Raw genomic sequence first — 72,089 nt, 5'->3', positions numbered from 1 at the left:
GATCCAAGTCATATTTTGATCTCCTCACACCAATGTTGAGGCTTAAACATTCTCACACAAGCATACAATTATGATAAATAATACATGTTCCAAACTCTTTCTTTCAAGAGGTTTTGAATAAGAAAAGAATAGTTACCGTAACTAACAATAATTTGGGTTCGGGATAGTTTTATACTTATACTTTTATATATATATAAAGTCTCTTAGGGTCGTATGCTCAATTCTACTATTATCTTTATCTTTATTTTTAAGAGATTAATACTTAATATGAATAAGATTACGTCTAGTTTGTATAGCTTATCTAGAAAACTCTAAAAATCAACTATTAGGTAGAATTGTAGAAGTAAGAACACAATCTTAGCACAACTTAAAAACGCTTGCACAATGACTTGAGTTTCATGAATTTGATAAAATAAATTCACAAATTCTTAAAATTGAAACCATGAATATCAAACCATGTCTCAACCAAAGACCATGATAAACACAATTATGCTGAAAATTCAAACACCAAGAAAACAAATTTTTTTATTCTAAAACCCAATCAACATGTTATACAATCATGATATTGAAGTAGGTTTTGATACCAATTGTTGGTTTTGCATCTCATACAAAACAAACAGCAGAAGTAAACACCACAACACTACACTAAGAAATCAGAGTCACACTAAGTCGTTGGAATCACACAAGATAAGACCTAGCAATCAAAAATTCAACACACTAAGAAAAATGGTTTATAAAGTAAATTCAACATAACAATCATCCACACCACAGCACGAAAGAGGCAATAAAAAGGGGGGAAAAACATCATGCAAAAGAATAGAGCACAAAAGAAACTGGGATTTAGAGATACCTCAACTGAATCATCCAGCTGTTGTCAGTATTTATATACGGTAAGGAGAGGAAGACAAGAAGGAAGGAAAACAGAGAAGCTGCCATTAGAGGGGAGAGAGGCTGGCAATGAGTAAATGTGAAATCGTATGAAACCGTAGAACAGAGAAGGTAGGGAAGGGGAAAGAACTAAAATGTGGGAGACAGGAAATTAAAACCGTGCAACAAAAAGAAAGGAAAAACAAAAAGTTGAAATCGTGAAAACAAAGGGTTTCAGTTGAAAAGGCTTTGGGTTTAGGATTTATGGGATATTAAATTTATAAGAAGGGGGCTTTATGGTGAAGATAGGGATGAAACTTATTTTATAATTATTAGTATTTTAAAATTGATAAAAACTATTTTAAAATTGTAGGACAAATTTAGAAAAGATGATGGAAATGACATGGCTGCTGATGTGACTCAACATGTGAGTAGCAACATTAAATGCCACGTTTCAGCTTTTAGTAATATTAGACATGGCAAAACGGGTCAAAATTTTCTGACCCAACCCGATTGACCCGCAACCCGATTACCCGTTTAGACTTGCGAACCGATTGATCCGACCCAACCTGCCCGTTTTGCCACGTCCACCAACATTGAGTAGATTGAGATTGAGGTGCAATTTTTATAAAATATTTACTTATTCTTCTTTACTTAATATGTTATGTACTCCATTATAGTTTATCATTCTTTACTTGTCACTTCATTTTCTCTTTACTTTAAACAGATTGAAGATTACACCAAGATTAATTTCTAGAAAGTTGGAACAAGAGTTGCACCAAATTTGGGTATTAAGTGTTTAGTGGTAATTGGTAAGTGGTAACAGTATGACCAGTGAGAATCTAATCACAGTTAAGAAACTCAGAAACAATTGACAGATTGTATTTATTTTTAAAAAAAATAATTGTTTTAAAAATACAGGTCAACTAGACTTGTCCCCCAACCCGACTCAATCCGTGACCTGATTGACCTGTTTAAAAATGACCCATTTGACTTGCGACCCGATTGACCCGACCCGAACCCAACCCGACCTATCCGTTTTGTCACGTCTACGTAATATATAGAATATAGATAAGATATTTCAATTAAAAAATTAATTTATGTGAATTTTATTTTATTTTTCTTTGAGAATTTAAGTGAATTTTACATATATAACTAAGAGTAAGTGTCAATGGAAGCATATCACTCAACAAATGGGTAAAATACACGTAAGAGGTCAGGTGATTCAGTAAAAATAAGATATTTCAATTAAAAAAAATTACCCATAAGCAATTGAAAGCCAACTCAACAATTACTATTGAGATATAACCAAATACTAGTTTTTATGTTCTCTCTATCACGGTTAATCTCTATAGCTTCACCTCCTTCTCAGTGACCCATGAAACCCCAACCTTCGAGTAGAGACTCTTGAAGAGTAGACAACGCTAAATTATTAGTGTCATGGGACCCGGCCTAGTGTAGGATTGGAAGTGACAAATTACAAGAAGTAAAAAGAGTGAGTTCAACCCCGAAATCACCGAAGGGTCTAAAATCAAAGCTCAAAAATACTTTATTGAATCGGTATCACTTCTTGGAATGGAGGAGGCCAAAAGTTTAAAATATCTGGCCTCCCAATTCCCTTTTTTGTCTTTTAGGTGGGTCCAGAGAAGCTAACGAGGCAGCTCACTCTCTTGCTAAATGGATTTTGATGTATATGTGTTAGTTTGGATAGCAACGTGTTTGTGTTTGTGCTGGCAATTGTATTTTTTGTGTGGGTCTGTTTGCAGGACCCGTAAGTATGAATTTTAGTAAATTTTTCTTTAAAATTGGGTCCTATGGTACTATTCACACATTTAAAAATTATTTTGCTATCGTGTTTTCAATTTTCAGTTTTCAGCAATAAACGGTATCCAAACAGACCCATAACTTTTTTTTTTTTGGTTCTTTTGACTTTGATAACAGCCCATCCTGTTTTGTTAAGGTTATCAGGAGGGAGGCTGGGTGCCTTGATGTTTTGTAGGTGCTTTCTTCTTGAATAAAATTATTCATTCATAAAAAAAAGGAGGCCAAAAGTTTCGCTTTCTCAACATCGCTCTCTGACAATCTTTACAAGTTTATCATCGTCCTTCTCATCACCACCGTTTTTCGCTCTCTTGTTCCTCAGTAATGTTGTTGGTGCCAATTTCAATGCCATCTTCCAGATCCTCTCCAAGGTCAAAGTATCATGGGTTGTTGGCAAGAAAGTGGAGTTTTAGAGATTGGTAGTGGCTTTAATCTTTATGTGTGAGAGACTTGGATCGTTTGGCTACAGTGAGAATGGAAGATCTATTAGGTTTAGTGTGAATTATAATTGATGAGTTGGCTTTCAATTGCTTAGTTGAATTTTTTTAATTCACATGTTTATTTTATGAGTAGTTATATGTTCAAAATATTTTCATAATAAATCATAAATCGTAAATAACAATTTGAACCAACAATTAAAATTACTTTTTTACTCACTAATAATAGAGAGAGGCTTGGATTTCTTTCCATGGATTATTAACTATAACATAGGTTGCCTCCTTATCCGAACACTCTTTATATCTAGCGAGTGTTTAAATAATCTATTCCATTACCCTTATAAAACTAAGGACACTGCCCACATGGATGCTAATTAGGCTCAAGCTATGGCCTAATAGCAACACATTTCAATAACTAAGAGAGTTATGGATACATTCTCAAAAAAAAAAAAAAAAAGTAAAGGATAGACACAATTTTTGCCACAATTTACTGAAGTAGTTGATTATAAATGGTGGACAGTCACTTTTATGTAGATCCACCACTTTTTAAGTTTTTTCAACACTCATAATTGACAACTTTAGCAAGTTGTAGCAAAATTTATGTCTTTAAACTTTCTTAAAGAGTAATGTTATAAATACAAAAAATTTCACAATTTTTTTTTTCACAATTATTGATATATGATAAATTATGATTGGAACATCATTTTTATATAAGCCGTTACTGTCACCATTCCTATTAGCACTAATCACAGCATACAATGCCGGTAATTGCAGAAAAAAAATTGATTTTCTATGTTCATTGATGTGTGTGTGTTAGAGAGAGAGAGAGAGAGAGAGAGAGAGAGAGAGAGGATGTGTTGGTAATCGTTCAAAGTCAAACATTCTTGAATGAAGTTCTTGTTTACTTGTTGAAAACCTGAAATTAATTGAATTTCTGGCGCAGTCTGTTGACAATATGAGCTTTGGCTGATTATTTCAACATTGAAAATTCAAAATGTTCTACTGGGTAGGATTTAGATCTTTAGGCTAATGAAACATGTTCTCAGTTTTGCTGTGTTAAAACTGTTGAAGTTTACATATCAAACATTGATCACCTACATAAAGTTGCCATCTTAGCTATCTATCAAAAAAAAAAAAGAAAAAGAAAAAAAGATTGCAATCTAAGCTAGAATTCAATTTGAAATTAGAATGATGGAATATTTGCGTATATCTTATATCATTTTCTTTAATTTTCATTCTCAGGAAACCAAGCCTTATTTTTAACAAGATTAATTTTTTTTTTCCAAGAGTAGACAAAATTTGTAAAATGATATAATTGTTTTACTCTTTCATCCTTTACCAAAAAACACAAAAGGATTTGGACCATCATTGGATCAAGGCATTATAAATGAATAAAAACATAGTATTCATATCTATCTTCAAATGCAACAACAACAAAAAAAGTTTCTCAAAAAAAAAAAAAAAAAAAAGCAACAAAAAAAGTACTTTCAATTTGGAAAATAATTATATAGAAAAAATTCTTATCTATTTTTGGGAACTTATGTATAAAATATGTTTTTTTTATTATTATAAATGATTACTTAGATTTTAAACTTATGTTGTCTACTCCATGGTGATTGTTCTTATCATCAAGTTAAGCTACCATTTGATTTTTGGTGTAGGTAGAATTTGAACCGCAATTTTTTTTTTTTTTTTTTTGGTGTGTGTGTGTGTGGAGAAACTCAAATTTCTTATTCGATAGCACACGACTTACTAGTTGAATTAGATGGGGTATAAGAGTAATTTTTGTCACAAGACGGTATAATTATAAGAGTATTAAGAGGAAAAAAAATAGTAATCAACTAATCATTTACATAAATATAGTATAAATTTTTACAATTTAGGAAGGAGTTTCTTAAAATTTACATATAACTTCATATTCTATGAAAAGAATACAGGAGAGAGAAGGATTTTGAAAAACCAGTTGAGTTACAAGTTTCATAATTTTTTTAAAGAAAGAAATATAGAAATTCTTTTCTCCATAATCATATAATCATGATGGCTTTGAACCAACCAAAAAAAAATCATGAAGCCCTATTCATGTGATTGGTACATTAATCTAGTTGGGGTTAATTCCAAGTTATGACCTGTTGTTAATGGAAGTCGTACGTGTTAGTCCTTTGGTAACTACTTTAATGAGATTTTCCAAACATGCATTAGGGTCATTCAACACGTTGGCTGCTATAAAAGCTCACGTGACTCAATTAAATTGTGGTGCTCTAAACTCTAAACTTTGTGCCTAACCAACAAGTTGTGGTGTGCTTTGAAACTTACAGGCAATTCGAGGAGATCTAGAATTGTGTAATTTGTTTACGAGGGGAAAAACGAAATAAAAATATTTACATAAATATATGCGAACTGTTATATATTTTGATAAATTTAAGTAGGTGGTAATATGAAGAATAAGATAGAATTCAATTGTGAATGTGAAGAAAAATCAAATTTTGTATATTTTGCTTTCCTCGCTTTTGATGATAGTTCTTTATTATTAGACTAAGACACCATTCGGTTTTTGGTGTAAGTGGGAATTGAATTCCAATTTTTTTATTCAACTATCAAAGACTTTATCAGTTGAGCTAATTAAAACTCATCGGTTAGTCAACCAAAATTTAATTAACAATCATATAAAATTTTATGTTAAATTTTTTTTGATTTAGTATTAGTTCTTGAATTAGTGAATTTCAGGCAAAAGTGATGCGCTATGTTTTTCTACAAAATTCTTTCAATTTTTTTTTACCCATTTGATATGTTATCATGTGCCTAATGGTCTAAAGTATTCCCAATTGGTTTTTTAAAAGGGCATAACACCTAACTAGTATCATTGCATGATGTCTAATAAGTTGGATCCTCACCATCTATAAATATTAAATAGAGAACAAGTTTAGTTGTTTCTTGCGTCTTTCATTATTTTGCTGTAAAACATACTTCTGTAAATACTCGGGCTTTGTTGTATCTTGAACACAAACCTGTATTATTATTTATTAGTTCCAAGATTATTATTCTTTTAAAATCTAGGTAAAAATTGGACTTAATCAAGTATTTGAATGATACACACAAGTGTGACTCCCCTTGTATGATCAAACATATATTCGTGTGTGCAAATTTTTTACTTTCAATTGCATGCCTTAGGTGACCAAACTAACTTAGCGGACCTTGATTGGACATGCCCAAAAACACATAGTTAGTCTCTAAACTTTAGTCCATGAGCAATTTTAGTTTCTAAAATTGAAACTGATTGTTTTTAGTCCTTTAAATGACATGGCCAAACTAAAAACTGACACATCATTACTTCGTTAGACATATTAATTAAGGATCAAAAGAGATAATTTTAAATTTGTCCAGGACTAAAAGTAATCACTTGAAACTTGTTAGGGTCTTTTTGTGGCTTGTACATGAGTTGCGCTTGGATATTATGGCTAGACCTAGGTTGTTGGAAGGTCAAGCTCGAAACTCTTGCCGATGGATCACCTATTGGCCACTACTGGTGTATTTCCTCAAGGTGATAAAATAGCATAATGAGTATTTGAAATGGGGAAAACAAATCGTTTGGAAGAGTTTATTGACTTTATTCCTTTGTGCAAAAAAAATAAGTCAAGGATACAAATTTATTAGCTAAATAAAACAAGTGTGACACTTTACAATGTAAAAGAAAGTTGAAATAATGTTGCACAAGACCTATCTAATAGTTTTTTTTTTTTTGGGTTTTTTTTTTTTACAATATTAGAGATCATATTAGGCATTTAATATAGGACTCAGCGGGATGATAGTCTAGCTTTAGTGGGAAGCATTCGACAACATGTTGAGCTATTTTGCCATGGTGGGTGGCATTTAGTAGTGGCACCTTGAGATTTTCAGTTGCACAATGTGTGACATTCATCCGTAATAGTGAAGAGAGCTACTATAAATGGCAATGTCCTAAGACATTTAGTGGTGCTATTAGTAGCTATTGTCACGCTTTGAGCATGATATATTCAACAATGGGAAGCTTTAGCTATTCAACAACGGGAAATTCTACTATTCTTGCGGCAGAGGATCACATGTATGTAACGAATAGAGTTAGCTAGCTATATTTAATCAATAAAGCATAAGAGAGAGAGAACACAAGCTGAGTTTGAGCTAATTATCGAATAAGATTACATGTTCAAGACTTCAACCTTGACTTATTTCTTGTCAAACAAGCTCTAGTGAACAGCTTGTTCACTAGCTACTTGATTAATTTATTAATTTCTTATGTAGAGTAAAACCATGTCTAAAATTTTTACTCTTTTACAAATTTATGTTTTTTTATTACAAATGAATTGTTTATATTATCAATAACCTAAAAATAATAAGTTGATATCATATGGACATATTTACAACTTACACAATACAATCTCAAATCAAGTCTATATATATGCATATTTTTAGACAAGTATATATACAAAAATATATTATTTTATATAATTAAATCGAGCATTATGTTTACGAGCTTGTTCACATATATTTGAACTTGACTTGTTTAATAATCAAACATAAACTTGGGTTTGAGCTTAACTTGTTTGCTAAATAAACAAATGTAAACAATTGTACAGAAGAACTATGTGATTCTCAATAAAGAGCGTGATCCAGGAGAATATGAATATAATCTTAGGTGCCTTAATCCTTTCCCCCCAAAAAAAGCATGTTGGGGGGGGGGGGGGGGGGTGCAAATCTCCAAATCTTCGGTCATGAAAGAATTTGATTACACTTTCACTCTGCCATTATGGAATTGTACGGAATTGTGGGAGTAACTGTCAGGCCAAGGCCATATATAAACACTATATATGCAATTTGATGGGAAGAATGACTTGTAAGGAACTGAGTTAGCCAATATGTAATCAATAAAGTATGGGAAGAATGATTTGATAAGAAAGAGTAGGATATGAGTGATGCATGACAACAATAACATGCAATTTTCTTGTATTTGTGGTGATGACCTTGATGGAAGTGTGAGAGGAGAGTTTTGAAAGTTTGGTGATGAAAGAACATTTGGTTTTATGGTTACAAATGGAAGGATTCTTTACCACTAAATTGTTATGGGCTTATGGCACATCACCTAGTTTTACTTTTACATTAATGGCGTTACATATAAAGAAAGTTTAGTGAGGTGAATTAAATATTGTGGAAACCAGTTATCATGGCCGATATGGTTGAGAATAATAAGTTGAAAAATGTCAGGACCATGATTTTTGTTACAACTTACTCAAGTGACAAGTCATGAGTGGTGAAGTATAAATGGTGGGTTCGCGACTCTACTACTTACAACTAATCACGTGAGTAAGTTGTGTTAGAAATTGTGGTCTTAGCATTACTCAATTAAGTTAGCTAGTATCATTCACGCATAGAATCCCTTTCCCTTAAAAGTTACCATGAATTTTGGGTGAGATTATGGTGTGTCTTTATGTTAAAACTTTTTTTTTCTCTTCTTTGCATTAATTTTTGGTTCTAAAAAAAAGAAAAAAAAAAAGAAAAAGAAAAAGCTAGTATCTTTTTTTTTGTTTTGTTTTTTTGATAAGCTTCAATCTATTGCTGAAAAAAGAGCTAGGAACAAGGTTTGGACTCTTCCATACAAACAGCTAAAATCGCTGGGGGAAGATAATCCTTGGAAAAAGGAAAAGACAAAAAAGAGCTTAAAGCAAATTTAGCAGCTACATGGGCTGCAGAATTACAACACCTTCTAACCCAAACAAAGCTAGTATCATACACGCGTAGCATAATGGAGTCACGTTCATTGGTTGACGTGTTCCAAGGGCATGACTGCCAGCTCAATACCTTAAAACCTATTAATGTTGAATTTGAATTTTCCATGGGCTTGGGCTATAGATCAAATGTTAATTTAACGACCATGGTGCGTATCGTCGGTAGCCGACTAGGATTGCCATTTTGATGGCTAAGCTCTCAATTTTGTCCGCCTTAAAAGAAAAGGGAACTATTGTCCCACGGGCCAAGTTTTGCTCGTCAAAGACTTCAAGGTCTTGATGCATTATTCGACAAAGAAAAAAAAAACAAAAATGCCCTCAACAATTAAACTGGCTAATGAGTCAAAAGTAAAATTTTAGAGACTATCACTATATATATATATATATATACTTTTTTAAAAAAAAAATTGGCCTCAACAAGAATATGCTTAGATATATTATAATCTATAATTATGGTTAAAAATAAAGTTTGGATCATGCTAATGAGTGCTCTTAGAACAATGGTTAATATTCTATTTTAGGAAAATTTTGACACCACTTTTATAAGAAATAAAAAAAGTTTATCAGAACATTAATTACTAAAATAATATCCATAAAGTTTCTGTTATATATAAGTATGTTTTTTTTTTTTTTTTTTTTTGGTTAGCATTTTTCATAAAGTTTTGAAAAAAAGAAGAAGAGATATTATTGATTTATGAAGAAAAGAAATAGATTTGGGTTCCAATTAATTCAACTGGTAAAATTTTTGATGGTTGTATAAAAAATCTGAGATTTAATTCTCACCTATACCAAAAACTAATTAATATATTGATTTGATGATAAAAAATTATCATTAGTAACAGATGCTACAATCTAAAATCCCCTTAAAAAAAAGAAAGAAAAGAAATAGATTAGTTTGACTAAGACTCAGTCTGGATCGCGTGCACTCGCAAAGACACAGACCCTGCTAGTCTGCTCAAACCAGTTGTTGTTTGGTTGAGGACAAGTCAACGTAAGTGGGTCGTCACAAGGAATTGGTCCCCATACTCAAATTTTTTTTTTTTGATATGGTCCCATTCTCCTAGTAGATAGGTACCATATAAAATAAATATTTATATCACTATTTAAGGATATTTAGATTCTTTATTTTTTTTTCAAAAATGTTTTTACACTCTTATATTTATGTAGAGACAAAATTAAAAGATAATTTGATAAAAATACAATTCTAACTCTCACTAAAATATTGCGTAAAAAATAAGGTCACTCTTCTATTGATTTTTAAATTGTTTTATCCACTTATCAATTAAATCCTCAAAATAAAAATTAAATATAAAAAATAAAGATAATTTTTGTTTTTACAATAAAATAAGACCACCAAACTTAATGTTTTTACTAAACTAAAAAAAATTTCGTCCCACACTTTGTGTGTGTGATGTGACTAATAAATATATAAAAACTTACAACTACTACTAATAATAAAAAATTTATTTAATAAAGTACCACTTTAGTATACAAAAAAAGTCTAGTAATGGATTAGTAATTCATTTTAACGTTGACCATTACACGCATTAATAGTCTCTCATTACTCGTCTGTTTAGCTAAAGCTCCACCCTTTAATTATTCTCCTTTCTTCTAGAAAAAAGAAATTAGAGAATGAGACATCCAGTTGGACTTTTCTTCTTAAGCTTTGTTCCACAAGTCAAGGCGTAATTGTTCCCATTCCATTTTCTCTTTTTTCTTTGTCTCTTCGCGTTTACTTTATTTTCTTTCTTCTTACTCAGTTATATACAAGGATCAATTCAGCTTTCAGATTATATTTGGAGTAGAAGAAGAATCTGGTGGGTGATTTCAGATTTGTCTTTTTAGAAGCTTATTGAATCTGGGTTTTGTTGCTTGGACTGAACCAAGAAAAAAGGGTATGTTCTTCTGCTTCTGAATCTCAGCTCTATTGGGGTTTTGATATTTTTGTTGCTTTTGCTTTTGGGTGGGGGTTCATTTGTTGTTCTATTTGCTTAGATCACTGTGAATAGGTCGGGGAAGATTGTTTTGAGCTTGGAAAATTGAGGTTCTGGGTTTCGTCTTGAAGCCCTGAATGAATTTGACCATGGCCCATGGGTTATTTAGTTTGTCGAAGTAGTTGGTGATTGTGGTTAAATTCTGTGAAAGATTGACATTGCAAAAACGTGGTAGTTCTTTGTTGAGGAGTGATTTTTGGAATTTTCAGTTTTTTCCCCAAAATGGATAACATGAAGAATAGGAATAATGAGCATTTGGGTGTGAATAAAATGGGGAAGAATATAAGGAAGAGTCCTTTGCACCAACCGAATTTTGCAAACAACAATCCTGCTAGGCAACAACCTCAGCCTCAGGTTTACAACATAAGCAAGAATGACTTTAGAAATATTGTTCAGCAGCTCACTGGTTCACCCTCTCAAGAACCGCTGCCTAGACCCCCCAATAACCTGCCTAAACCCCAGAGTATGCGGCTGCAGAGAATTCGGCCTCCCCCGTTAACACCCATCAATAGGCCTCACATACCCCCTCCCGTGCCACTCCCTGCAGCCCCTCCCCCTATGATGTACAATAATAACTTTGCTAGACCTGGTCAGTTTGGACAGCCATCGCCCACGCCGATGCCACCACTGACCCCTGGGGACTCATTCTGGGGGAATACAGCTGAGTCTCCTATCACAGCTTACATGCGTTACCTTCAAAATTCAATTATGGATCCTGGTTCAAGGGGAAACCAAGCTCATCCTCAACAGCAACCACAAATTCATGGTCATCCGCAGTCATCTGCTTTACTTCCTAATCCTCACATGCCTGCTCTTCCTTCCCCTAGAATGAATGGTCCTAACCAACCTATGCCTAATCTCCCTCCCCCACAAATGAATGGTCCCCCCCTTTTACCTTCCCCAACTTCTCAGTTCCTCTTGCCTTCCCCAACTGGTTACTTGAATTTGTTGTCACCGCGTTCACCTTATCCGTTGTTCTCACCAGGGATTCAGTTTCCTCCACCTTTGACACCCAATTTTGCATTTTCACCGGGGATTTTAGGACCGGGGCCTCAGCCTCCACTTTCACCAGGCCTATTTCCATTATCCCCTTCAGGGTTTTTTCCTGTCCCAAGTCCAAGATGGAGGGACCACTAATACTTGTCCTAGCATCCTATGCTTTGAGCTGGTTTTTCTTGATCAGAGGTGCTTATCATCATTATGTGGAGTCATCTACTTCTTGTAAGAGTTTCTCTTGAAAATGTAATGTACACTGCTGTTGTAAGAAGTCCTTTGGTCATTGTAGTGTTTGTATCTCATTTTCTTTTCTTATCTCTCATTTGTTGAAACCCATCTTGCAGCTTGTCTTGAAATAATAGATCTGTAACAGCTGCAATCTTTGTTTTTTGGACAAGTTTTTACATTAGGCAATGTAGTGAAGACCAGACAACTCAACTGAACAATTGGACAGAGCTGTAACATGAAAGGAGGTAGGATTACAGACATCAAAATTTTTAATGTAGGTTGCCTAGTGCAAGGACTCATGCTTTTGTAATATTTTGACTGTAATATTATTCACTTTCAGTTTGAAGTTAAATTCATCTTCAGTTAACTGGCTTGTGGTTGAAATTCTCAAACTGCTGGTTTTATAGTAAAGATCCATATTGGATGACTGGTTTAAATTTTGATAAATATATTTTGGTTATTGAAAATTTATATTGTCAACTCTGTACTTCTAATACATACATGCATATGTAAAAGTATATAATATACTGTCTTTGATGATTTTCAGTTTGTTTTCCCTTTAGAAAGCTATTAGCAGGGTACTTTTGAGCTTTTTATGTAAGAGTTTCTGAGCATTATTTGAAATATGTATATTGTATGTTATTCCATTGTGATGAATCCGACATCCATTGTTTTCATTAAAAGTTGAATCCCCCCCCCCCCCCCCCCCCCCAACGGATGTCTGCCTGGGGCTTAATATTTATAGCATTGTTTTTGGGTTTATTTGTTGAATATATTGTTACGTGTAAATACGAGTTTTACACTTTTGTGATAAAATTCAAGGGTCTAATCTCTATGTCCGATTGACCACTTAGCACAATCCTAGGTACCATGATTGTCAAGAGAATGTCACAGACCTTGGTTTGATTTTAATTTGCATCATGGGTGTCAGAAAGATCTGGTGGTGATCCCATGTATATGCTGAATTTCTATTAATGTCTACCAACTTCTATTTATTTGCAACCACCCCAGTGCATCATTGTTCTTCCTCTACCCTTCTTTTTCATCCTCCTCAACTCCTATATGTGCTTCAAATAGATATCCTCTGACATTGCGAGAGTTCCAGTAATTATTTTAGCCCTTTATCCTTTGTTACCCTGCAACACCCCCAGCCCATACACCAATAAAACCACTTGCTTGCTGCCACCCTCAGCCTTTCAAACAACAATGGCACCATTTGAGTAATGCATGATATTGACATGAACCAATTGCTGAAGACCTATGATTCAACCAACATATAAGCTAGGGTCAATTAAATTTTCAGACATATATTTGGATTTACCCAATGATATTGATCAGCTCAGTTTCTTCTCAATATAGTTAAACTTTGCATAATCGTTAGTTGCATGCCCTGTATTCATGTATCACTAATTATCATGATTAAGTTTTGTGTGGGCCTGCATTATCTCCTTGTTTATTTAAGACCAGGAATTTGTAAGTTGCATCTAAATTGTCAGTATACTATTGGAAATCCATTTAGGAATCTGTATGGTCTGGTTATAAGGGTACTTACTATTTGTGCTGCACTTGGTCAATTCTCTGATTAATACCAAAAAGTACACAATTTTAAGGTTAGCAGTAGATTGGAGGTGTAAAGTTTTCGATTATGGACTGAAAGTAATGAAATCTTAGTTTTGCTGATAATTTGGAAGTATGATCATGAATCATCCCGTGGATATTTTATTTGAAATTTCTAAAGCTTATGAAACTTATTTTTATGTGGTTGAAAAATGTAAGTAATATATAATGACAATTTGAAGACTTTTTTATTGACATTTTCTGTGCATAATAGCAAACTTGAACAAAGAAAAACAGTATGTTATATTCTGTATACTAATATATGAAGATTGTACATGATAAAACAAACTCAACAGAGCACATAAAAGGAACTTGGTTGTATATAACCAAAAACAATGTAAACTAACTGTATCTTTTTCTCATAATACTATCAAATGTGATGTAAAACGAGGTAATGATAATGATGATCTCTTACGGAAAGAGAAAGGGCTTAAATAACGGTCACATTAGATGTATGCATTATTAGCAATAGGGTAAGAAAGTGCATCTTCAGGGATGCTTAATCTTTTTTATTTTTGGGAATATCCTTGCAAGACTAGATGATGCATTACAAAATTCTCAGGGAATTTGAGAACAAACACAAGCACTGAAATATAAAAATAGATTTATGAATCAACACCTAGGCTTGCTTGGAATCAACACCAAACAAGAGAGAGAGAGAGAAAAAAAAAACCCTAGGAATTAGCACTTAAGGTTGCTTGGAATCAGCAATAAGCTATTGAAGGAAAATAACTCAACAATAAATTTTATTACTTAATTAAACTATAAACAATATTGAGCCCTAGGTTCTTTAAATAGAGTTTCAAACATATTATCATAGTAAAGAAAGAAAACAATTCTAACCAATGATATTAATTCTACTAACCTAGTAAGAAAAGGAAAAAAAATTTCTAAACTATGTAGGAAAAGAAAATAATGTTTAACCAATTACATAAATAAGTACTCGAAATAAGTGATTAGGCCTTAGGCACAACTAGTAGCAGGCTCCATCTATAAGGTCATTCTTCTTGCGCCGGTGTCAATAAGCATATGGGTAATTGGAGGTCTGTATCTTGTGTATGCACCACTAGACTTAATTGCCTCAATGTTGTTTGAGACTGCTTTGCTGTGGGGAGAGCCCCGAGGCAAGCTTTAAAAGCTTCTAAATCTGAAGTAATAGGTCTAATGTGTTCTGTCTAGTTGCTTGTGGATCATTTGACTGATGATAAGGCTTAATCACTTTATGCCCAAGTTAAAATTTTAGGTCAAGTTGATAGAATTATGCTCTGAATTCTGTGGCAAGTTAGAAGCTAAGACATCGGCATTGAGTATTGGCTTGAAATTAGGCTGCATTTTTTTTTATAAAAGGAAAAAAAGAAAACAAAATCTTTTTTCCTTTTTCTCATTGGTTGGTTCAGAAAGATACTGGGTCGTGTTATGAAGCAGTTTTGTAAATTGGTGTTGGTCAATGATATTATGAATGCAATGCTATTACCATTGACATGTTGAGTACGTATTAACTATGCTGTGTTTGGAGACTAGTTCTATTTTGTTGGGACGGTTTGGTGTTGCTGTGTTGATACTTAGACAAAATTTCTCCAGAATTCAAACTTCCATTTGACTTGGGTTCCTTTTGATGATTTCAGTGTCTTCAGTCTTTCTTTTACTACCTCTTTTTAAAACAATGGCTGCTGTTTTAAAACAATAGCTGCTGGTTAGAGTTATGCTTTCTAATGTGGTAGAATATTATAAACCCAAGGTCACCAGATTTGAAATTCTGTATAAATAATATTATGCTTTTGCTATATGAATTGGACTTTTCATTTACCTATATGAAATGGAGTTGGAGTTGAGTTGTGTATTTCTTTTTAGGTGAGGTCAAAACTTTGAAGTCAAAGAAATTGATCATATAGGAATTCCTATGACCTTCCTTTCATTTTCCTGGAAAGAAGGAAGAGTTAGTTGATCTTGACTCCTAAGATGAAAAGATTCATTAGCTTATGTGTTATGAAGGTCAACAATTAAACAGGTCACACCTACCTTAAAAAGAGAAATTAATGAAAACAGTAGATAAAAAGTAGGAAGAAAAAGAATTTCAAAGATTAATGTGAATTTCTTCATTTGTTTTTCCCTGCTTGAGTTGCGTCAGGAGTCAGGATTGTATAATTCTTGATTAAGCTGCGCTCCACAGGGAAATTTATTTATTTTATTTTTCTAGAAAAGTCACTATCATTTCTGCCAAAGCTATTTAATAGTCACTTGACTGTAAGTTCTAAGCTTTGTGTTTGAAGGTAGTGTTAATATATGAGCTGGAAGTTTGATTAAAATTGAATTTGAGAAAGCGGAAAGCAACATGTTATGATATCATGTGCCCGTTTGCTTTGGACGTTTTGTTGCTGAAGTGCGTCTGCGTTTTGGGCATGGGACCATGCTACAGTAACACAGTAAACGCGTCCCCTTTTTTTTTTTTTTGGTTTTCTCGCGTTTCACTACTGTTCAGCCGTATATGTTGACTTTTCAACTGTGAACAGTGTATTTATGCACTGTTCACGGACCCACAAATTCCACTTTTCACAATTTTTTTATTAAAAATGGGTCCCACGGTATTATTCACACATTTAAAAAATATTTTGCTACAGTGTTTTCAGTTTCAGTTTTCAGTTTCAGTAAAAATAAGCTCAATCCAAACGGACCCCATAACTGACTTAAGGTTGAATATTTCTGTGTTGAAGTTCAGTTTCCCTAACCTTGTGACCGTGTGGAATTGAAAACCATTATCATATTTTATATATTCTGATTGTACTAACTTTTTTTTACTAGATTCTGATTGCACAAACTAATAATTCATATTGCTGGAGTTAATATAATAATTGCTTCAAAGTTCGTACAAATATCATTTTATCAAAGTTTTGTTGAGTATGCTTTGAGAATATTTTTTTCGTGTGCTGGCATTGCAAGACTGCTTGTTGGGCATCCTGCATCTATTGGTTAAATTTATTGGTCAACCTTGGCCTTGAGGGGTTTTTTTTTTTTTTTTTAATAATTTTTTAATTTTTATTATTATTTATTATTATATTTTTTAAATCTGAAGAGGGATACATATAGATAATGCAATATATTACATAAAACGCATAGTGCAGTTATGGTGTCACAAGTGATCAAAATGCATATAAAGTATGATGAATTGTGTCAAAAATAAAAAAAAAAATCAAAAAAAAAAAATCACAAACGTTGACCTAGAGTTTTTACATGAAAGGAAATTTTCGATGTAGTGATATAAAAAATTGTCAAGAGCTTTACAGTTCAACTGATCAGAACTGATTGGCACATTCTGGTGTTCTAATGGATTATCTAAGATTCAAACTCTCAACCTCTAACAATCGAATTGTTTTTTTTTTTTTTTTTTTTAAATTAGTTCATTAATATTTTTCAAGTAATAACTAATTTACTAATCACATCAGAAACCGATGGGTCAGGGCAAGTTCTCTCCTGTGGCCTGTTGGTTCGAAACCCATTTAAGAAGTGCAAAGATGGGAATAGGGCAATAGGCCCAAAGGCTTATACAACCAAAAGCCCAAGTGGCAATACTATGGACAAAAAGTTAACAGAACTACGAAGTACAAACAAAGACAAAATCCCACGCTACAGAAATGATGATTTGGATTTTTTTTTTTTCTCGGTTAAAACGTGGCCTTGAAAGCATACATCCATTTCACTATCCATTTCAAGGCCATGATTTAAAGTTAAAGAAATTTAGGGTTTAGATATTGTCACTTCATTAACTCTAGTTTAGTTTAATTATAATTAAAAATTTGATAACAATTAAATTTTAAATGAGATAGCAAGATTCAGAACATAGATTTCTTCAACTTTAAATCATGGTTTTGATCTCCATTTCAGTTTGAAGTAGAGAGGACCCAAATCTACAGAAATTTTAAAGTGAGTTATAATCTTAGGGTTTAGTTAATATATGCCCTTAATCATTCATTTTAAGAAACATTTTTTGAGAAATTGAAAGAGGTGTCAAAAAAGTTAATGACTTTCTTATTTTCTCATAATTTTTTTTTTTAAAATGGTTTACTAATATATATATTGTGGGGTCATGGGCCCAAAATCATACAATGGGACGTGAGGCTTTGGCCGAGAGCGTGGTAGTCCAAGTCCGAGGAGGAATATATCCTCGGACCAGCTAAAGCACGGTCATATATAAGTCCTAAATAGTCAGAGTGACCTTCTAGGAAGTTCTAAAGGATAGGAACTCAGGAATATTTAAGGGAAAGTTGCTAACACCGCATTTATGTGGACAAGACCCTTGAACAGTGCTATCTCGGTTATCGCAACTCACAGAACGCCAGAGAGAGTGTCTAATGAGACAAGCACTCAAGTATAGGCTTGGATGATCAACAAGTGAAAGGCCAAGATCGTTCAAAGGAGACTATATAATAGGAGAGACTTACCATGGAGAAGGGGCCCGGGGATTAAGAGAGAAAGCACTGTAGCAATCTCAAGAACTCCTGTAACCATTATCATCCAATATATTCTAGAACAGAGCTCCTCGGATTGTGCCGAGGACAAACTTTCTTGTACAAACTTGGTTCGTTTCCGTTTGATTGCCTTGGAGACTCATTATAACTGCTATCCCATTCACTAAAGCTTAGTTCTTCTACCCACTCTCTACAAATTTATTGTACTAGGTTCACTAGGCCAGTATCCCATACATTTTGGGCCTGGGCTGAAAATCGTGTCTTTATATATATATATATATATATATATATATATATATATATATAACTCATGTTTCTCAAAAAAAAAAAAAAAATATATATATATATATATATATAACTCATAATAATCTAATCTATGGGTGGAGCTAGTATATGGTGTACCCGGTATATATGTTGAGTCACTCACACACTGGTGGATCCCACAATGCGTGGAGCCTACCTGTGTGTGAGAGACCACTGTAAGGGCATCTCCAGCAGCTTCTCCAAATTTTTGTACTGTTTGGAAAATGAACAGTGACATTTAACTTTTACCTACTTACTTTTTCAAATACACTTTCCAACAGATTCTCTATACTATTCTCTATTTCATTTAAATACTATTTCTTCATTCATTGTTTATTCTTTTTTTAATCATCATTTATTCTTTTTTTAACAACTATATTTTTCAATGAGAAATGTTATGTTCACAACATTTTACGCAATACTTTCACAACAAAATTTATATGGAAAGTTGTTACTAGTTTTAATTTGAACCCACCACTGAAATTATTTTTTTACTCATCAATATTAGCTAATAAAAATCTATTACTTAAAATTTATTGTGAAAATATTGTGGTTGCATTTCTAAATTGTAATTTTTCTTTCTTTCTTTCTATCATCCATACTATTCCTTTTCTTTTTATTTTTCTTATTTTTCTTTTTCTTTTCTCTTGATTTTTCTCCACCACACACGTATACCCATTATCTCCATCTTCTCTATTTTTTTTCTTCTTTTTTCTCCACTTTCTACTACATTCCAGAACCTCCCTCCCTCTTTCTTTCTCTAGCACTTTTTTTTTTCTTTTCTTCTCTAGCAGCACTTCGGCTGGAGCTCTAGGAGCACTTTTCCTTTTTTTTTTTTTTTTTTTTTTTTTTTTTTCTCTAGCAGCACTTCGGGTGGAGCTCTCTCTCACACATAAAGATCGTCCGCTTGTCCTTCTCCCACCACCGCATATCCTCCTCCCCACCGAGGCTCAGATGGGTCAGCTTTGCTTTTTTTTTTTTTTTTGATTAGTTTTAAAATTATGATTTGAGTTTGTATTTTGATTGAGACTGAGTTTAGAGATGTTTGAGAGAAAAGATCAAGAATAGTTCTGTTGTTACCGTTGCGATTATTGAGTGAAAATTAAAAATTTTAATTGGTTGTGATTATTGAGATTGAATTAATTCTTTTATTCATAAATAGGTCTCTCTCTTTTCTTATTTTTTTTCTTTTATTTTTCTGATTTCATTCGGTTTATGAGAAAAATTGTTTTCGTGTTTGGATTGTATTCTGCGTTTTGTTGCCGTTGAGATAAAGAAGAGAGAAAGAGAGTGAGAAAGAATGAGAAAGGGTGGAAAGAGAAAAAAGTCATTTTTTATTCAACCGGGTATTATTTTAAGGCTGAATATTGATTTGGAGTTGCTACAGTGGTCTGTAAATTAAGAGAATCACTGTAGCAACTTCAAAAATAAATTTGGAGAATTTGGACGTTTGGAGAATCGGCTGGAGCATGAACAGTAACCTTTGATGCTCCAAAAATAGTTATACAAAAACTGTTGGAGACAGGGGCGGAGCCAGGGGGGGTCGAGAGGGGGCAGTTGCCCCCCCTGGCTCAGCAAAAAAAATAGTTGGGTGGCTTTTAAATTTTAGTAAGAAGAAGGTTTGTATTTGGTTTGACAATATATCCATCTCAAAGTTGCATCTCTTTCTCTAACTTTGGCTGGGACTTGGTGTCAATTCTCCACTTCACCATGTGGATCCTTACTAAAAAAAATTCTTTATGTAATAATTATCCTACTTCATAAAATTTTGTATAATAAACCAAAATTTTGAGATAATTATATAATAACACAAACTTACATTAGTTGTATTTGGTGTTCATACTTAATTACTAAAAATATTTTCATTTATAAATGGAATTTTTACTCTCTCTCTCTCTCTCTCTCTCTCTCTCTCTCTCTCTCTCTCTCTCTCTCTCTCTCTCTCTCTCTCTCTATATATATATATATATATATATATATAAAAGAAGATGGCTTATTTATGCAAAAAAAAAAAAAAAAAAAAATCCTTTACAACTATCCAACATATATGTAATATGTGTGTGTTTCAATATGCATGCACAGTGTATATAAATTTTGCCCCCCTCGAGTCAAATCCTGGCTCCGCCACTGGTTGGAGATGCTCTAAGATCCGTCTACATGTGAGAGACCTTACATATGTTCCGGGTATAAGATATAATTTTCGCTATGGGTCTACCACCCAATAAAAAGCAATAAAATCAAAGGTTTGATTTTAGAACGGGGTCCAATCAGTCAAAGGTTTGATTGGATGGAAAAGGCTCGACTTTTGTGAGTTTGTCTTTAATTTGGAATTGACTACTTGAATTCAGCGATTATCATCCAATACCATACTTTTTTCTTTTTCTTTTTATGTGTCCAATACCATACTTTGTTGCCATCCTTTCATTTTCTTTGATTTGCTAAATTGAAGACTTGACGTTGATATTTTTCCAGCTCTCTCGAGTGGGATTTGAAACTCTTATTATTCATCTTATTCCAAGACTTTCTTTCTGGCTTGCCAAATTATTTTACAAAAAAAGGGCAAAAAAAAACAGAGATTAGGATCCTCCTCTTTATTAACCCTCAAAAATTTACTTGGATAAAGTAACATTCTTACCCAATCTTGAATAGGTTTTTAGCTGAAGGCTGAAAATGAAATGGCCAAGTTAACAAAGATTAAGTTATAGCAGAACCGGACAGATAAAGAATAGGTGCTCTAATGAGTGGTGGCCATATATGACCTGAAGCGGATCTTGAGTTTGGTTAGGAATGAAACACCACATTCATTATGGTTGCAAGCTCGAGGTAGAGATAATACTGTCTATAATTATTTCCCCTAAGCTAAGGGACCTATGATAGAGCCTCAACTTAACTTAATTACAAGAAAAATTAGGAAATTCTTGTCAAAAATACATCTTTATTGATAAGTGGGAATTACATCAATTGCTTATATAAGTTATAAGGCTATGGTCTTAGATACAATTTAGGAAAAATAAAATTACAAGGTTATATTTTCTAGTTACAATCTAGGGAACACACATTTACATGAAAAACCAGTCTAGATCCCAAAGACTAGGTTTGAGGGCTAAATTACTAAGCAGTAAGGTGTTAGATAGACACCCTGTCCAACCTACAGTGGTCTCCTAGTGTACAATAACAAATATAAATAATTCACTTATACTAACATTCAATTAATAATTAAAAAAAAAAAATCAAAACAGTGAAGTGAAAGACGGTGACTCCAATATTCATATAGCTTGCAAGATGCATGTAAATTGACTTGCAAATGAAACATTCACCAGGTTAGTTATGAATAAAGAATTAGATAATATAAAACTTGAAAAGTGATGATTTATGCAAATAACTATTAACAAAAAAAAAACCCAGATGCAAGTTTTACATAGCATATGAATAGATACCATAAGAACATGAATCTAACCTTGATGATACATATGATGTAACCAAAGCAAAACAAAATTTCTCTCTCTCTCTCTCTCTCTCTCCATATTTTATATGATGTAAAGAACGCTAAAACATGGTGAAATTTTAATTATTGATGCAATTTACAATGTGGTAAAAAAAAATAGAACCATTGATGTTGAGTGATTTGTAAAGTGAGGTGTTAAAATAGATAAAGTAGCTTTTTGAGTTGCTAAAAGCTAAAAATTTTAGCTCCACCAATGCTGATGCTCTTAGAGATCAAAAGTAGTGCAATTGGTCATATAACATCAAGCTTTTCTCCAAAACATTAAAAAAAAATAATAATAATAGAGAAAAGCATAGAGAAAATTAGAGTAAAAATATGAAAAAAATAGCAAATTAGAGACCCAAAGTACCAATCGTCACCTAGGGCATCTAGGTTGGCACTTGGGTCCATGATTGAATTGCTGATGGGGTTTGACTTTTCAGCACATTTGGACAAAAAAATTTTAGGTACTTCCGGAGTATGGAGAAATGATACCCACTCTTCTCACATTTATGGCAGACCCCACCATAAATTTAATGAGTGGACTGCACAATGAATGTGAGAGAAGTGAACACCATTCTCCATGTTCCGGAAGTACCTAAAACTTGAAAAGTGATGATTTATGCAAATAACTATTAACAAAAAAAAACCCTAGATGCAAGTTTTACATAGCATGTGAATAAATACCATAAGAACATGAATCTAACCTTGATACATATGATGTAACCAACGCAAAACAAAATCTCTCTCTCTCTCTCTCTCTCCATATTTTATATGATGTAAAGAACACTAAAACATGCTAAAATTTTAATTATTGATGCATTGACGTGTTTCTAAATGCATGAAACCTATGGACACTACAAAAAACACGAGTTTTCATCTTCTTCTTTTTTTGTGGCAATTTACAAAAGTTCCATTGTAATTCGACCAGGTCTATTATGTCACCTCTTGGCCGACACTAGAAACCACCAGAATTTAAAAAAAAAAGAAAAAAAGAAAAAGAAAAAGCCTATATAGCCCAATTGGGTATATACCAGTGCTTTAGAGATCTACAACAACAGTTTAGAAACGCTGGTGTAGCTCGACATGTGAATGCATGTTTATGATGGCTAGATCTAAAATTATAGCATGATATAAACATGCCTTCAAAGAATTTATTCTAAAGCATATTCTTGTATTTTTATGAGCTTTTTAAATTTTTTGAAAAGAAATAAAAAAACATAATAAACCCTAATTAAACATATGAGTAAAAGGAAAAGAATACTATCAATATACAAATTCCGAATTGTAGACAATTAATGGCTATGAGGTGGATTCTTAGACCTCCTCAATTCAAGGATTTTGCTTGATCTTAAATTGGTTGAGACCTCCACTTGTAATTTCTCAAGAAAGTTTATGCTTGTTAACGGCCGATCTTCACTTAGAGATGGCGTCTTGGTGACAATTGATGTAGAAGACTATACAGATTGTTGTTTTTGGATGAATCCTATGAAAACTATGGTCATTTGTGTGTGATGTGATGGTTGGATCATAAAAATATGCAAAAAACAGGGTAAATTTTGAAGCTATAGAGGTTGGGGGTAGGTAGCTTGTACTAAGAAACTTTTACTCTATGTATTTGAAAAATCCAGTTCTCTTTTAGTTGGTATGCCCCTTCTTTTTATAAGTAAAGGTATCTTTCTCCTTTTTAGAGCAATAGCATTGATGGTGGTATAATAGCAAAATTCCTATTATACTGCTCAAAATACTAAAAGGTAGACCACATTGATGGCGGTATAGTTAAAAAAATTTGCCAATGAGCTATAGGGAGCTACAACTTATGGAACAAGAAACAATATTTTTATTTCTTTCTCAACTCAAACCAGTATGACCAAAGAACTGCATAGACAAGAAAAGTAAAAAGGTCGGCCACATTGATAAAGTAATAAAGAGAGAGATGAAGAGAGAGAAAGAAAGAATATTTAAATGAAATGGTAAAAAAATAGAACCATTGATATTGAGTGATTTGTAAAGCGATGCGTTAAAAGAGATAAAGTAACTTTTTGAATTGCTAAAAGCTAAAAATTTTAGCTCCACCAATGTTGACGCTCTTAAAGATTGAAAGTAGTGCAATTGGTCATATAACATCAAGCTTTTCTCCAAAACATTAAAAAAAATAATAATAGAGAAAAGCACAGAGAAAATTAGAGTAAAAATATGAAAAAAATAGCAAGTCAGAGACCCAAAGTACCAATCGACACCTAGGGCCTCTAGGTTGGCACTTGGGTCCATGATGAAGTGCTGATGGGTTTAGTAGGGCTTGACTTTTCAGCACATTTGGACCAAAAAATTTTAGGCACTCTCGGAGCACGGAGAAATGATACCCTCTCCTCTTACATTCATGGTTGATCCTACCATGAATTTAATGAGTAGAACGCACCATGAATGTGTGAGACATGAGCACTATTCTTCATGTTGCGGAAGTACCTAAAAATTACTCCATTTGGACTTTAACTTTGATCGTGTTCTTCTAGGGTTCATACTCTAATTAATTAATGACGAATATCGGCAAGGATTGTCTAGATGAAAGACGAGCTTAGCCATGTTCGTGACAAAAGTTGGGAAAAAGATTCCATCAACATACATCACCTTCATGGACGAAGCAGACCACCACTCATTAAAGTATGGATAAATGCCCACAGGACAATTGCGAACCAATAATTGCGCCAGAATAGTTACCAAATGTAATGATTGCCCAACGGCTATTCGTTGCACCATTAAGGAAATCATCAGTGTCAATCAATGCTGCGTTACTCTCAAGAGAAAAACGTCTGAAAACGACATTAATAGACATAACTACACCCATCCATAACAAGCTATAAAAGGGAAAGAAGAACTCAAGTAAAGGGCATGATAAAAATTCTGAGTATTGATTTACAACAGATTCCAGTTTGTAGAGAGTTTTGCTAACTTAAGCATCAGAGTATTTTTAATCGGCTTCACGTCGAGAAGACCTCCATTGCTTTCTTTTCTTAACAACAAGTACCGGAAGTCATCCATTGGCATGGACGAGGAGCGTACTAATGAGGTCCATTTTCAGCTTCATCAATTAAATAAAATAAAAGGCATTTTCTAATGAGATAAATAAAATTATTTTAAATTTAATTATAAGGATAATATTATCCACATGAAATTATTCCTTTTATACTTATCTATCATAATTAGAATTGCTAATAGTAAGATTTAAACTTTCAATTAAATTTTAATTGATCTTTTAGTAAACACACACCTTGTTGATGTGTTTACTAAGAACTTGTTTGGGATCGACTTTAACTTTTAGCTTTTAGTTTTTATTTATAGCTTTTTAAAATGTCACATTTTCTCACATTTTCAAATTTTTATAAGGTACAAGTATACTTTAGCATACTTTCAACAAAAAGTTAAATAAGTTGTTTCTAAACGGAAACTAAGTCTCATCTTGAATTTGAAAGAGGATGTTAACAAATATAGCACATGTTTCATATTATACATATATTTGGTATTGTTTTTTATTGTGGCTTGAATCATGGCATGTCAAATTCTCATTGGTGCAACTCTCATCATGGATACTTTAGCTATCATTGTATTTATATAAATATATTGTTCATGCATTTGTATTACCGAAATGACAAAAATTTATTAAAGTTATTCCCTCCTTATCCATTTGTTCTTTTTAACTTTAATTAAAAAAAAGAAAAAGAAAAAGAAGAAGTTATTTTTGGGTTCCTTTTGTTTTTGGGAAAGTGGAATGTAACAAGGTTCAAAAGAGGAAGAAGATTAAGAAAACGGCATCCACAAACCAAACCAAGTGATGATGGGAAATCATGGGATTTAGGTTTACACTTTCTTTGCATCATAAAAACTTAAATGACTGCAATGCCTTCATTCTTGCAAAAAGCAATGATGTAATGAGGTTCAAAAGGTGAAACCACCTATGCTTCAGGTCATGGCCACTTCTTTTCTTGCAAAAAAGAAACAGTAAATAATATAAGAAAATGCCTCCAAATGAGGCAAAGATACTTCCGCATCTCACAACATTTTCCACTTCCAAAGCTGGTCTTTATTTATTTATTTAATAAAATCTTTTAGAGCTGATCTTTGTAGCTCCAAATAATTCTATTTATACGTATACCTATGATCTGTTTGGATACTGCTTATTATTGAAAATTGAAATCTAAAAACACTATAACATAATAAATTATAAATGTGTGAATAGTACCATGAGATCCAGTTTTAATGAAAATTTTACTGAAAAGAGTATTTATGAGTCTCGTGAACAGTGTACGGGACTCACTGATAAAGACGCAAACACAATGAAAAACATTTTCAGTGCAATCCAAATTAACACTTAATTTTATAATTGGTCGATTTGTGTACTTAATGTTGGCCACTCAAAATGAGTAAAATCAAAACGTGGAATGTCGTAGCTTCTACATATATATCTCTCTGTCTCTCTTTCTCTCAACGCGTAATGTTTTCTTTTTTTTTAATTGTGCAAGTTGGCAACTTGCGCTAAATTGGCCTTTCGCCTACCAATGAGGCAGCTGGCTTTTCTAATGACATCCTTTTGTTTTCGTGGGCTAAATGGTCTTCACGTGGGATACATCATCCAATGCGTTACCATGATTTAAACCAAAGTGATGTGTATTAATAAGATCAATCACATCAGGGGCGGAACTACAGTGGGGCAGGGGGGGGCCATTGCCCCCCTCCCCCCCCCCAAAAAAAAAAAAAAAGCTGTATATATATATATATATATATGTTGAAATTTTAAATTTTGGTCCTAATAGACCCCCCAGTTAAAATTTAAAAAAAAAAAAAAAAAAACTGGTATACATATGTAATTTGAAAAATTAAAATTTGCCCTTAAATATATATATTTTTGGATCTCCTCTGAAATAGTGCCGAGTTCCATTTTGATAAATGTGTTGAAATGTTTAAGAAACACTTATTTTATATGTAGTATTTTGTTAAATATGAAATAGATATTAGTTTTTATTTTCATAAAAAAAATTTGTTTTAAGCTTTGCCCCCCTCAGGTTCGAATCCTGGTTCCGTCCCTGAATCACATCCATCCAATCAAATGGATAAATGGATTTTACATTGAACAGGTTGACAAAGCCGGCTGATATATCATGTATGTTGCTGCCTTTTGACGTCAATACACCTTTCCCAGGAAAATCACTATTCAGGCAAGTTGCTTGGCCCACTACATTTATCCAATAGTACAATTTTTTTTAGAACCATTATCCAGCAGCCCTACATGTTTCCTCAAAATTTAGAGCTTGTTTTAGTATTTGTATTTAAATAATAATTTTCAGTTTTTTAAAAAATATGTGTGAGCAAAAAAAAATGTAAAATTACATGTAATGTTGTTTAAGAATTGAAAAAATGTGTTTAAACTTGGGTACCAAGCAAGGTCTTAACACTTTCCTTGTGGTATTTTATATCAAATTGTACCATGTTATATTATATTAAAATTTAATAAATGAAAGATATGTGTGCAAAAATAACTACTCATTAATATATGTCTTTCAATTAATTGTTAATAGGTTAGTTATTTTTAACTGACATATCTCACACTTATTGAATTTTGATATTACTGACATTGTATCATTTAATACCAAATACTTTCTTTTCCTTATAATACCGTATATCTATTGCAAGATTAATCCAAGAAGACTTTGCTTTAGAGTTTCAATTATTTAATTACGAAACTTTCTCTTGTATTTTCAAGAGCCTTCAAGTTTTAATCGTTGATATATTTTGGTGTGCCTAATAGGGGTTCAAATTCCTCATTCCTTGCTCTTTCTTTTGAATTGTTGCTCTTAAGGCTCAATTTGAGTCTAAACATTTTTCCAGGTTTTTTAAATTTGATTTAACTAATTTTAATAAAAATTTCTTTAAATTTTATAAAGATTAATAGAATAAATTTTAAAATTTTGAAAAGCTCAAATCTTCTTCCTCACTTCTTGTAGTTTTTGCATGTATGAATATAAATTATCCAAGTTTTTAATTATTATATATATATACACATACACACTAGGTGCATGCGATGAGGCTCTTTTTTATATATATTTTTAATTTTGGGTTTAGTTGATAAAAGTTTGAAAGTTTAAATCTTAGGCAATTAAAAAAAATTACTCTTTTAATTAGATAGATATAAATATATATTAAATGATTAAATATGAAAATTTAAATTTCAAAAAAAAAAAAAAAAAGGTGTAAAATCAATTGTAGTACTTAGCTTATAGTTTTCCATTTTAATTTAGAATAAGGGCTTTATTCATTCTTGTATGGTAGATGCGTGAATGGTGCCGCTTTTACCTCAAATGGATTTATTTTCCAATCTAGGTAGTGACATCGCTTACATGATCCATAAAATATTTATTATTACTTCGATGAACTCTGAAATGATCGTTTGTAACAATGGTGCTGCCACTTTCCTCGATTCTTGTAACTAGCCTATAAAATGTGATGTCTACCGATCGACTAAAGATAATTAAAGTGCCTCTAATTCATTTCTTGAGATGATTTTGTCGACGACTTTGTATGCCACCATAGGCATGCTATCGTTGAAAATCACTAATGTGCTTGTAAAGATTCGACAAATATATTCACTAACCTTGGCGGAATAGAAATTTTTGTTGTCACTAAGTACATCAAAATCAACGAACTTTTTTTTTTTTTTTGTGGAGAAAATCAACGAACTTTGACATCTAGAAATAGAATACTGATATTTTGATGTAGAATCGAGCAAAAGTGTATGCTTCCTTTAAGCATTAAAGGTCTGTTTGGTTGGGAGTATAAAAAAGAGGGAGAATAGAAAATGGAGAGAGGATATAAGAGATTTTAGTTTCCTTTATTTATGTTTGATTAGAATGGTGGAAAAGTGGAGTGATGAATACCTTTTTGTTTAGTTGAGAAGAAAAATGAGAGAATATAAAATATAGTTTGTATAAATTTACAATCATGTCTCTATTAGATAAAACAAAATAACACTATTTATATTTTTATTTATTTATATATATATGTGGATGGACACTTCTTTTTTTTTTTTTTTTAAAGCACAAGAAATTCAAATTTTCAAATTTATTTTCAAAAAAAGTAGAAAGAAAAAACCAAAACTAAAGAAAAAAAAAAACCCAATAATACCTAAAAAACACAAAACTAGAAAAAAATTGCAATTAAAAAACAAAACATAACTATCAGTAAAAATTTTAGAGAATGAAATGACGATAAAAAAAAAAAAAAAAAAGTAAAACAACAGAAACATTGATAAGGGGGGCATTTTAGTCCAACATTTTGCTTTCCATTTTCACTCCTATTTTCTCCCAATTTTAGGAAAATTAAGTTTTGGTGGCCCGGAGAGAAAATAGCCGAGCTTCACCATTTTTTTCTTCCCTTCCCCCTCCCAACCAAAACCCCTCCCACTTATTTTCTCTCTTATTCTCCATTCTTCTGTTTCCCTCCTCCCCAAAATCCACCCAACCAAACATAACTTAAAAGTTCCAAAATTGGATTCAAGAATGGGTTTACCAACCATATATTATAGGTGAAGAAAAAAGGTTGGTAGAGAAAAAAGTTCTTGAGATTGTGTTGTTTATAATCTGTAGAGAGAGGCCTTTATGTAGGCACATTAAACTAGATCGGATGGGACAATGATGCTATAATACAAATTTAAAGCAAGTTTAGTGTTGGGAATAATCGGGAACTTCAAAAACCCAACCCACTTGATTGGTTTGATTTGACCTGGAGGGTCTTGAGCAGTTTCGATTGGTGGGTAGAGCGTTTACCAGGTGGAAGAAATTTGTTTGTTTGGGTTTCGGGTTAGTTGTTTGGTGGATGATAATTTCCTTCAAATTACTCGAACTGTCTGACATTAATAATCACATATTATCTATCAGATTACACCTTCGCATAATATGTCATCTTGGCTTAATATATTATCTTTGATGAGTCAACTATGGCATTAGCATTACACCCCCAAATTGCTATTTTACCACCACACTAGTCCAAATCATGCATTACCCGGACGGGTATTGCTAAAATATTTTTGCATCTGTGAACAGTAGGTTGTTGCATTTACTACCAGCAGTGTGGCTAAAAACAAAATATATTAAAATATTATGTCTCTCTCCTTCTTTTAAATAAAATAATATCTCTTCCAATCTCTCACCTCTCTTCTGTCTCTCCTCTAATGCTTTCTCTCTCTACCCAATTCAAATTTGTTTATATTATATTATTATTTAATGGATAGTTTATATTATTTTAATGAGTTATATGTAAATATAAAAATTAAAATATTAGATAAGTTGTAAAATAAGATGGTAAAATAGATATTTTTTTAAATCCCGGAATGTGAATGGTCTAACTCATGAGCATATTTATATAATAAAAAAAAATGGATCCAAATAGACTTGGACACTGGGCATTCTAAAATTAGCAAATGGAATAATTCCAAGTAATTCGATCATTGCCATTTCAAAGGCAGTGGAAGTAGTTAATTGTTTGGTGGCAAGTGACTACAAAACTAATGTTTACTTATTTATGTTGGTTCTAAAGAAATTATCAATTATACTTAAAATAAAGAAAATTTTTTAATGTAATAATTTTTTTTTTTTTTTTCTTATGGATAACCAAAACACACACATAAGGGAGAGGAAATGAGATTTTAACACAAAAACACATCACAAACTTTACTCAAAAGTCATGGTAAGTCTTGAGAGTTAAAAACAATAGTATTTTTAAATGATATGACCGTTTATACACTTTTAAATTTGTACAATTTGACCAACATCTTGAAAAAATCAATACAAAATGAGGAAACTTCTGAATCCTGTCCCTTACTTAAAATGTATATGTATATAAAAATAAAATATGTGAGTCTCACTATCATAAATAACATGATCTCTCAAAGTGAAAGCTCACCAACCCAATATGGATCTGGTTACAATATTCTTAAACAAAGTCACACGCCAAAAAGAATTCATCGCACTGAATTATCAAATATCATAAACCAATTGTGGAGACCTTGTATGAATTGAACTATGATGCTACTGGTCCACAAAAAAAGAAAAAAGAAAAAGAAAATTATACTCTTAACACATTGATTGATTGGTGGTCATTTTGGGAGGATGGAAAAATTGGGGGGGGGGGGGGGGAATATAGGGGGGGTTTTAGGTTTGTTTTCTCTTTAGGCCCACCAAAATCTTGCTCTTCAAATTGAAGAGAAAATGGAAAAGTAGAGAGGGATTTGATGAGAAATTATATATATATATATATATATATATATATATATATATATATATAATTTTGCGTTAAGTGATATCCTTATATGTTATATTAACTACTGAGTTAGAAACTACCCAACGTGTTATTTGTCCAACAAATTGTAGTAGGAGTTCAAATAGTGTGCAATGAAGGTGATGAGGGGTTCAAAGTCCCTTTCCAATGGGGACAGAGAAAAGCCTAAATAGGCTACTTAAAAAGATCCTGAAAATAGGCTCAACATAGGATATTATGTGACGATAATGGTGAGATTTTCAGAGTTCCTTTCACAACGAGGACTGAGCAAGCCAAAAAGGGCATGGAATTAAATTTATACAAATTATATATGATCTCATTTTCTTTCTTAAAAATAAGGAGTTTTTCATTTGTTCATCTTTTCACCCTCAGCCAAACACCAAACACGCGTATCGGTTATCCAAGCACATGTAAGGAAAAACTGAACACTCTCTCTTATCACAACACTTTTCCACCGGCCTAAGGCATTAATAAAATAAAACAGTATTACCCTTATTAGAAACAATCATGAGGTGCAAAAGATTGTGATCCGACGGCCCAGATGGGAATGATGGTACAATGGTTACAAATGGGGGCCACTATAGGGAAACACTGAAGAACTATTAGAATAATAATTACAGATGGGGTTAATGGTACAAAGGAAAAGAACCAAAATAATTAAAGACTTAAGTGATACAGATCCTTTTGGCAAATAAAACAGTGTATTTATTTTTTAACCTCAAGCTGAAAATGGAATGCAGCCTTGAAGAACTTGCCAGAAATGGGGTCTCTTGTTTTCTTGAGCTTCCCTAGAAATTCCTCTCCACCTCCAACAAACTGTGCTGTAATTGCACACACACACTCTCTCTCTCTCTATACAGAAGAAAAAGATTCTGTACCTAGAAAAACACCACTCCAGCTGACACAATTGGTGGTGGTCAATCTCTCTCTCTCTCTCTCACTCAAGGGCAATAAATAATTCCTCGGGCCAAGTTATTTTTTATTTCTTACCTCGAAGTAGGGTCCAAATTCAATCAAACCTATTAATTTATTTTATTTTTCCCTATTCTAAAGTTCAAGTGCAAGTGGGCATTTTATTATAATACAATATTTAACTGGAATAAAGTGAAATATTTTAATAAAAGTCTACTACTAGTGTCATTTCGAGTTATAGTCATTCTTTTACTCAATGGATATCACAATGGTGAGTATTATAATATTACATTTAATTGGAATAAAGTTTACCGCATTAGTTTCTAATAAGTTGTATTACTGCTACTCGCCCCTTGTATTGCGATTAGATATTAGAATCTTTTATTTGAAACAAGAAAAAAAGGTCTAAAGCATAGATTCGATTAAAGATGTTACAGTAATGGAAATTGATGCCTAAGTGTTAACACTTATTATTATTTTTTCTTTCTAATTAAAATAATGAGATGATATTATGAGAGGATCACTATTTAAAACCCTAATGCATGTGAAAGTCCTCTCCACACCAAAGACTTGTTTTTGTATATTTTTTTGTGTCGTGATGGATTCAATCGAGCACTATCTCTCTAATGTTCATTTGACTTGAATAAAATTATAGTCTTCTTCACATTATTCACATATTTTTGTGTCACGATGGATTCAATCGAGCACTATCTCAAATATTAATTGACTTGAGTCATAAGAAATTAAAAAAAAAAAAAAAAAAAAAAAAAAAAAACTCAATTCCCATTTTGCCACCTAAATTTTACAAAGTAAAAATCATATTTACATAATACAAAAAGACATTAATATCCTCGCTCAAGCTCTCTCTTTCACTCTTTCTTTGTAGTCTGTACTTACACAAGAAGCTCAGGGAACAAATTCAATGCACACACTCCATGGAAAACTCAAATGATCACGTGGCACCCAGTCAATCCATTCGAAAGCAAAGGATATTTTCGTGATTAACTCAAAAAAAACAAAACTCACAAACACTGAATTTTTTTTTTTAAAAAGCCACAAATTAAAGAACAATTTTGTTTTGGTTTAAAAGCCGTGAGACTTACCGTCACCGTCACGGGCAATCCCTTCGGTGACCGTCGCGAGCTTATGCAGATTCAACTTGACAACCGTGTCAGCGAACAGACGCGTGTCCTCCTCGGTGTTCCCTTCCGGCACATCAACCACATAAGATTCCAAAACAACGGTCCAGATCTTCCCGTCGCGCTCGAACCCGTGCACCGAGGTGACCGAACGGTAATTCCTCAACCGGTGCTCCCCTCCGGTGATACTGAAACCGGTGACGCGTCGGTCATCGTCCAGCATATCGAGTCTCTCGGTGCTGGTTTCAGCCGGTAATCCGGAGATAACATTGACCTCCCTGGTGCACCCTACGGTCATTGTGAAGTTTTCCTTGACCGTACAGCTCTTGATGAAGTGCTTGTAGGTTTGGGGCTTATCGAATCGCCGGACTACGGACCAAACGGTCTGTACCGGCGCGTCGACTCGTTGAGCGAGCAGGGTTGAGCATTGACCCGGTCCGAGTTTGTATATGTGGAACTCGGAAACGAACGGGCTCAACTCGTCGAACTCGTCCTGAGTCAAACCCGGTGGGAGTGTCAAGTGGTGGTGAGTCGTGCTCTGTGTTTCGTCCGAGTCTTGCTCCGTCGTTGAATTTGAAGCCTCGCCTTTTTCCATTGATTGTGAATTTTGTTAGAATGAATTTGTGTGTACGTTTTTAGTTTTATAAGAGTTGGGATTTTTGGGAAATGGTAGGGGTAAAATGGGAAATTGAGTGAATTTTGAATATAATATTGGTTTTTGCTTGAGATGGAGGACAGGTGTCACATTGATGAGGTGGACAAGTGGGGAACTGGCTTGGTTGTGGGTTGTTTGACAGATCAGCCTGGCTCGGCTTTCGTTAAAGCTAAATCCAGCTAATTTTGATCTTTATTTATTTATTTATTTATTAAGTTTTTTTTTTTTCTTGTCTTATTAATTAGTCTTATTATTTAAATGGCGGCGCTTACACGAGCTAACCCGACCATCACGGAGGAGAGCACTTCTTTTAGAGTGGTTCATACTTCACATGCTCCTAACAAGGAAGGAAAATGTGTGATATTTGATTTTCTAGTTGGGATTAGAAGGAAAATGAAATATTGGTAAAATTTGGGTTCAGTGTATTGGATTATTACGATGATAACACGTATCAACTTTTAGTTATGTGTTTTTATCTTAACTGATTTAGTATACTAAAATCATTAGACTTAAGTTAAATTCATGAAAGAAAATAGGATAGATGAAATTTGTTTTGGATCCATAATTCTTTCTTTTTTTTTTCAATTTAAATTATTAAGAAAATTGAAGAAGAAATGACATTAACACCACACTTTTTTTTTAGTAAAATATTTGCATGTGTTTTGTATGACATGTTTTCAAGCAAATCACCAAAAGTAGTGGCTCAACTATAGGAGCTATGGGTGCCGAAGGTCCAATGACTAGATTGTCGAAATGGTAGCTTCGACAATCAGGCCTTCGATGACTGAATCACTAACAACGATGGTTGGAATGACAGCTCCAACCATCGAATTGATGGCATCCGCAGTAAAAAAAATGTCTTCGATTATAGGATTGTTGGCACTGGGTGGCAAATTGGCAGCTTCAACTACTAGACTATAAACACTAGTGACCTAGCCACCAAATGGAGGGAGTGGAAGCCATCATGTGTTTTTGTAGAAAACATTTACCAAAAATTTAAAGGTAAAAAGTTTTACAATTTTTTATAAAAGATTTTATAGTTAATGGAAAATATTTTACAAGGTTGACAACATTTTACATGCAAACAAACACTTGAAAGTGGTAAAATATTTTACTTCAAAATAAATGGAGCGTAAAAAAAAAAGAAAATCATAAAATTACGATTCCATTTTCTATCTTTCTACTTATAAATAATAAAAACATAATAATAATGTTAGGGTTAATAACTTGATTTGTTATGGATTTTTCTGTTTTTTGGTATTTTGATTAGATTCCTAAGTGTTAGGGTTCAACCCCTAAACGAATCTGATTGTGGTTCTTCAGTGATAGGAAGGAGGATTGATATTTTTTGATAGAGGCATAGAGAAGGCTATTACCTAGCTACTTTAATAAAATTCAGAATGATGTTAGTTGCTTGTACGATAGAAGTTTTGTTTGTTGAGTAATGTGGGAAAAGAGAAATCAATATGAAATCTAAAACTTTTATTTTTCTAAAGGTGCAATGGAAGAATTTTTCTGAATTTTTGGTTACAATTAAAAAGAAAAATGGTTGATTTATAAAGGAAAACCTTGTTTCTTTGTCTTGCAGCTATTTTAGGACTCTGCACTTACTCTCATATTAAAGGAAATCTTGAATATTGAAAAAAGTAATTTTGTACTCTACTGAATATAGGACTAATCTAGGTCTTTTGATGCCTTCTTGATCAAACTCAAAATTTTACATGCAATCTGCTTTGCCAACCTTGCAACGATCAAACAATTAATAAGTTCCAAATAAATATAACATAACAGTGAATTAGAAATTTAGATTCATCATGCGTATCCTTTCCACCACCCTTGTCTTTTTGGCAAAGAACTAACTAGCTAAAATGAATGAAATATTAATAAACCTATTACATAGAAGGCATCTCTCAAAATTAGCCACAAATTCAAAATTAGCCACAGATGGCATCTACAAGTTAAAATAGTTGCAATAGTAACTTAAAAGTGTTAAATTATTGCATCAACAATAATAAGTTGTAATAACTTATAATTTTCAGCTGCAACAGAAACTTTAATATTTTAGGAAAAATTGTTGCAATAACTTAAAATGAAAGAATTATTGCAATAAATTGATACCAATTGTTTTTGCAATCTATTGCAACAAAAATTTCGAATTAATAGCTTATTGCATTGAAGTTACCATTGCAATAATTTGATATTAATTTTTTTACAATCTATTGCAATGACAAACATGTAACTGCAATCTTCTCTGCAATTTTGTTGAGTCTCCTTCTTTCCAACCTTGGATATCTCTTGAACAAGAGTTAAAGGTGTATAGCCAAAAGAAACCTTAGACACAACCTTCTCTGCAATGATGTGAAACGGTAGGATACTAGAGATCACCCCAGATATGGTTGTGGGTGGCAGGGCTGGTCCAAGAGCTGCCCTTGTAGCTAAACAGGAATCACTTTCGACAATAACACCTCTAGTCCCTACATCTTTTGCAAAAATAAGGCTTGTGTCCACCGCTATTGCTTCAACTTCTAGAGCACCAAAAGAGAGAAGAATTTTTTTGCCTGCCCAATTCTAATGGTTACACCTACTTTGTCTCATCAACAAGTTATCTAGGTCTTTTGATGCCTTCTTAATCAAACTCAAAATTTTACATTCAATCTGCTTTGCCAACCCTACAACGATCAAACAATTAATAAGTTCCAAATAAACATAACATAACAGTGAATTAGAAATTTAGATTCATCATGCGTATCCTTTCCACCACCCTTGTCTTTTTGGCAAAGAACTAACTAGCTAAAATGAATGAAATATTAATAAACCTATTACACAGAAGGCATCTCTCAAAATTTGCCACAAATTCAAAATTAGCCACAGAAGGCATCTACAAGTTAAAATAGTTGCAATAGTAACTTAAAAGTGTTAAATTATTGCATCAACAATAATAAGTTGTAATAACTTATAATTTTCAGTTGCAATAGAAACTTTAATATTTTAGGAAAAATTGTTACAATAACTTAAAATGAAAGAATCATTGCAATAAATTGATACCAATTGTTTTTACAATCTATTGCAACAAAAATTTCGAATTAATAGCTTATTGCATTGATGTTACCATTGCAATAATTTGATATTAATTTTTTTACAATCTATTGCAATGACAAACATGTAACTGCAATGAATATATCGTTGCAATAACTTGGTATCAATTATTTCATAGTCAATTGCAATAACAAAATGAATTAATTATCTATTACAATGAAGATATCATTACAGTAATTTAATCCGATCTATTTTGTTTAATTATTTGCAATTTATTACAACAAATTTCGTGAAGTAATAATCTATACTTACAAAATATTCTAAATAGTAAATTGCATATTGCAACAATATATATATATATATATATCACTGCATCAAAGTTATTATTAAAATATTTGAAGTTTATTGCAACAAAAATTTTTGTTGCATGAACCTATTACCTCAAATTTTATTGCAACATCTTGTATCAACTATTGCAATGACTCTAATGTTATTGTAATGGTTTTTTTCGTTGCAATAAACATTTTTTCTTGTAGTGGTAGTGCAGCTTTCACATTCTTTGGCTTGCTTATAGCTTGCTTGATGTGGGATGTTTTGGAGATGAGCAGTGGTGGAGTTAGAAAATTTTCTCAAGGAGCTAAGCCAAATGTATCATTGTATTCCGGTAGCTTTAACACTTTATATAATGTATATAAGTTTATTTTTGAAAAACAACAAAAATCTTTTGCAAAACATATTTACTTATATATTTTTATTAACTTATACATTAAATGCTCTTAAAATTAATGACTTATATATGACAAAAAAGTCAATATTAAAAAAAAAAAAAAAGGAGACAACAATAAATTAAAGAGTATATATATATATATATATATATATATATATTTTAAATTAAAGAGGACCATCACCTAAAATTTTCTCAATATTTTAAAATTTTAACATTAAATAGGGGAGAAGGGGGCATTTTTGGAAAATCTAGAGGGGCCATGGCCCCCCCTCCCTCCACCTATGTAGATGAGCTAGTTGTGGCTACTAAGAAGCATATGTTCTTAGCTTCGCTAAATACTTTTAAGAACATTCACATTTAGTTTTACCAAATTTTACAATAAGAAGTCATTAAAAAAAAAGAAAAAAAAAAAAAACTAAACACATTATCGTACCCTTCATTTTGCAAAACATCATTCTAAAACATTCTAATAATTGGTTCCCCACCCCCCCCCCCCCCCTTTTTTCTTTCTCAGAATGCCCAGTACAACAAACTGAAATCCTATTAAAAGCTTAAAATATTTTTATTGCAACATCTTGTATCAACTATTGCAATGACTCTAATGTTATTACAATGGTTTTTTTCGTTGCAATAAATATTTTTTCTTGTAGTGGTAGTGCAGCTTTCACATTCTTTGGCTTGCTTATAGCTTGCTTGATGTGGAATGTTTTGGAGATGAGCAGTGGTGGAGTTAGAAAATTTTCTCAAGGGGCTAAGCCAAATGTATCATTGTATTCCGGTAGCTTTAACACTTTATATAATGTATATAAGTTTATTTTTGAAAAACAACAAAAATCTTTTGCAAAACATATTTACTTATATATTTTTATTAACTTATGCATTAAATGCTCTTAAAATTAATGACTTATATATGACAAAAAAGTCAATATTAAAAAAAAAAAAGGAGACAACAATAAATTAAAGAGTATTTATATATATATATATATATATATATATATATATATATATTTTAAATGAAAGAGGACCATCACCTAAAATTTTCTCAATATTTTAAATTTTTAACATTAAATAGAGGAGAAGGGGGCATTTTTGGAAAATCCAGAGGGGCCATGGCCCCCCCTCCCTCTGCCTATGGAGATGAGCTAGTTGTGGCTACTAAGAAGCACATGTTCTTAGCTTTGCTAAATACTTTTAAGAACATTCACATTTAGTTTTGCCAAATTTTATAATAAGAAGTCATTAAAAAAAAAAAAGGAAAAAAGAAGAAGTTAAACACATTATCGTACCCTTCATTTTGCAAAACATCATTCTAAAACATTCTAATAATTGGTTCCCCCCCCACCCCCCCCCCCCCCCCTCCCCCTTTTTTCTTTCTCACAATGCCCAGTACAACAAACTGAAATCCTATAAAGATAAGCGACCAGACCACCCATCCCACAGCTGTGACCTCGACGATGCCAATCGGTCACTGTAGTGACCTTGAGTGCTAGCAACACCTGATGCAAGTGGCTTCCCACGACCAGAGAGAGAGAGAGAGAGAGAGTAAAAAAGAGAGAATTATATACAAAAAGCTAAACTCTTCAGCATTGTTGCTAAGCACGATAACTTTTTTCATAATTTTTAACAATATTACAGAGGCGAGTATGGAGTTTGTGTGTGTGTTATCTAGTTACACTACTTATCAGTTTGACTTCAAAAATGATTTGCAGAGTTGGACGTGAGTACTCTTTAACTGGGTTGAAATTACTTGAGTTTAACTTAGCTAAAAGTTTTTTAAGTGTTTTTAAACAAAGTTAAAAAAGTTTATCACAGGCAAAGCCAGATTATTTTCTTGGGAGGGCCAATGTGTAGAAGTCAAGATATATTTTTTATTTTTCATAGAAATTGAAAAGAGGTGGGGGGGGGGGGGGGGGGATTTTTTCACCCCCCACCCTTAGCCAGTGATCACATTTGCATACGTACGACAGCTTAATGATCAAGTTTTAATAATGCCTAAAGTCAAAACTAAAGTGAAAACCTATATCCCAACTTGCAATTTTATACCAACTTTAGAGCATTTGCATCAATTCCTACAATAAATTATGTCTATTTTAGCATAAGAACGTACATTTTTTATTTTATATACTCACTTTACAAAACATCTCATATTAGATTATTTATTTTATATTACATTTCATTAAAAGATTGATTTTTAAATTTTTTTTAATTGTTTCTCTTTCTTCACACATAACAATCATTATTCACTATTGTGGTGGGTAAAGTCTGTCAGTTGATGTTGGGCCGTAACTCATGTACCAAGCCCAGCCGCGATAAAGAAGAAAAGGCATGGGCGTAGGATATTCCGTCTCAATCATGATGGGCCGGGCCTGCTAAGGGGCGTCCGAGGAGGAACACCTCCTCGGACTCACCCAGTAAGCATCCAATTTGCACCCCATACTTAGCGAAAGGTCGCCCAATACGAAGAAACAATGCGTGACACTCAGGAAGGAGGAGGGGACAATCACAACTGCCGCATTAAATGCCAAGGAACTACTTTTCCAGCCGCATTAATGTGGAAGGGACAGGAACGCAGAATGACCTTGGCCAGTGCAACTCACGGAAAGGAGGGAGGATGACCTATGGGACAGGCACTCGAGTGGAGGATCGGATGACTGACAAGTGTAGGGACATGATCTCAGGATGGGTGCTATATAAGGGAAGGAGACCCCCATGGAAAAGGGATCGCAAGCAGAAAGAAGAAAGGATAAAGAAGGAGAAAAGAGAGAGAAGTAGCAGGAACAGCCTCAGGGACCGTAACTCCAAAAGCTCGAAGGAATATCCCTACGTCCAACTGGTTGCATGGCTTGGTCGTAGCTTCGTTTCTCCTGTCAAAGACCTAGTTCTATAACCTGCTCTCTACAAATTCATTGTTGAGGGACTTTTGGGCCAGAATCTCCCACCTGTTGGGCCTGAACCCCAAATTCGTCACCTTACAATTGGCGCCGTCTGTGGGAAGAACTTGTGTCTCGACAAGTGAAACAGCGAGGGATGGAAGGATCAGGTCCGCGCCAAACCGGACGTACTGAATCTCAACGACAGGACAACTTTGTAAACCTTGAACGAGCAAAAGACCAAAATGATCAACGAGAGGGCAGTGTTAACACCGCCCACACGAGTAAAAGTCGCTCGAAAGGGAAAGACCATGCATCCCACCAGCACAACGAGCAGAAGGCTCTGCAGCAAGAGATTGAGGATTTGAAGAAAAGGCTGCGGCGAGCCCAACAAAAACGTCCTTTGCCCATTTCGGATACTAGCAGTGGTGAGGATGATGAATACAGACGAAGTAGGAGGACCCCCCCGAGCGAGACGTTCTCCTATGAGGAAGAGAGGCCTCACAAACGCGGCCGCAAAAGCCCACCTTACCAAGGCTTAGTCAATGACGCCATGAGTAAGGCCCTGGATCGAATCTCCCAGTCGCCATTTACCCGTAGGATAGAGCGGGCGGTGCTCCCTCGGCGATTTAATCAGCCAACGTTTAGCCTGTACAATGGTCGAACTGATCTAGTGGAGCACGTGAGCCAGTTCAACCAAAGGATGGCCGTTCACTCCAGGGACGAGGCGTTAATGTGTAAAGTGTTCCCCTCCAGCCTGGGGCCCTTGGCCATGAGATGGTTTGATGCCCTCCCACCAAACTCTATAGACTCCTTCAAACAGTTGACGCAGGCCTTTGGCTCCCGCTTCATCACCAGCACTAGAGTCCCTCGGCCCCTCGATTCCCTTTTATCTCTGTCCATGCGAGAAGGAGAAACGCTAAAAGCCTACTCGGACAGATATTGGGAGGTGCACAACGAGGTAGAAGGGAGTCACGATGACGTCGCCATCAGTGCCTTTAAAAGGGGCTTGCCGACAGAGCATGGCTTGAGAAAGTCTCTCACAGGGAAGTCAGCCACCAGCGTGCGGCAACTTATGGACAGGATAGACAAGTATAAGAGGGTCGAGGAGGACCAGCAAGCCGGGAAGGGAAAGGCGAAGTTTGTCCCCCAGGAGAGAAGGGACTTCAGGTCGGACCGCTTCAGTAACAGTAATAAGCCGAGAAGAGATTATGCAGAACAGTCGGGATCTACAGGGGCTCAGGTAGTCCACGCTGTGTTCCGAGAGCCATTACACGTGATCATGGAAAAAATAAAGCACGAGCCCTATTTTCAATGGCCAAATAAGATGGCAGGTGACCCCTCAAAACGCAATCAGAACCTATATTGTGCGTATCACCAAGAGCCCGGCCACGTCACGGACGAATGTAGGAATCTGAAGAACTATGTGGATCGACTCGTCCGAGAAGGAAAGATAGGGCATCTGTTGCAACGCCCTGAGCAGTCAAATGTCGATACCAGGCAAAGCACCTTGAGGCCACCCATCGGCACGATAAATGTCATTCTTGCCGCACCTGGGAGAACCGGTTCCGGCCCATTCAGAGTAATGTCAGTAGGTAGGTTCCCGACAGAGCCAGGCGAAAGGGAATCCAAGAGGGCTAGAGGGAGAGTGCCATTAATTGGATTCACGGAAGAAGACAAGGAGGGAACTATTCAGCCCCATGACGACGCCCTAGTCGTGACACTCAGAATAGGAGGTTATGACGTGAGGAGGGTGTTAGTTGATCAGGGCAGCGCCGTGGAGGTGATGTACCCGGACCTATATAAAGGGCTGAATTTAAAGCAAGAGGACCTGTCGCCATACAACACTCCTCTGCTTAGCTTTGAGGGAAAAATCGTCATCCCTAAGGGCATGATCAGATTGCCTGTGCAAACAGACATAGAAATAGTGGAAGTAGACTTCATTGTGGTGGACGCATACTCACCCTACACGGCTATTGTGGCACGGCCATGGCTTCACACGCTAGGGGCTGTGTCGTCTACCCTGCACTAGAAGGTGAAGTATCCCTCAGAGGGCCGGATCAAAGAGATAGTGGGGGATCAAGGAATGGCCAGGCATTGCATGGTATCGGCCATTGCTCGACGATTAAGCGACGCGCCTTCCACTTCAACCGGGAATACCTTATAGCAATCAAAAACCCCGGTCCAAGTTTCAGTAAGCGTTAAACAGAACCCAAGTCTTGCATGGCTCCTCGGACCACAGACTTGGGGGAAATTAACCTCGCAGCAATTTTCAGTAAGCGTTAAACAGAACCCAAGTCCTGCATGGCTCCTCGGACCACAGACTTGGGGGAAATTAACCTCGCAGCGATTTTCAGTAAGCGTTAGACAGAACCCAAGTCCTGCATGGCTCCTCGGACCACAGACTTGGGGGAAATTAACCTCGCAGCGATTTTCAGTAAGCGTTAAACAGAACCCAAGTCCTGCATGGCTCCTCGGACCACAGACTTGGGGGAAATTAACCTCGCAGCGATTTTCAGTAAGCGTTAAACAGAACCCAAGTCCTGCATGGCTCCTCGGACCACAGACTTGGGGGAAATTAACCTCGCAGCAATTTTCAGTAAGCGTTAAACAGAACCCAAGTCCTGCATGGCTCCTCGGACCACAGACTTGGGGGAAATTAACCTCGCAGCGATTTTCAGTAAGCGTTAAACAGAATCCAAGTCCTGCATGGCCCCTCGAACCACAGACTTGGGGGAAATTAACCACACAATTCCTTCATCAAGGGTTAACCGTTTATGTTTCACGAAAAGCGTTAAAGGGAAGCCAAGTCCTGCGCGGATTCTTAGCCACGGACTTGGGAAAAAATCAGCATTGTAATCGTTATTGCTCGACTACAAAGTGTCGCAATTTTATCGTCTTTATTCATTATTGTTCGACTTTAAGCAGTAAAAGGGTAAGACCGATATCCATTCATGATGAAAACAAAATAAAGTAAAGCAGCGATATATGTAATTAAATAACTTTTGTCATATAATGTTCAAAGTAATTCAGTCCAGAAATATTATCAAGGATCAAACAAAACAAAGTACAAAAGCGGGACAGACGAATTCCTATTCTACGTCCCTAAGGGCCCTGAGTTGGGGCGGGCTGATCATCCACTGCTGGGTTCTCCGGGGCGATCTCCTGGGCCTGGGCAAGGATCTCACTGATGCGAAGACTGTCCTCGGGTGACTGGCCCTGCGTAGCTTGCTCCATGCCTCCAGTCTCGAGAATGGGGGAATTTGCTGGAAGAGGTTCAGTGGAAACGACCTCCCCAGGAGTCTCACGTATCTCCGCAGGGTAAAAGATGTTCTCAGCTTTCCTGAGATCAGAATCTGCGGGGACGGCTGCCCTATCCATGGCCAGCCCCCAGGTCGAGGTGACATAATCCCTACAGACAGTGGCGATTTCCTCGGTCAACCTTTCCTCAGTATCGTGAACCCCACGTTCATACGAAGCCGCCACAGCCTTCTCGGCAGCCTCCCTGGACAAGCGGGCTTCCTCCTTGGCCTTTGCAAGCTTAGCCTTAAGCTCCGAAACCGCTTGTTGCTCTGCTGACAATTTTTCCTCAGAGTGTCGGAGCTGCTTGCGCAGCTCTTCGGTTTGCTTTTCAGCAGTCTTCAGGCCAGCCTCTGCACTCGCATTGGCCTTCTTCACCTCTCTTAACTCATGATCCTGACGATCAAGATCACGTTTGAGATCGCTCGCGGCCCTCTCAACTGTAGCACGGGACTGAGCCTCCCTATGCACATCCTCACGAGCTTGTTTGGTCCATTCCTCAGCAACATAAATTTGTTGGGTGACCTGCACTCAAACGGAAACGAAGACGATACCAAGATAAGACGATGAGAAGGTTCTCAACACAAAAATAAGACAGAAGATTCCACTTACCACAGCCATGTCCCTCTTCAGTGACATGAAAAGCTCTGGTTGACGAATCTTCCTGAGGCCTTCCATATCACGGGGCAAGAGAAGAGGTTGCTGCAATGCTTCAGCTAAGAACGAAGCTGGCTCACGCTGGGTCTCCCATAGGGTCGCATCCCAGAGGATTGGAGCGCCATCTAGCTCGATCCGAGGAGACCATGTCCGAGGTCCTCTCTGAGTGACCGCCTCATCTCGGCTCTCAGTGGACTTTGTTCTTTTTTCCCGGGCTCTTTCGTTTCCTTGCTCTTCTTTTTAGGCCCGACCTTCTCGCGGGCAACCTCTCCCTCCTCTGCCTCTTCTACAGGCCTTTTCCGCTTTAGATTAGGCATAGGCTTCAGCGCCGCGCCCGACGAGGGAGGGGGAGGAAGAACGGGGGCTTTGGAGACGACCTGTCCTTTTGAGGTCTCCTTAGAGGTCTGCCCTTTGGACCTGTTGGATAAGAGACCCCTGAGGCCAGTCCTCGGCTGGAGGTCCATTCCTTCTTCTTCCTCGGTATCCTCGCTAAGATCAGGCTGTGCGATGACCAAACCAGTACCAGGAGCCGCTGAGGCACGGTCCAAATCAGCGTCAGAGTCGGAGATCTCTACTACTCTGACCGAGGCCTCCCCTTCCTCAGAAAATTGGAACCGGTCTATCTGATCCTCTAAGGATGAATGCGAAGAGCCGGACTCCACCTCTGGGATAACTACTGGGGGAAAAGCGTGTTGGGGGGGTAACTGAATTGGAGGCAAGTCTGTATCAGCGAGGAACCCTGGTATGGACACGTCAATCCGTGCTAATCTCGGACTACCGGCCCTTATAGCTTGTCCGGCTTCTACCTGGGCCCGAGTGAGCGGAGTATAATCCAAAATTAAAGGAGCCGACCGTAGTTGTCCGTCCCTGCTAACAAAAATCTCGGACCTCAGGAGGTAATTTAGACCCGGGACATTGACTAGGCTCAGCCGAGGAGTGGTTCGCTTCTTGTCTGCAAAGGCCGTCAAACGATTTATGTTAGTCCGAGGAGACATGCAATCAAACCAACAAATCTAAAGCAAGTAAAAGAAAAAGGGGTGGAGGAGCTTGAAACCAGAATCCTCCCCACGACATCTAATTCTACGACACCCCACCTGGTTTTCCCTCCCTAGTCGGACAGTGAGGGCCGTCAGACCATGGCCCGGAGACGATCAAATGGTCGTCCTTCAGGCCTTTGCTAGACTTCGAAAGGTAAGATATCAACCTCACTGCGTCAACCCTAGACTTTAGATAGTATGTGTCGCCGAGCTTATGGCATTCGTAAAGATGAACCACGTCGTGCCATGAGAGGCCGAGGTTCATCTGATCGTTCAGGGTTTCGACACACCCCAGGATCCGGAATACATTAGCGGTGCATTGATGGGGGGCCAACCTATGACCACGCAAATAGTCCCTAGTTATTCTCCCCATCGGAATAGTCATTCCTCCTTCCACGAAGGCTATCATTGGAATTGCGACTTCTTCTGTTCTCCGTTTCATCAAAATGTCCTCCAGATGACAGTACTCTAACCCTACCTCCGGTGGGATACGATACTTCGCCCTGAAGCCCGCCATACCGGCCGGAGAATCTACCAGTTTCTCAAGCCTACCCATCCCCTTTAATCCTAAAAGCAACTTGAAGGCAGTATGATTAATGAAGAATAATGGAGAAGAAGCGCGAACTTACGGGTAAGAGGTTCGAAGGAGTCTTCAAGAGAATGGCAGCGGAAGCAAGAACAGACTGAAGGAATAGGCTCTGAGAAGTTCTGAATATTGGAAAGCTCGTCAAAAATGAGAGACGAACGCCCTCAAGACCTATTATATTCGGTAGAAGTCGAACAGACGCGCTCGCGTCTAAGGCATGCGAGACGCTGTCCACCGTAGATCCTGCCTCCAACCGTTGGATTGAGCGAGTGTAAAACCCCAAAAGCTGCGGTTACTTCCCCCTGAGTCACCAACTGCCCACCGCATTAATGAAGCACGTAAAGGCGTGCCTTCCCCCTTCCACGTGTGAAGCAGTGGTTCGCCACGAGCCGTCTAGTGGGTATCAAAATCCCGCCTTTTCTCCTCGGACTCAAAAAAGGCCGGCATTTTGAGGGGCTATTGTGGTGGGTAAAGTCTGTCAGTTGATGTTGGGCCGTAACTCATGTACCAAGCCCAGCCGCGATAAAGAAGAAAAGGCATGGGCGTAGGATATCCCGTCTCAATCATGATGGGCCGGGCCTGCTAAGGGGCGTCCGAGGAGGAACACCTCCTCGGACTCACCCAGTAAGCATCCAATTTGCACCCCATACTTAGCGAAAGGTCGCCCAATACGAAGAAACAATGCGTGACACTCAGGAAGGAGGAGGGGACAATCACAACTGCCGCATTAAATGCCAAGGAACTACTTTTCCAGCCGCATTAATGTGGAAGGGACGGGAACGCAGAATGACCTTGGCCAGTGCAACTCACGGAAAGGAGGGAGGATGACCTATGGGACAGGCACTCGAGTGGAGGATCGGATGACTGACAAGTGTAGGGACATGATCTCAGGATGGGTGCTATATAAGGGAAGGAGACCCCCATGGAAAAGGGATCGCAAGCAGAAAGAAGAAAGGATAAAGAAGGAGAAAAGAGAGAGAAGTAGCAGGAACAGCCTCAGGGACCGTAACTCCAAAAGCTCGAAGGAATATCCCTACGTCCAACTGGTTGCATGGCTTGGTCGTAGCTTCGTTTCTCCTGTCAAAGACCTAGTTCTATAACCTGCTCTCTACAAATTCATTGTTGAGGGACTTTTGGGCCAGAATCTCCCACCTGTTGGGCCTGAACCCCAAATTCGTCACCTTACAACTATCTTTTTTCATCCTCAAGATACATAAAAAAAATAAAAAACTAAATGTAAAATAAATAGTGTCAGTGTAAATTTACACGATTACTGTAGCACACTTATAAACTTACACAATTTAACGCGAATTGATTTGTTATTTTTAGGTAAAACTGTGTAAATTCTACACATTTTTCTATTATAAACGGATTGATGTGAATACTCTTAGTATATTAGATTTCTTTGTAGATAAGGTACACGTTATTACTTGTTAAGTCATGGGTATAGTCATATAGACTAATACCCACCAATTATTATCCCCCCATCCCAACTTCACATCAATTATAGTTTGTTCCTATATCATTTAAATCTAGCAAAGAAATTTATAGTGCGAGCATGCCAGATTGAACTCAAGAAAATTTCAGTGACTTGATCGGAAAACAAACTAATTAAATAAGCTGTGAGAATGAGGGCTAAAACCCCTTAACGTGATTGGTATCTACTCCCTCTGTCCCACTTTGTTTGTCCTCTATTTCATTTTGGGATGTCCCAAAATATTGTCCTGTTTCTAAAAATAAAAGTTATTAGTTTACTAATATTCCTATTATACCCCTAAGCCTCATTAAGAATAACTCCTTTTAAAAAAAGCTAATAAATTTATTTAAAGGTAATTTTGTAAACTTATACATTTTTATAAGGCAGACAAGACAATAAATGATGTTCCCTTAAAATATTTGACTTTTCAAACAGGACAAACAAAGTGGGACGGAGGGAGTATTACCTTGAAAATTCTTCCCTTTTTCCTTTTGAATAGATTGCTTTGAAAACTCCATTACCTTGAAAAAAGAAATTTAGGTTGCTTTAAATGAGTGAACATGAGCTTGTATCAACTTATATGACCACTTGATAGTTGTCAGAGAGGTCATTTAATTTAGTCACGCGTGCATCGCATGTAGCAACAATTATTTCATTTTCATGACTAATATATGAAGCTGACCGATCTTCTTAGACTAACTGCATATCCCCTTTTGATTCAGCAGAAAAACTACATCCCCTTTTGTTTTTATCGATCAAATTATATACGAGTTGGTCTGGCTTTTTTACTCCAATTATTGGGACTTTGAGATGAGAGGGTCATAAATTTGACCTAATCTAGTATCAGTTGCCGACATGTCTAGCATGGGATTTGGCTTACCTCCAGTGTTTTTTTAGTTAGAGGTCTCCTTTTATTTTGAATATACAATGGTAAGTGGTAGTGAGTTTTAATTTCCACATTTTATTTAGTTAGTGGGTTACATGACAGTTTCTTATTAAAACAAAAGGAGATTCCAATTAAAAAGGTACTGAAAGTAAGCCAAACCCTCTAACATATACCTACAGCTAAAAACCAACATGGAAAAACATTGGATGGTGTAGTTATGACAAAAGCAAACTGAAATAATGTAAGGGAAAAACAATAGGACAAGAAAAGGACTTTGTAAGTGAACTTTGGGTATGAGCTGATGAATAGCTAAAAGACGGCTTAATTAAGCTGTTCTTAAGCTGAGTTTGGTAGTTGGTGTATTTTGTTTTAAACTCTAATCCAAGAGTGAAGAGTCAAACCTTGGATTATAGGCTTAACCCGCGTGAACGTGAACGTAGCGATGGTGCTTCTACAGTTTTTATTTTTATTTTTTTGACTCCCTGGAATTCAGAAATGCAGAAGCCAATTTTTCTTTTCTTTTTTTCCAAACAATGATCAGAAATTGATATACGAAATTCTTACTGCTGCGCTATCTTATTTTTTTTGTCTAAATATATATATATATATATATATATTTTCTAGAAACAAACACACGTAAAGAAGAGAGAGTGGATGAGATTATAATATATAAAGGTACCTTAAATTTTATTATTTAGGGCTATCAAATTTTATGATCGAGGTTTTATGGATGCAAAACAAGGATACATCACCTTTCACTCGGTGGTTGATTGTTTGAAAAAATTGTCCCAGATAACCAAATTAATTATTTATTGTATAAAACTAAAATTATGCCGGGTTGATTTTTCGGGGTATTTGAATAATGTTAATCATGGTGTTGAAAATGACTACAATCTAATTCCAGGAATCATTGAGTGATATTCATTGGTTGAAACTTGAAACTATTAATTAAAGTAATTATTAGGAAGTCGCGAACGAGCTAAATTGACTGATCCATGATATTGACTATACATATGATTTTGTTTTTTGAGTTTCCACCACTCGTATATTGTGTATTGTGTAAGATAGCAAGCAAGATCCGGGAGAAATAAAAGTCTAAACTCCTAGGTGGATTTTAAGCATTGATAAATAGGGCAGCCGTCAGTGCCCAATGCCCAATATAATGATGATTATTATAGTTTCCAACCAACGGCATAATTATTTACGTTTTCTTTTTAATTGTTTTGATAATTAGGAAGTTTCTTTTTCTTGTCTTATGTGGTTTTTCTTTTCTTTTTAATTATTTTTTTAGGTTGAAAATTGATGAGATAACAACCACAATAGGGAAAGTCAACACGTAATGCATCCAACAACAATATATATACACACATTTATGACTAATAAAATTATTTTACTATGATATAATCAAAGATAGGTTATTTTTTTAATTTTTTTTATCATATAAGATTAGAAGAAATATTGTTTGGGAAAGAAGGTAGAAAAATATGAAGAATAGAAAATGTAATAAGAATGAAAAACCTTTAAATGCATATTTTGGATTCATGCGATTTTTCATGACAAAACTCTCTCTCTCTCTCTCTCTCTCTCTCTCAACCCAACAACATCAGCAAATGAGAGCATGAAGGATGTTTTCCTTTTGTGATCCTCATCTAGTCCAAATCTTCATCAACTGACTTATTACATCATTTACAATAAACTAGTGTGATCCTAATGATAGCTAGGATCGACCCCACAAAACGTGGCTGTACAGTTAATCTTGAGATTTCAAGTGTATCTTGCTACCATCTCTTTGTCAATCCACAAATTGTTCAAAATCATTTTTAATTAAGCTAAAATTGTTTTGTTTTTCCTTTAAAAATTAAAACCCTTGATATCATACCTCATATATCAATCTTGATGCATTTCTCATATCAAGGGGCATGCCTCCAAAACTAGGCAAGTATTTTATTTATATTGCATTGCATAACATTACCAAGGGATAGTCAAGAAAAGAAATCGACTGCAATCAGGCATTGTGGAACGCATAAGACTTTCTCTATGTGTAATCAAACCCCAGATTCTAAGTTCCTGGTTTGAGGCACAATTTGGCATACTAAAGTTAGAGTAAATAAACTTCAAAAAAATCAAATTTAAGTTCAAGGTATCAAACACACCTTAAAGAAATTCTGATAATTGGTGATGACTTCATACGCTCTACACACAGTCAAACACTTAAAGCACAAGTAGTGCAAGCAATACAATTCCAAACACTAAGAGTAGGTTGGGATGGGCCGGATTCGATGATCAGCAAAGACCAGAGTAGGGGGAGAGTTCAAACACAATTAAAATAAATCGAATTAGGAACATCATATGATCAGTGATATGGATAGGGGATACTTTAGCTTCTATTGCCCAGTCTATTCTCATTAATGTAAATTCTTCTTTTTTATTTTTTTTAAAATTTTTTTACAGCAAAAAAAAAAAAATACATATAGTTTTTCCTCAATTAAAAAAAAAAAAAAAAAAACTTACTACATGTATATTTTTGTCATAGCATAAATACAATTTGGTCGATCACATATCACTTTAATGCATCGTCATCACGCACTTCAAATATCTAAAATATGTCACTTGTCACATTGTTATGTCACGTGTTGTGTCATATCATATCAGCATTTATGATATATGTATACATATTTTAATACACTATACCAAAATAAGTCTATTATATCAAGTGTTAATACAACAAAATTAGTATAGTGGTATTAGACATAATATCACATCTAAAAATTAAAAGTCGTTGCAATAGTAACTTAAAAATAGTAAATTATTATATTAAAAATAATTAGTTGTAATAATTTATAATTTTCAGTTGCAATAGAGATTTTAATACTAAATTGAACTTAGAAATTTTTTTGCAATAACTTAAATTGAAGAAATCAATTTTTTTTAATAACTTAAATTGAAGAAACCATTGTAATAACTTGAAACCAATTATATATTTTGCGATATACTATAATAGATCGAAATTTCAAAGAGATGGCTTATTGCAACAAATTTAACATTGCAATAACTAAAATACCAATTATTTTACAATCTATTGCAATGACAAACATGAAGCTACAATGAATATATTATTACAATGATCTAATTCCAATTATTTTACAATCTATTGTAAGAAAAAATATGAAAAATTTAACTATTACAATAAATATACCGTTGCAATAATTTGGTCCCATATTATTTTTGTCAATTCTTTACAATCTATTGTAATACAATTCATGAAATAATAGCCTATTACTACAAGATATTCGAAGTAATAAATTGTTTATTGCAATTGCAAATATATTATTACATCAAAATTTTCATTAAAATATTTAAGGTTTATTGCAACAAAATTTTTTTGTAGTACAAACTTATTACCTCAAATTTTATTGCAACACTTGACATAAACTATTGCAATGACTTCGATGTTATTGCAATGATTTTTTTTTTTTTTTTTGTAATAAACATTTTTTTGTTGTAGTGATAGTAAAAAATATGAATCATACAATGTATCATAAGGTAAAAGACGAGAAATTCAACAAAGAGGAAATTGGAGGGATATTTGGTAATGTACTCTGAATATTCTCCACATAAAACAATTTTCTTTGAGAGAGTTGGAGCTTGCGTGGTTCACTTTTCTAAAAGGTAGGCGTCCACATCACTCCACGACTAATCCAGCTATACAAACCATTCAGTTTCTGTCTTTATCCATAGCTTACATGTTAATCTTTTCTAATCTTTCCCCTAATTTAAATTCCATAGTTGAAATGGTCAAGTATTTCACAAGAAAACAAAGGAATATTACACTTTTTTCCGTGGACGTGAAGCATCCAACAGGCCCTGTTAGCCACCATTGCCCATGACATCTTGTTCCCTCTTATTATTTTAATTCCTGCCTTTTGGTATTTGCGCTCATGTCCACACCTTTTCCTTGACTCCCTAATTTTTTTTAATAAAAAAACGTAGCAAACAACATATTGTATTGGTGCAACCATTTTATGTTCCATTATGATGTTGAAGTTTTCTTAGTCCTCAATTTGTGGTTGATGATTCCCACCAATATTTTAAAAATTATTCCATTGCAAGTCGTCATTATACTTTATAATTGTTTTATAGGTAGCTTGAGTCGTACGAGAGGCTCCACCATTTTTTTTTTTAATTCATTAGTTGGTAAATAGATAAAATTTTAACAAACATTATATATATATATATATATATATATATATATATATATATATAATCATGCCAAAACATCAATTAGTTTTTAATGTAGGTAAGGTTCCAATAATTCTAGATCTCTTATTCATCGATAAGAAATTTTATCAATTGAACTAACTGAAATTAATAGTTAGTAAAGAGGGATTTAAATCTTAAATGTCTTTATTAAAAATATCACGAAAGACCAAATAGGATATTGTTTCACTCTTTTATTATAATATAAATGCGCTTACAATGTATGGTGTTACTTAAAAAAAAAAAAAAGAAAAAAAAAAGAAAAAAAAAAAGAGTACAAATTTAGCATATATGCATCGGCCATGGAAGCAATTTATAGAGTAGCATAGAAAGCTAAGAAAGCACCTCATGTGGGGCTGAAGAGAGAAGGGGGTTCAAAAAAAAAAAACAGCCTCCTTATTTATTATTATTATTATTTTTTTTTGTCTTGAGAAACAACCTAAACCTTTGATAATTAATACTATTTGTCCCTTATACCAAATTAGTATTGGGCCCCTTAGGTAGTTTGTTTTTATACTAATTTTGACGGTCTCTATGATTGCAATTATTAAAGAGAAATTCGATTTATAATCTTAATGTTTTGCAAATGATTAACATCTGCTCTTACTCACTCTCAAAAAAAAAAAAAAAAAAAAAAAAAAAAACTGCTCCTACTTTTCTTCTTTAGTCAAAACGTTGAGGATAGCTTTATTAATTTCAATAAAAAAAAATTGTTATTAAACACGTAATAATCTAAAATAGAATTTCCTTACAAAGTTATATGGTTTTGTTAATTGAAAAAAAAAAAAAAAAAACCCTTATGCCAAAGTTTTACCGAGATGCAATGATAAATGTTTTTTTTTTTTATTTTTTCAAAAAATGAATAGTAAAGTTTAAGAAAATATCCTTTTTAAAAAATTAAATAATACATTAACATCTATATTTTTTAATTTAAAATTTTTCTTTTTGTAACTTGTTATCTTATAATTCTTATTGTAGATACTTCATTTTATAATCTACATTTAACCTCACACAGAGGGCAAAAGGATGATTTCACATCCCATTCGTAAGACTGCAATTTTGGCCATTTGATTTCCAATTACTTCATTTAAAATAAATTTGAAATAATAATGACTAAAATGATAGATCACAGGCCTTAATTAATTGGGCCATTAAATTAAAAGATATCACAAATTTAAGTTTTAATGGTTAAGATGCATGTACATAATTCAAGATCGACCACATGTAATTATGAATAATTAATTTTGATGGGTTCAATTTGGGCTCAATCTAAATTCAATTACGTCTAATTATCCTACTAGTCAAGTCCATAAATCAATGTAGAGTTGCATTTATATAATTTAATATGGTTAGTAATCAATTCTTAATTTCTTAAATAATAGTAATAATTAGCCATTTATTGGACCAAATTAATGATAATTAGCTGATTTTGATTCTTGAGGTCCACTTGGATCCTTGCTCCACCTACCACTGGGCGCTAGATCTTCCAAATTTTCAAATCTCTCTCTCTCTCTCTCTCTCTCAAGGTCCGTTTTAGCCGCGTTTTTTGAAAAACGCAACTTAAGACCCCAAAAACGCGGCTAAAGGCTTTTAGCCGCGTTTATAAACGCGGCCTAAAGTCCGCAGCTTAAAGCCTATAGCCACGTTTTGAAAATGCGGCTAAAACCAGACCTCTAGCCGCGTTTACTAAACGCGGCTCTAGGAATCGGCCTATAGCCGCGTTTACTAAAAATGCGGCTCCAGGACAGCTTCGAGCTGCGTTTCAAACACGGCTATGGCGGCGGACCTATAGCCGCGTTTTTAAAAACGCGGCTATAGGTATTCCAAACAACCTGAATACGACGTCTGTAGCCGCGTTTGAAACGCAGCTCAAAACGGAACCTATAGCGGCGTTTCTAAGAAACGCGGCTATAGACCCAGCGGGAGCTGCGTTTCAAAAGCGGCTATAGCATTTCCCAGCAACATTTATCACGCTATAGCCGCGTTTTAAAAAACGCGGCTATAGGTTTTTTTTTTTTTTTTTTTAAATTTTTTTTTTCTCTGCTTTCTGAACTTCCTGCTATACACACAACTCCCTTCTTTCACAACTTATTACACATCACAAGAATCACATATTCCATAAACATCACAAGGGAATTAAACAACTTCCATTCCTACATCACAAGTTCCATATACATCAAACAGAAAATAAACAAGTTCCATAAACGTCATTACATCACAAGGGAATTAAACGATCACCCATTCCTACATCACAAGTTCCATATACATCAAAAAGAAAATAAACAAGTTCCATAAACATCACAAGGGAATTAAACAACTTCCCATTCCTACATCACAAGTTCCATATACATCAAAAAGAAAATAAACAAGTTCCATAAACATCACAAGGGAATTAAACAACTTCCCATTCCTACATCACAAGTTCCATATACATCAAAAAGAAAATAAACAAGTTGCATAAACGTCATTACATCCCAAGATCACAAGTTCCATAATAAACATCACAAGTTTCATGAACATCACAAAGGAAATACACAAGTTCGCATTCCTACATCACAAGGATTTTTGTACATCACAAAAAATATACCAGAATGATTTTTGTACATTCTAAATTGCTCTCAAACAGCCACAGGTAGCAACCAGTTTGCTTTGTTGTCCACTTCAAAATAAGTCTGCACAAATTATTCTGGCGGGAGTTAAATTTGCCAAATTTTTGCCCCCAATACATAATACTCTAAACATGAATTTGAAATTGTAATTCCGCAATGCTTAGATGCACAGTTGTATCAAAAGGCCTCACAATGGAGCAATTTGGGAGAATAATGTTATGAGGGAGAGAGCTCATTTGGATTAAAAAAAAAAAAAAATACAAAGAGTAACATGAGAGGAAGACTATGCAATAGTTCAACTATTCGTTAAAACAACCTAGTCAAAACTTCGAATTCAATCAAGTTCAGCAATACTTTATCCATCATAGCATGGTATGTTTATATGAAGGCTACTGTTTGTAGAGAAATTTTTAGAGAAATTTTGTTTTACCTCAGGATTCACAGTTCCATTCCCATCAAGCACTGTCATCCTAAAATATATTAAAGGCATCGTATTAATATCACATACCAATGCGTGTGCAAGATATTAAGTTCTTGGCTGAATAAAATTTGTTTAGTACCTGAGAATGACCCCAATTATGTATCCCCTGGCTAAGTGAAGCAAACATGGTTTTCATCGACGCCATCATTTCAGCCATCCGTGCTTGGGCCCTCGCCTCAGCTTCAGCCATTTCCTCCCTATGCCTCGCCTCGGATTGAGCTACTTCCCCCCTACAAATTGCTAGTTCCTCCCTAGATTTAGCTAGTGCCTCCCTTAGCTCTTCATGACTCGTCTCCAAGTCTGACATCCTTTCGTGAGTTCTGCTTGACAATGGAGTAGTAGTCGAGGTAAACTATGATGCGTTTTTGGCACTTCTTCCTGATGGGGTGATCCCAAAGCCTACCCCACGTACACGACCTGGGCGCTCATCAAGACCTATCACCTGAGCATATGCGTCGTCCTTCGACCAGAGGATTCCATTACCAATCTCTCCGTGTAGTCGTATGTCCTGTTCATTCAAAAGTACTGCCATCCTATCCTGTTTTCCCACAAAAACCAAACAACATATTACACACCAGAATTAATACAAACACAAAATACACTAAAATTCAATTCGATTATATTGTCCTTACCATTTGATCTTGCACACGGTCACTAACAGCAACCCCATCTTTCGTACGGTATACTTTTTGAAATACATCCGCGCGTTCGACTGCCGCCCCTTTATCTTTCGCCTATATGATGAACAAACATAATTACAATAAACACTAACTATATAATGTTGTTATGCCACAATTAACACAAGTCCACAATGAGATAGTCATAACATAACAAAGTTACTGAAATAAAGATAAAGCTGAGAGAGTAGTAACATAATGAGAGGATTTAGCTACCTTCCAAATACACATGGGGTTGTTAAATGAAGAGATTAAAAATAAAAATGACATGGAGAGTTAGAAAATAGGCATCATAGACTTTCTATAATAACACTCTATTTGAGATAAGATTGAGATGCGCATCTCAAATTACCCATGAGTAACCTAAAATGTTTGGACTTAGTAAAATTACCCATGGGTGATGTATACATTAAGAGGATTAACAACGTCATTTCTATATATTACAAGGATGCATAAAACATATGAAATGAGATTAAGTTGGAAAATTTGACCTCAAAATATCAGGGGACATCATGTAGGCATTTATGAACTCTAAGTTTACTTATTACCATTTCAGCAGAAATTTGAGCAAAACTTTTGGCCCCACATCTTGCTATGTTTTTCTGCTTGTCTCGACTCGCCTTGTTTTTCAGACTTAATGTCTGCAACCACATTACCATCAAAAAAAGAAAATTTAAAAAAATCAAAACATCTCTTCACTAAATTACCATGAACATGAGTAAGACGAAGAAAGTAGCAGTACCTCAGTTTTTTCATTGAACCAATAATCAACCATCTCCTTCCACTGTGCTGGGATAACCCCAGGCGGTTCAATAGCCAATACTTGTTCACGTGACAGCCCAGGTTTTTTGTGATCCTTCTTCAACTTGGTCCTGCGATTCCTCCTTAGTTCTCCTAGCTGACTCATTGCCCATCCCATTTGATTGGGTGGTTTGACAATAGTCGGATCAATTATATACCGTTGCTAAAATAAGACAGTGGAGTTAGCAAAATGTAGTATTTTAATTAGGACAGCAGGTGTAAATAAAAATAACTAATATTTCATTTTCATACTACCTCAATCTCCGTCCAACAATCCTTTTTAAACTTTTGAGGGACACTTGGCCACCCAGCAGGCGTAAGCGGGCATAATAGACCATTCTCGCAAAACGAGCCCAACCATCGAACGAACAATTCCCCGTCATCGCCAATCGGTTGGCCTTCATCATTTAACGACAACTGAATTTTGTACTCACCAGTCATTGCCCATATGTCAGCCAACCTTGTTTTCCCACGTTTTCCAGGCCTATTTTCTGATGCTCGATTTTGTTCCGGTGCTGGATTTTGTACCGGTGTTTGGGTTTGAACATAATCATCTGTATCTACAAGACCAGCAATATTAGAACTGATTTCACAAAGCTTAGAACTAGTGAAAAATGTCACCACGCAAAAATTATGCATCTACCAATTGAAATAATAAAAGGTTTATGATTTCATGGTTACAAAACATAAGTAAATTTAGGCCTTTCTCCCACGCATTCATGTAACCCACTTACGTAGCTTTCTGAAAAGACGAGCAACTATGCTTCGTCACGGGTTGCCTTCAATTATCCTTAATAAATTTGGATTTAGAATATATAATTTCAACCTGATCTTCTCTTTGATCATTCAACTTCAGCAAATTTGTTTACCAATTTCCTAAAGTTAACTGGTAATTGGAAATTGCTAGCTTAATTAAGCAAGTATAACAATAATCTACAAGAACATATCACATTTTTTTTTTAATCTCTCTCCGGATAGAATGATACCCAAGATGGAATAGATCCTACATACTTGGAATTGATAATCAAGGTTTTGCATTTTTCCACACTTTGTTAATTTGGAAATATAGAGGGAATGTCTTGGTTATACTTTACTGCATATAGTTGGCTTCGAGTCAAGTATATAACATGTCAGGAACATCCCAATTGAAAAACCAATGCCATGAAATTGGACTGAAGTGATCGAATGGACCATAATGGACCTAAAGGACCGAGGTAGACACTGTAGGACCAAAATAGACTGAGCAGAAATGAATGGACTGAGCAGACCAAATTGGACCAAATTGGACCAAATAGACCAGAACCGACTGAATTGGACCCAAAGGAAATTAATGGACCAAACGGACCAAAGTCAGCAGAATATACTCAATATACCTTGATATTTTAATTATATTATGAAATGATGTAAACCACCAACTCATAATTGAAATTGCAAAACATAAATTAATCCTACAATATTAAAAAACTGTGAACCAAATGAATTCCTATATGTATTAGCTAGAATTGATCTAAGCATCCAATAATAAACATCAAACCTTACATTCGAAAACATGACCAATACCTGGAGCTAGTGTCTCATCATCGTCACTTGCCACCGGTCTTGCGTCCTCAGAAATGTGGGGTTCCTCATCAGCTGCCTCCACCCGTTGTCGTGACTGTGATGATCCTTGCCCAACGTAAACAAGTCGCAACTGACGTTTCCTCCCCATTGTTGCGTCCAACACCTTTTACAACACAAAGAGGAAAAATGGTTAAGAAGCACGGCCAATAATTGTTAACTGTAGTAAAGATAATTATGTATGTTAAAACTATTATTTCTTAACAACACGAAAATATAACAGTTATAACATATATATGCAACAACATGAAGAAGTAACAGTTTCACCTAATAATTATATATGAGTATCAATCCGATTCTTAAGTCATGAGGACACATATATCCTATAACAAAGACACAAGCGTAACTAGAGTCTTCATTTCAAAGTAAGAAAAAAAAAAAAAAGACAACTCAACCCCATACCAAAACCATGTTGAATGTTTTTCCCTACAATTTTCTCTTTTAGTATAGGTAAAGATTTAGTCTCGTTTGTAGCAACTTTGTTATGTAAATGAAGTAAGTTTTATTTTAGCCTATTAATTTCCTACTAAAATTATGTTCACACTTCCCACTTTGTTTGAGTTAGCTTAATCACATATTAGTCATGCTCAATCACAATTAAATCATGTACATACTACATACATCCGTAGGCAAATTGTGAAAGAGGATAGGGTCATAGACTGATAGGGAGGAATTCACAATAACAACCCTTTCAAACGTCTAAATCCTTCTAGGTTGTGCTTTTCAAGTCATACGCAGAGTCATAGTGACTCCAGAGCCTTGAACGAACCGGAAAGATATGTTTATGTTATTAGTGATTACATGTTCAAACTTTTATTTTTTAACAATTTTGACAAAATAACAGTTTGTACATATATATGCAACAATGTCAAACTTTGCACGCAATATGCCTTTACAAATGAGAACTTATAATTTCAATAATAATTAACTATAACACAATTACGCATGCCACAACAATATCCTATTACACTACTCATCATCACTGTAATCGACTTCGTTGTCATCTTCATCGTTGGAGTCATCATCAATGAACTTACACTCATCCAAGTCGTCCATTTTAGGAAGATCTCTTGGACCAATGATAGAGGCCTCAATTGTCATTCCCTCCACATCATCTCGACCCCAACGAAGGTCATCCCTACCAACATCAGGACTAGTGACAGAGTACGGGATGTTCTCAAGAAACTCATCCGTGTCATCCTTATTACAATGGGGCCCAATACCTGCATCAAATACATCTCTGGCTTTCATTTTAACGACAACATATCAATCTTTCTGCCTTTTATCTTCAACATAAAAAACTTGTGTAGCTTGAGACGCCAACACATATGGTTCATGCACCATTTCCTCCCCACTATGTACAGAATGATTAAAATTCACCATAGGAAACCCAAACTCATCAGTCTTATATCCCCTCCTATTTTGATCATCAACCCATTTACACTTGAATAACACATGTTTGATATTGCCAGAATAATTCAACTCAATGATATTTGTCAACACACCATAGTACATATTGCCACCTTCAGTGGCAACACTAACTCCACTATTTTGCGTTTTTCTATTTCCCTCGACATTCGAACTCCTAAATTTTAACCCATTTATGACATAATGTTTCAGCTGATTTACTGAAGTATATGGCCCTTTCGAAAGCATGACAAGTGTATCACTAAGTCCAGTTCTTTCCCTATCAGCAGCAGTCATTGACATCACCTAATATAATCAAACAAATTAACTGAGTCTAATTAGTACCGTCATTCTACTTATGGGAAAGTTGCAATGTTAAAAAGTTGAATATATGACATGTACATGAGATCTAAACCAGCCACAAAAGTTCTCCATGTGGTGCTTATGAATAGTAGCATTGGATATACGACAGTGGCCCTTTTGAAGTTCATTCTTCGTCAAACTTTTGTGCATCCTACATGAGATGGCAATTGTATTAGTGTTAATACACGGAGCGCACATTGGATTCTCGTGCAATTATATTGATGTCCATAATACTTACTCACGAAACTGGTAAATGTTCTCGGAATTGAATAGCACATAGCGATGAGCTTGGGTCAATTCCCTACTTTCTAGTGCCACACTTGAAACCACCCTTGTTGACTCCTCCATCGTCCTTGTGGGTCGTGAGAATATAGTTTCGACTCCTTCCATATACCGTGAACAAAACGTTAAACATTCCTCCACTATGTAGCCTTCGGCAATACACCCTTCTGGAGCAGCCCTGTTTCTTACATAAGACTTAAGGCGTGAGAGGTACCTATAATGCGCATGACAAGGTTAGTAATTGACACTAGCTATTACAAAGCACACATGAAACCTCATACTGTACATGTATTACCTATGACTTACCTCTCAATGGGGTACATCCAACGGTACTGAACTGGACCACCAATCTTGGCTTCAGTAGCCAAGTGCATGACCAAATGTACCATCACAGTGAAGAAAGATGGAGGAAATATCTTTTCCAATTCACACAACGTCACTGCAATGTCAGCCTCAGCACTCGCAATATCAAACACCGTAAGGGTTTTCGAACAAATTTTCCTAAAGAAACAAGCTAACTTTATCAAAGGCCTAATAACATGCGATGGCAAAGATCCTCGTAAAGCAATTGGAAGGAGTTGTTGCATCAGGATGTGATTATCGTGATTCTTTAAACCAGAAATCTTACGTTCTTTGAGGTTGACACGGCGGGAGATGTTGGAAGCATATCCATCGGGCACTTTTACGTCTCGCAAAACTTGCAAGAAACCATCTTTCTCCAATGCAGTCATATGAAAACACGCAGGCAGTATCATATACTTATCATCACATTTTCGCTATAGGTGGAGTTCTCTCCTTATTCCCATTTCCGCCAAGTCAAGGCGTGCCTTGTAATTGTCCTTTGTCCAGTCCTTCACGTTCAGCAAAGTGCCAAGTATATTGTCCATCACATTCTTCTCTATATGCATCACATCAAGATTGTGTCGCAACTTGTGATCCTTCCAATAAGGCAATGTGAAAAAAATACTTCTCTTCTTCCAAACACACTGGTTTGCCTCATCTCTCTTTCTTTTGTTGTATTTTTCTCGACATTTCTTTCCCAGACAACGTGTAAGTAAAGTTTCAGTGTCCACAATTATGTCTGACGCAACTGGTGGCACAGGAGCCACTCGCATATCAGTGAATTCATCAAATAAAGTATCTTCTTTCCGAAATTCGTGGTCACTACCCAACCATCGCCTATGTCCCATGTAACAGAATTTGCGGCCATTTTTTAAATATTTGGAGTCGGTCTCTGAGGCACAACAAGGACACGCAAACTTACCCTTCGTACTCCAACCCGACACATCTGCGTATGCAGGAAAGTCATGTGCCGTCCACATCAATGCTGCATGCAATTGGAATACATTTTTTGAAGATGCATCGTACGCTTCTACTCCAACATCCCATAATTCCCTCAATTCTTCTACTAAGGGTTGCAAGTACACATCTATTGCAATCCCTGGCGATTTAGGTCCAGGAATAACTAGTGATAAAATCAAAGATGACCGTTTCATGCACAACCAAGGCGGGAGATTGTAAGGGACTAGCATGACAGGCCAAGTGCTGTGAGTAGTACTCAGCATTCCGAAGGGGTTGAATCCATCCGCAGCTAATCCAAGTCTGACATTACGAGGCTCAGACGAGAACTGTAAATGCGTAGTGTCAAACATTTTCCATGCATCCGAGTCAGCAGGATGCCGCATTACCCCGTCCTCTGTACGACCATTAGCATGTCATTTCATAGAACTAGCCAAGTCGGGTGACAAAAATAATCGCTGCAATCTTGGCTTTAAGGGAAACCAGCGTAGGATCTTTGCAGCTTTCTTCTTTCCCTTACTAGATGAGGCATTATTATTTGTAACAGATGCCTCATTCGGTTTCCACCTACTTTCTTTGCAACAAGGACATGCCTCGAGGTTAACATTCTCCTACCAAAATAGCATACAATCATTGGGACAAGCATGGATCTTCTCATACCCCAAACCCAAATCTCGAACTATTTTCTTAGCCTCATAATGGTCCTTTGGCAACTTAGCGTCAGAAGGGAGCATATCCATCAAGAGTTGAAGCAACATAGTAAATGACTTGTTCGTCCAACCACAAAGAGTCTTCAACTGGAACAACACAACGATGGCTGAGAATATGCTAAATTTTGTACACCCAGCATATAAAGGTTTGTCCACATCATCTATCATTTTGTAAAACTTTTGTGCACCATCATTTGGACCTTGAGCCGGTTGTTGCACAGTTTCCCCTTCGTCCATTGGTTCAGGTGGCATTCCATGCGTGGGGCACAAATCATGCAACATCCCACGAAAGTCACCGTATTGTTCTAAGGACTCTTGGACATGACTACTCCCACATTCAGTGGCAGTTGGCACAGCCGCCGATTCCCCATGCCATTTCCAAAGTGTGTAATTTTGAAGCATCCCCTTACTCCAAAGATGTTCACGTGCCACCCCTGCCAGTACCAAATTCATATTCACACATTTGGTACAAGGACAAAAGATTTTCCCATCTCTTGCATGTTTTGATGTAAATTCCACAAATTTAAGTACACCTTCAATATATTCCCTTGAACCCCTCTGCTTCTTCATCCAACTTTTATCCATGACTATACAAGATAAACAATATCTGACCTACAACAACATTTGGTAATGCATAGCCAATAAACCGTCAAATTAGATTCAGAGGTGATCTGAGACCTATTACTGATTTGTAAAGAACAAACATACCCAACTATGCATAGATTTTCATAGAACATATATATATCACTACATCAAGAATAACCTATACTTTCAATTTTCTAAATAGTAACACTAAATGAAGCATAACTTAATGTGATATGTTTGGAATATTTTAAGCATAATTGTTGGAATAAGATATTAACAAATCACATATGCATGCAATTGTAATAATTATAACCTCCAGAATACCAAGATAACTATGTCCAACAAAGAAGTCGTCTCCTACATGTGATAATCTAAGCTAAAATCATTTTCCTATTTGTATGTTTCTCAATATGTACCGAATAACCCCTGTGGATTCAATAGTGGTAATTCAACCTAAAATGGCTAATTACTATAATACTACTTTCACTTGCATCTGTAAATATGACATTTACACAAATATTAAATACTGTTATTATGGAAAGAGGAAGAAAACATTTACTGACATATATAGGAACTATGAAGTGTTGTCATGTTCATAAATTACAAGTAGGTTGTTAAGAAGGTTGTGCATTCCTCACAAGTCACAACATACATGTAGCAATAACGCAAATGTAATAACTATTTCTATTAAGAGTAATGTATCATAATTTTTTTTTTCTATTAAATTATACAACAAAATTAAGATTTTGTGTTGTGAATCTTCAAAATTTATAAATTAAATACAAAGATTGACTGTGTTAGGTGATTTAAAGTTTTTAAAGCCTCACTTATTGTAACTATAGTCGTATTTGTAACATACAGAGAAGATAGTCAAAATGAATGCAGCTATGATCATGTGAAACTTTGTACTTCTTACAAAGGATACCTATAGCTACGTTTTTAAAAACACTGGTATTTGTGGTGGGTTTTAGCTACATTTATAAGGAACGTGACTATAGGGCAACTATAGCTAAATTAGGGAATAAGTATTAATTGTAATCAAATATTACACCCAGGTGCATTTCCCAGAAGGCAAGTAATGAAAAGAAAGCTACCTTATCTTCAGCAAGCTGTGGAAGATGAAAAATCACAGATGGCTCAGTGTCTTCCTACCTGAAACCCCCATTACGAAGCAAAAATGAAGCTCAAGTATTCTTAACATAATAGAAGATTGGACCACATGTACACAATGTAGTACAATCATGTAAACATGTAAGATGTATAAGAAAGCTATATATTATATTACACACCAACTATGAGTACTTTTATTTTTGTTTGTAAGAAAAATCTGCAACTACATACTTATGTCACCGCTGACCTCAAGGACTTCATTTTAATTGTTATTTTATTCGAACTCATTTTCAGGGAACTGATGTTTGGTTAATGACAAAATATAATAGAAAAACGATTATCTTGCTTACACAATTGATTTTCTATAAAATTGTATTAGAGCGCATATACTAAATGCTATGTATGATGATATTGTAAGTCCAAAATAGAATATATTGTTGCCCACTCCTTTGAGGTTCCAAGAGTTGGTCTAAGTGAATTGTTACGAACAAATCGATATGATTTGTTGATTCCATATTAGCAGGAAAGAACCGAATGCATCCATGTAATTAGGTATTACTTGTTGGGAGTCGATTGTCACATTTTGTTATGGAGTTTAAAGTTTATTTAATTTATGAAAAACGTTAGCCAAGAAGAAAGTTGTATGAAGGGTTGAAAATAATTTAATTTATGAAAATTTATTTCATTTATGAAATAAGTTAGTCAAAAGAGAAGATGTATGAAGTGATAATATCTATATTTAGGTACTTCCCAACTTATTAAATTAAGAGGAAATTGAAGTTAATTGCATATACACACACACACTCAGGCATCTCTTCATGCAATTAATATGAAGAGTGGGATATTCACCCATTAAAATATAAAACCACTTCCCTTTCCAATACAATACTACACGCTGGGTATGTTCCAACTGTGTTTGTTTTACAAGTATCTTTTCAAAATTTGTATCATACGGCTACGTACGTCTCAGATACAGCCCTATGATACAAATCTTAATCTATATAATTAAAAGAAAAGAAAAATTACAACAAAAAGAGTTACAAAGATGCAAGGACGCATCAAATTAAGAAAGATAGTAAGCACAACGAAGAAAAGGCGTGGGAATTGGGCGGGTACCAAGATAAAATGATAGAAAATGAAGGTGAATGGCGACTGAGAGGCGTCTGGATTTTCTTGCACAGTGACCGGAATTTTTTGTGAACTTTGTGCCTCTGACTATAATTTCAAATCTTTGCGAACAACATCACCTGTGAAAGACATGTAAGGAACATGTTAATTAATAGATACATGTACACGTGCTCAACAATAGTAGCTGCTTATCAGTTGCAGTTTCATGCAAATTAGAGTGGATTGTGCATACAAGTACATAGTTAGAAACCTTTCTCAAAGCTAAACAAGTCCATTTGGCAAAGCATTTTTCCTTTAGTTTTGAACTTATTAAGTATAGATTTTTAAAACCTCTTTCTTTTTTTTCTTTTTTTTTTCTAGATATAAATTAACAATACTTTATCCAACTTTCATAAAAAAAGCTTTTAGTAAATAACTACATCCAAATGCACTAATGTGTTTGACATGAAATTAGACGTTGGATCAGCTAAAAACGGCAGAACCCAATTATTACATTATTGAGAGAAAGCAATGCCTAATGTGATCAATATGGGCACTAATAATTCTACCTAATCAGAATTATTATATATTTATTATTTTGTTTTGAAGATCACTAGCTATAATAGTCAAAATAGCTACAAGTTACAAGTTTTGTTTTTGTAATGAAAAAAGTTCTACTTGAACTTGGAAGCAAATAAGATATTGAAACCTCGACAGTAATACACAGTTAAAGCAAATCAAACCTACTGAAATCTCCTTTCTTTCCCTCTATCAGCTTCACAAACACCCAATTTCGTAAATAAATATATACACAAACACTTATTAATATCGTAGGTTTCCTGTTTTTTGGCAACATTGAATAGATATCTTCTAATGTTTTTGTGCCACAACCTAGCCATATCCTGATGTGGTAAATATGTCAGCATTGTTTGCGCTTCATAAAAGTTCCCAACTCATTTACGTAGCCAAGACAGTCAAGAAGCATCACTGCTACACCCATCACTACAATGTAGACATTCTTATTCTAAGAACTTCCTAAACTATATCTTCAAACCAAACACCAAGTAACAGGTTGTGATGGCAGTCAAGCACACTTTGTTTTACACCTTTTTTTTAAGACACAAAAACTGACTATGCACGCAATAAAGAGGCTAGAGGTTTTAATAAAAATAAAATAAAATTGTTTTATTCTTCATATTGAGTTTGGTTTTTTTATATATAAAAAAAAAATTATTAACTTATCTATATAAAGCCTTTTAAAGCATCCGTTGTTTCTATGTACAACTACATTTATACACCCATTTTTAATAAATCAACAACGCAACAAATAAGTCAATCCAAACACACATATTTTAACAAGAGAATTGGTACCATATATGTAATTATGAATATTAAGAAATTCTAACTCCTTCGATAGAAGAACATATTCCTAGAACATTAAAACCTCTATATATATATATATATATATATATGTATGTATGTATATAATTAAAAATAAATAAATGATTTGTTACCTCCTTCAAGAATTAAAAAATAAAGTACTAACAAAATCCCTTGAAAAAATATGAGAATATCTGACTGAAATTCACACATATATTGCTAAAAAAAAAATAATGACAAATCACATATAAGTAGTCATCTTAACTAATCACGAAAGATAAATTGATACAACAGGCACTACAAGTGAGATATGCCCTTCGCCCAAAGCACGATACATCTAGATGTGAGCTTTCATGAGTACCAAAAAGATAGGTGCTTTCGTCTTGGAACAATTGTCGCGATGCTTACTTAATTTTATTTTGTAACATAGCAATGAGATTTATTCCTTTCTTTTAGATTATTTTAATATATTGTATACCAACATAGAAAATATAATATAAAGTATATTGTTAACCTTATCAACTGAACCAACTCCGTAAACAAACACTATCAAATTTCACAACTACCATAAGACATCAATAATCATAGTAAAATAAGACAAACTAGTCAGTAAAATTTTCATAATTAAAATTAAAAAAAAAAAAAAAAAATCCACTTCAGGGTCCACCAATAGTTGTACCATCTAGAAACTTAACAAAATTTTTTCCTACTTTGTACTTTGTACCAAACCAATCCAATACGATTAATCGATCACTATGCATCTCATAAACAAATGGACTTAAACTGTTGGCCATTCTGTACCAAACCACAGTTTGCAGTTCAACCAACTGAATTGATCTACAATAATACCTTCAAAATCAAAATCAATCTAAAACAAAGTCACAAATAAAAATCTGATTTCCTTAGGCCCCAAATTTTGTTGGGCCAACCCTGTTTCATTCCCTTTTCACTCAAACCTGGCTAAATAAAAAAAAAAATCACATGTTTCTCGTATTTCCCAATCAAACATCAAGAATAAAGTGTGTGTTTCGCAAAATAAAAAATTAAAATTAGAAAAAGAAAGAAAAAAAAAAAAGGACTAGAGGGTGAAATGGCATAAGGAAATGACATAAAACAGTTCTACATGACTTGTTTTTCATTGACCATGTATAACATTTGTTATTGGATAACATGAGTTTAAAAATTAAATTAGTGCACTTTACCTCCCTAATGGATTGGTTATTATCATAACTAGTTGTAGGTCTATGCAATGCATGAGGCATTTACAATTGTTTGTATCGATATATATATGTTCAATAAAAAGTCTGTGCTTCTTCCAACCACATAACAAGAGTCTTCAACATAAAAAGCTACTTTGTATGGCTTTGTTTTATCATATTAACTAGTTTGTGTGATTGTATGAAAATATTAACGGCGTTTATTGTTAGAGAATGAAGAGGGCAATAAATTTATTTACAGATGAATTTCTGCCATGATATGTTATATAATTTATACATTGTAAGATGAGCTTCACAATCTTCATATGAAATAGAATTCCATTGAATAACTTATGCATTAGAAGATTGTAGATTATGATACTAAATTTAATACCATAATCTTTAAATTTCTTACCCCTATAAAAAAAAAAAATAATATCATGTAGGGGGAACATAAACAAAGATAGTAAATAATACCACAAATAATTAAATTAAACAATTAAAAATAATTATATTACTTTTTGTCATTTTCGATTGAACTGGACCAATAAGACCGAGTGAATCAAAGGGCCAAATTGGACCGAAAGGACTGAAGTGGACTAAAAGGACCGAATTGGACCGAAAGGACCAAAATAGACTGAATGGACCAAAATGACCGAAGTGAACTGAATGGACCGAAAGGACTGAAGTGGACTAAAAGGACCGAATTGGACCGAAAGGACCAAAATAGACTGAATGGATCGAAGTGGACCGAAAGGACTAAGGTGGACTGAATAGACCGACATGGACCAAATTGGACAAATTATCAATAATTCTAAAATGTCATTATTAGTTTATTACCATCTGCATATTATGAGACAAAATATGTACTTTAATAATAATAAAAATTCTAACAAAGCATTTGAGTTATCACACCTAACATAAATGAGATAAGTTGTTCAAATCAAGGTTCTAAAACTTGTTTAGCAACACACACACACACACACACACAGAGCAGCACCAGCAACACACACACACACACACACACACACACACAGCAGCAGCACACACAAACACAGAGCAGCACCAGTAACAACACACACACACACACAGAGCAGCAGCAGCAGCAACAGCAACATACACACACAGAGCAGCAGCAGCAGCAACAGCAACATACACACACACACACAGCAGCAACAACACACACACACAAAGTGGAAGAACAAGCATGCCATACAAAAGTTTTCAGCTAGACAATTATATTCAAATTGATTTCATACTTAATCATGGTAGGGTATGAAAATCTAGTCACAATCGATTTTATGGACTTTAAAAGCCACGATTCTCAATTGATCAAGCCTCAATCAAAGAGCAGTTGAACACTGTTTTTCTTGCACTTCTTGAGCTGCATCTTCCACACAAAACACATTCTCTTGAACATGAAAAGACTCTAGTGAACACAACAGAGATGGCTTGAAAGTTACAATGTTATGGGATTTGCCAACGCTAAACCTAACACAATCCACTTTATCAAACTTCACAAGTAGATTATTTTTGTTTGTTATTTTTGGCTGTCAGATTTTGGACTATTTCTAGACATTCTCTACAATAGTAAAATTTTACTAAGAATAGAAAAAACACCAAACAGTACATTGGTTGTGTAAGGATTTGGTCATCTTATATATACGAAAAGATGAACTGAAAATACAAGCTACAACAAAACAATGATTGATTCATTCCTAAGAATTAGTTCACAGGTTTATTGCTTCTCATAAGTCATGATGGCCACGTCAAGTGTACAAACCAAACACCAATGTTAACCGTTTTTGCATCTGTCTCGTTACAGATTCTAATAGCAAGGTAATAACAAACATAGCCAGAATAAACCACCTTCAAGATTAGACACCAGAAGCAGTCGCATTTTACCTCTTCAATCCTTTATTCAGCATTAGCAAATCTAAAGAACGGATATAATAATTGATAGTTAGATTGAGGAGCAAAGTTGGAGGAGATACTTTAAAGAAAAAAATGTTTCTTACTCACCCAAGCTATGAAAGCTTCAAATGAACTTCAACATAATTTGGTAAAGAAGGCATGAGTTCCTGAAGCAAAATTGAGAGAACATGAAGTTGAAGCAGCGACACACACACAGCAGCAACAACACACACACACACACACACACACACACACACACAGAGCAGCAGCAGCAGCAGCAGTAACACACACACACAGAGCAGCAGCAGCAGCAACACACACACACACACACACAGCAGCAACAACACACACAGACACACACAGCAGCAGTAGCAGCAACACACACACACAGAGCAGCAGCACAAGCAACACACACACACACACACAGAGCAGCAGCACAAGCAACACACACACACACACACACACAGAGCAGCAGCACAAGCAACACACACACACACACACACACACAGAGCAGCAGCACACACACACACACACACACAGCAGCAGCAGCAGCAGCAACACACATACCCACACACAGAGCAGCACCAACAACACACACACACCAGCAGCACACACACAAACACAGAGCAGCACCAGTAACAACACACACACATACACACACAGAGCAGCAGTAGCAGCAACAGCAACATACACACACACACACACACACACACACACACAGCAGCACAAGCAACACACACACACACAGAGCAGCAGCAGCAGCAACACACACACACACACACACAGATATCAAAAACCCACCAAGCAAAAATGACAAACATGAATAAACCCAATATGAATTCATCGATCAAACATCTCCAAAACCAAATATTGAAATATTGAAATATAAAACCAAATATTGAAATTGAACATTTATACCCAAAATCAAAACCCTAGATCGACGGCCGAAACCCTAAACCTAAAATCGAAACCGTAAAGCAAAAATAGGAACCCCATAACAGGAATCAAAACAAAAAATTTTGAAAAACTTACTGCTAGTCGGCCTTGCGAGAATGGGTGTGTGCCAGCGATCGATGAGAAGGAAACGAAGAGGAGGAGGAGCGGAGGGAGGAAGGGGATTCACATAGGGTTGAAGTGAGGGGATTCACATAGGCTTGAGATCGGTGAGAGTGGGCTGAGATCGGTGAGGGGAGTGTGAGATCGGTGAGAGTTGTCTGCGATCGGTGAGGGGATGTGCGAGCGGTGAGGGGACTGTGTTGGAGCGGTGAGGGGAATGTGCGATCGGTGAGGGTTTTGTGCGATCGGAGAGCCAGTTTTCTGTTTCGATGGTGAGGGATTCCACGTTTCATTTTTTTTTTGTTTATACTGAAACTTGAAGCTGCGTTTCAAACGCAGCTCCATCCTTGTACAGTACGTTTCAAGCATTTCTAAAGCTGCGTTTTAGAAACGCAGCTCAAGCTACAATTAAAAAAAAAAAAAAAATTTAGCCGCACGGCATGAAGCCGCGTTATTGAGCCGCGTTTTTGGAAAACGCGGCTCCAGCCTTTCCTTTGAGCCGCGTTCTTGGAAAATGCAGCTCAAAGGAACGGCTGGAGCCGCGTTTTCCAAAAACGCGGCTTCAGGCCCCGTTTTTTGTAGTGTTAGAGGAGTGGAAAAGTGGGAGAATAGAAAATGGTGGAAGGATGGAAAAGTAAGAGAATAAAAAATATTTTATTTTCTTTC

At 35.1% G+C, this 72,089-nt stretch overlaps 5 protein-coding genes and 1 long non-coding RNA gene across 8 annotated transcripts; 2 read left to right on the top strand and 4 right to left on the bottom strand.

Moving 5' to 3' along the window:
* Positions 1–10,481: 10,481 nt before the first annotated feature.
* Positions 10,482–12,546, top strand: LOC126708779 (protein HAIKU1). 2 transcript variants are annotated; one of them, XM_050408714.1, is made up of 2 exons: positions 10,482–12,096; positions 12,216–12,546. In XM_050408714.1, exon 1 carries the CDS (start codon positions 11,098–11,100, stop codon positions 12,010–12,012), a length of 915 nt encoding a protein of 304 aa, XP_050264671.1. In that variant the 5' UTR covers positions 10,482–11,097; the 3' UTR covers positions 12,013–12,096; positions 12,216–12,546. The 2 variants fall into 2 exon arrangements, with proteins under 2 accessions (XP_050264671.1, XP_050264670.1); XM_050408713.1 differs by having other exon boundaries at positions 10,482–12,117.
* A 20,442-nt stretch (positions 12,547–32,988) lies between these two features.
* Positions 32,989–33,970, bottom strand: LOC126709271 (abscisic acid receptor PYR1). Its single transcript, XM_050409431.1, has one exon. It carries the CDS (start codon positions 33,934–33,936, stop codon positions 33,286–33,288), a length of 651 nt encoding a protein of 216 aa, XP_050265388.1. The 5' UTR covers positions 33,937–33,970; the 3' UTR covers positions 32,989–33,285.
* An 8,244-nt stretch (positions 33,971–42,214) lies between these two features.
* Positions 42,215–42,661, top strand: LOC126708493 (uncharacterized). Its single transcript, XM_050408284.1, has one exon. The coding sequence runs from the start codon at positions 42,215–42,217 to the stop codon at positions 42,659–42,661; it is 447 nt and encodes a 148-aa protein (XP_050264241.1).
* Positions 42,662–43,734: 1,073 nt separating this feature from the next.
* Positions 43,735–44,607, bottom strand: LOC126708492 (stress response protein NST1-like). Its single transcript, XM_050408283.1, has 2 exons — positions 44,542–44,607; positions 43,735–44,454 (listed from the first exon to the last, which is right to left on the bottom strand). Exons 1-2 carry the CDS (start codon positions 44,605–44,607, stop codon positions 43,735–43,737), a joined length of 786 nt encoding a protein of 261 aa, XP_050264240.1.
* Positions 44,608–56,271: 11,664 nt separating this feature from the next.
* On the bottom strand, positions 56,272–59,105 carry LOC126708490 (uncharacterized). The gene is made up of 6 exons (XM_050408282.1): positions 58,958–59,105; positions 57,653–57,957; positions 57,339–57,560; positions 57,145–57,237; positions 56,552–56,653; positions 56,272–56,457 (listed from the first exon to the last, which is right to left on the bottom strand). The coding sequence occupies exons 1-6, from the start codon at positions 59,103–59,105 to the stop codon at positions 56,272–56,274; spliced, it is 1,056 nt and encodes a 351-aa protein (XP_050264239.1).
* A 6,572-nt stretch (positions 59,106–65,677) lies between these two features.
* Positions 65,678–71,659, bottom strand: LOC126710301 (uncharacterized). 2 transcript variants are annotated; one of them, XR_007649630.1, is made up of 4 exons: positions 71,400–71,659; positions 70,476–70,534; positions 70,323–70,389; positions 65,678–66,017 (listed from the first exon to the last, which is right to left on the bottom strand). It is a non-coding gene; the product is annotated as an uncharacterized LOC126710301 (long non-coding RNA). The 2 variants fall into 2 exon arrangements; XR_007649629.1 differs by lacking the exon at positions 65,678–66,017 and having other exon boundaries at positions 69,638–70,389.
* Between the last annotated feature and the right edge of the window lie 430 nt (positions 71,660–72,089).

Source organism: Quercus robur, chromosome 12, assembly GCF_932294415.1.
Source record: "Quercus robur chromosome 12, dhQueRobu3.1, whole genome shotgun sequence".
NCBI lineage: Eukaryota > Viridiplantae > Streptophyta > Magnoliopsida > Fagales > Fagaceae > Quercus > Quercus robur.
The sequence above is the reverse complement of the archived record's forward strand: the minus strand, read 5'-3'. Positions and strand labels throughout refer to the sequence as shown.

What these genes read in the sequence shown, in the direction of transcription:
- LOC126708779 (XM_050408714.1), top strand. Translation starts at nt 11,098, where the DNA reads ATGGATAACATGAAGAATAGGAATAATGAGCATTTGGGTGTGAATAAA.
- LOC126709271 (XM_050409431.1), bottom strand. Translation starts at nt 33,936, where the DNA reads ATGGAAAAAGGCGAGGCTTCAAATTCAACGACGGAGCAAGACTCGGAC.
- LOC126708493 (XM_050408284.1), top strand. Translation starts at nt 42,215, where the DNA reads ATGTCAGTAGGTAGGTTCCCGACAGAGCCAGGCGAAAGGGAATCCAAG.
- LOC126708492 (XM_050408283.1), bottom strand. Translation starts at nt 44,607, where the DNA reads ATGGAAGGCCTCAGGAAGATTCGTCAACCAGAGCTTTTCATGTCACTG. An exon ending in TGAAGAGGGACATGGCTGTG is followed by an intron (nt 44,455 to 44,541) that starts GTAAGTGGAATC and finishes GTTTGAGTGCAG; the next exon opens with GTCACCCAACAAATTTATGT.
- LOC126708490 (XM_050408282.1), bottom strand. Translation starts at nt 59,105, where the DNA reads ATGGGGAGGAAACGTCAGTTGCGACTTGTTTACGTTGGGCAAGGATCA. An exon ending in TGATGAGACACTAGCTCCAG is followed by an intron (nt 57,958 to 58,957) that starts GTATTGGTCATG and finishes CTGGTCTTGTAG; the next exon opens with ATACAGATGATTATGTTCAA. An exon ending in ACCGTGTGCAAGATCAAATG is followed by an intron (nt 56,458 to 56,551) that starts GTAAGGACAATA and finishes GTGGGAAAACAG; the next exon opens with GATAGGATGGCAGTACTTTT.